At 46.5% G+C, this 72,089-nt stretch overlaps 1 protein-coding gene across 1 annotated transcript; it reads left to right on the top strand.

Moving 5' to 3' along the window:
- Positions 1-16,690: 16,690 nt before the first annotated feature.
- On the top strand, positions 16,691-50,015 carry LOC147123570 (netrin receptor DCC-like). Its single transcript, XM_085974798.1, has 4 exons — positions 16,691-16,834; positions 18,544-18,762; positions 44,274-44,413; positions 49,648-50,015. Exons 1-4 carry the CDS (start codon positions 16,792-16,794, stop codon positions 49,735-49,737), a joined length of 492 nt encoding a protein of 163 aa, XP_085830924.1. The 5' UTR covers positions 16,691-16,791; the 3' UTR covers positions 49,738-50,015.
- The last annotated feature ends 22,074 nt before the right edge of the window (positions 50,016-72,089 follow it).

Here is a 72,089-nt window from a genome sequence, read left to right as displayed (position 1 = left end):
GAGGGAGAATGGAGAATGAGGGGAAGAGAAGGGAGAGGGAAGAGGAAGAGAGAGGTTTGGAGGAGGATAAATGAGAGCGAGGAGGGGGATGAGGGGGAGGAAAAGGAGAAGAGGAAGGAGGGAAGAGGAGGAGCAGAAGAGGAGGGGAGGAAAGAGGAGAGGAGGATCATGAGGAGGGAAGGGAGAGCAGGAGGAGGGAACAAAGGAGGAAAAAGCCCGGAGGGAACTGAAAATCTGCTGCTGCAGGGAGGAGAACTGGTAAAGTGCTCCAGCGGGGTGAGGGGAGGGAAATAACTCTGTGAACTACCTCAGTGTGGCAGGTGCTGAAAATTGCCTCCCAGTAATGTTGGGGTTGATATTAGGCTTGAGCAGATTTTGTGTTGGCGGCTAGCATTTTGGTCTCGATGCCCCCCACCCCCCAACCCCCACCCCAAGGTCCCTGCTGAGAGGCTTGAGCCATTTTGGGGACTGGGACTCATTTACAATAGGCCGGCAAGCTCACATTGCTCGCCCAGTGGGGCGGGAAGGGGGTGGGGGGGGGGGGGGGGAACGGGGTCAGGAACTCAAGTGGCTTCGATGCTGAGCCGAGCCTAAACTTTTACTGGGGGTGGGGGAGGAGGCAATGGTGGCGGGTGTGGTGGGGGAGGAGGCAATGGTGGCGGGGGTGGTGGGGCGGGGGGGGGGGGTGCGTGAATGAGCCAGCATGGGGCCATAAGTTTTTTGAGGCTAGGAGAAGCATTCATGCTCCTCCTGGCCCCATAAAATCAAAAGAAATTTAAAAAACTTACCTCTTCCTTTTAGGGCCACTGGTTAACCCGCTCCAGCTATTGGCACCTAAAACTTACATTGGGGTCATACATACGTCATTGGACCTCGGTTTGCATACTGTAATGAGGCTCTCGCCGGAAACAGGTGAGCGCCTGGACTGCCCTTCTGAGGACACGACTTAAGGTGGCGGCTGTTGGATCGGGGCCGTAAGGTCAGCGCTGTAATTTTGAGGGTCGCTACCGTCCTTGTTTACGCTGGACGTGAGTTACAAATGACCTCGTTGAGTGATGGCTGGCAAACAACTAACTTTTGTCAAGCTGGACAGAGGTTTTAGCGGTTGCGGTATTTGGTATTGGGAGCTTAGCTGCGCTGGTCTAGTTTGAGCAGGATCGCGATTATGGCATTTATCAAGAGAAGGCTCCTCCTGCAAGTGCAAGGGTTGATGTCAGCAGCAGGAGGCTGGGGCAAGTGTTTGGCGGTTTATTTCTTTATTATTATTTTGGGACACTACCTTCGGGCTGGCGCAAGCCAGGGAGGATTTTTTTAAAGTATTTACATTCATTACATTAACAATGGTAACCTTATCCCAATGAGTGGATGAAGTAGGAGGTGAAGGATCAAGCAGAATCAAGGCTGAAAAGGGAACAGCAGCTTAAAATAGGGGAGAAAAATAGACTTACATTGTAACTTTGAAAAAGTGCGACATATAAGAAAGGTTAAACTTACCCGATGAAAAATCAAGATGGCGGCCGAGGCGGCAAAGGCAGCTGAGAAAGCTGTTGTACCATCAGCATGACAAGTTTACATAGGCAAAGCATATTATAAATGTGGAAGCATGAAATTAGAAGAGCAAAATGTTAACAGAAAAACATGGCAACAGGAAGTCAAGTGTGCAGACAGGACTTGTGACAGGTGTAGGATTTTCAACATTCATAGATAGGTTATAAGGCCTTGAATTTCCGTGGGGGTTCATCCAAGCTTCTGCCGTAACTTTGATGGAGATTGAGCCGAACCTCATGTAAAAACAGCACCAACAATTGTTTTCAGCTGTTTATGCCGTAAACATAAACTTCAGGAGGGGGGTTCCCCCAATCTCCACCCGAGTTATGGCAGGAGATTGGGACAATAGAAACATAGAAGATAGGAGCAGGAGTAGGCCATTCGGCCCTTCGAGCCTGCTCCGCCATTCAATGAGATCATGGCTGATCATCCAATTTCAGTACCCTGTCCCTGCCTTCTCCCCATATCCCTTGATCCCTTTAGCCTCAAGAAATATATCCAACTCTTTCTTGAATATATTTAATGAACTGGCCTCCACCGCCCTCTGTGGCAGAGAATTCCACAGGTTCACCACTCTCTGGGTGAAGAAATTCATCCTCATTTCAGTCCTAAATGGCTTACCCCTTATCCTTAGACTATGACCCCTGGTTCTGGACTCCCCGGCCATCAGAAACATCCTTCCTGCATCTAGTCTGTCCAGGCCTGACAGAATTTTATAGGTTTCGATGAGATCCCCTCTCAATCCCTGCAGAAATTCAAGGACCGTATCTTTGAAATGAAACAAGCTTTGTCCGCAGTATCTGTTATTACCTTTGAATGATGAGCACAATACCATTGTGATGCTTGCGCAAGCAATGAAGGTGAAAGGTTAGAGGAATGGGAAGTGGCATCCACAGGGCTGAATTTTATAATTACTAAATGATGTTGTGAATATAAGATATAGAGGTCAGTTATTGAGTGGGTGGCTACGCCAAATTATGGAGTTGTTAATGATTTTGAAATTGTGCATATGGGTGAGAGGTTTCTTCGCGGCACTTCATTACACTGAATTGAAAAATATATAAATTGAGGCTCCGACGAAAGTTTTTTTTGACCTTGTATAATAACTAAAAAAAAATGAATCTGTATTTTAGATTAATTTCATATGTTATCAATCACATTTTACATGTCACATGTCAGTCAGTCATTCATCTTTGGAAGATGCTCGATGGTGTCTTTATTATCCCTTAAATGTTATAGGTAATAAGGATGTGCAGTGAGGGACTGTCCTGCCACAGAACGGATGCATTTTAGCAGAGGAAAATGGTCCCCATCACACCCCTTTTTTGGGGCATAATATGAGTGTTGGGGAGGCCAATTTTAGGGTGCGATCTCTCGGGCCCGATCTCCCCGGAACTGCCAAATTTTAAGCCGTGAGTTCCAAGTGTTCAGGGCGCTCACCGGAAACAATTTTTAGGCACCTTTAATATGCTAATCAGGGTCCTACGCCTGTTTTAGGACCCCACTTGAAATTCGCTATAAATTGGGCAAAGCATGTCGCTCGGTGTTTCCAGGTCTACAGCAGCCTCCAGCGGTCCTAAAAGGGAAGTTGTAGGAGTCTATGCACTCCTAACAAAAACACTGTGAACTAAACTGGTAGTTAACAAATTTAGTTTAATGCACTGAAATTATTACAAAACAAGAAACGCAGGAGAAACTCCAAACAGGTCTGTACACTAGCTCACTCCACGAGGACTAACTGGAAACGCCCTTCAACCCTGACGTCATGACGTCATCACGTTTCCCGCCGTTGGGAACGTCACGTGACCCACGTGATGATGTCATCGCGTCAGATCACGATTTTATCGATCCCGCGCTGTTTAAACAGGGCGAACATTAAAAGGTAACAATAATGATTAAAGACAATTGTACAAGTTACTGTGAGAGTCTCTTTGGTGGCGTTGCCACATACGCCCCCCCAGAATTGTCTTTAATGAGGAAAGTCAATCGCCGAGGAGGTCGGACAAGCCTGTTTGACCGACTCCTAAATTCCCGGAGAGGAAAACGCTGAGCAGGTGGCGAGCTGGCAGGTAGCACGGTGCGGTTAGGCATAGCGGCGGCCGGCCCCGGCGCGGAGGCTGCGCTAGTTCGACCGGCTGTTTGAGGTCCAGGTGCGCAGGTTTGAGGCGATCAACGGAGATGTGATCAGGCTTGCCCCCGACGTCGATCACAAAACTCTTGTCCCCGGTCTGTAGAACCTGGAACGGACCTGCATAAGGAGGTGCGAGCGGGGTACGATGCCACCTTGGCGCACAAAGACGAACTTGGCCTTTGACAGCTCCCCAGGGATGTTGGAAGAAGGCAAACCGTGCTGCGATGTCAGAACTGGGCGGAAACACTGAGCTGCATCCCGATGGGCCTCTCACTGACTGGCTGTAGACCACGGCCGCGTAGGGGACGGCGGGAACTCGCCCGGAACTCGAAGTGGCTGACCGTAAACTATTTCCGTGGCCGACGACTGTAAATCCTCCTTCGGCGCCGTGCGCAGTCCTAGCATCACCCACGGCAGTTTCTCGACCCATGCTGCATCCAGAAGGCTGGCCCTGAGCGACGCCTTCAATGAACGGCGGAACCGCTCGCACAAGCCGTTCGCTTGCGGGTGATAAGCCGTAGTGCGGTGTAGTTTAGTGCCCAATACTGAGGCTACCTCATTCCATAGTTCCGACGAAAATTGCGGCCCGCGATCCGACGAAACATCTGCAGGGACACCAAACCGGGCTACCCATGATGAGATGAAGGCTCGCGCGACATCCGCAGAGGTGGTGGATGTCAGGGGAACCGCCTCCGGCCACCTTGTGGTGCGATCCACGATTGTCAGAAGGTGCGTAAAACTACAGGACGGTGGAAGTGGGCCCACTAGGTCAACGTGAATGTGGTCGAAACGTAGCTCCGGTACCTCGAAGGTGGCCAGAGGGGCCCTGACGTGCCGTTGCACCTTGGCCCGTTGACAAACCACACAAGTGTTCGCCCAGTCGTGGACGTCTTTGCGTATTCCTCTCCATACGAATTTGGAGACTAGCAGCTTCTGCGACGCCCGCACTCCAGGATGCGACAGCCCGTGTATGGCGTCGAAAACGCCTCGGCGCCAGGTGGACGGCAGAATCGGACGGGGTGCACCCAACGAAACGTCGCAGAGTAGAGTGGTACCTGCCGCATGGGACGGTACATCTCTCGGCTGGAGGCTGGCGGGGACAGAACGAAAGGCCTGAGTCTCCGGGTCGGCAGCCTGGTCGGCTGCCATTCTTGCGAAGTCAATGCCTAATTGAACGGCCTGGACGGCGGCGCGGGAGAGGCAATCAGTGACAACGTTGTCCTTGCCGGCCACGTGCCTGACGTTGGTGGTGAACTCGGAGATGTAAGTGAGCTGCCGTTGTTGCCGAGCCGACCACGGTTCAGCTGTCTTGGCCATCGCGAACGTCAAGGGTTTGTGGTCAACAAACGCAGTGAAGCGGCGCCCTTCGAGGAGGAATCGGAAGTGGCGGATGGCCAAAAACAAAGCTAACAGCTCCCTGTCGAAAGTACTGTACTGACGTTCGTGCCTTTGCAGCTGGCGGCTAAAAAATGCCAGAGGCTGCCATGCGCCGTCGACCCATTGCTCCTGGACGGCCCCCATGGTGTAATCCGATGCGTCTGTCGTGAGGGCGATGATAGCTCCTGGCAGGGGATGTGCCAACATCGTCGCGTTCGCAAGCGTGGTCTTCGTATCCTCGAAGGCGCGACCCATTTCTTCAGGCCCACGTACCCTTCATGTCACCACTTTGCACCAATTTCCAGCACTAAACAAATCTCTCCTCCTTAGATTAGCGATAACATAGAAACATAGAAGATAGGAGCAGAAGTAGGTCATTCGGCCCCTCGAGCCCAAGGTTTGGCGCTCTCCAGCCGCTCTCGCTGTTTGATTTACACCCTTCATTTCTCTGCCTTCCACTTTTGCTTTTTTCAGTCCTGTCTTTTGCTTCTATCCTTGCTTCCCTTTCCTCTGTCTCCCTGCACAGGTTCCCAACCCCCTGCCATTTTAGTTTAAACCCTCCCCAACAGCACTTGCAAACACTCCCTCTAGGACCTCGGTCCCGGTCCTGCCCAAGAGCAAACCGTCCAGTTTGCACTGGTCCCACCTCCCCAGAACCGGCTCTAATGTCCCAGGAATTTGAATCCCTCCCCCTTGCACCATTCCTCTAGCCACGTATTCATCTGAAATATCCTTCTATTTCTACTCTGACTAGCACGTGACACTGGTAGCAATCCTGAGGTTACTACCTTTGGGGTCCTATTTTTAAATTTAGCTCCAAACTCCCTATATTCAGCTTTTAGGACCTCGTCCCGTTTTTTACCTATATCGTTGGTACCTATGTGCACCACGACAACTGGCTGTTCACCCTCCCCCTCCAGAATGCCCTGCAGCTGCTCCCAGACATCCTTGACCATTGCACCAGGGAGGCAACATACCATCCTGGAGTCTCGTTTGCGACCGCAGAAATGCCTATCTATTCCCATTACAATAGAATCCCCTATTACTATAGCTCTCCCACTCTTTTTCCTCCCGTCCTGTGCAGCAGAACCACCCATGGTGCCAGGAAGTTGGCTACTGCTGCCTTCCCCCGATAAGCCATCTCCCCCAACAATATCCAAAGTGGTATATCTGTTTGAAAGGGGGATGGCCGCAGGGAACCCCTGCACTAGCTGCCTGTGCCTACTGCTCTGCCTGGTGGACACCCATTTCCTTCCTGCCTGTGCAGCCTTTTCCTGCGGTGTGACAAACTCCCTAAACATGCTATCCACGATGTACTCAGCATCGCGAATGCTGCAGTATGTATCCATTCGCAGCTCCAGCGCCGCAATGCGGTCTGCCAGTCGGTGCAGCTGGATGCATTTCCCACACACATGGTCGTCAGGGACACAGGAAGTGTCCCTGATTTCCCACATAGTGCAGGAGGAGCATGCCATGGGGCCGAGCTGTGCTGCCATGACATACGCTTTAATTAATTCAAATTAAATTAAATCAAATCAATACGACCAATTACACTACAATTAAATGATATACTCAAGGGCCCTTGTTTACCAGCACTCCCTGCTACACAACAGAGACCTTAGAAACTATAAGCCACAAAATTAAGTTTGGAAAAAAGCGAGAAAGAGAGAAATACTCACCAACCAATCACTTACATAGAAACATAGAAACATAGAAGATAGGAGCAGGAGTAGGCCATTCAGCCCCTCGAGCCTGCTCTGCCATTCAATGCGATCATGGTTGATCATCCAAGTTCAGTGCCCGGTCCCTGCTTTCTCCCCATACCCCTTGATCCCTTTAGCCTTAAGAAATATATCTAACTCCTTCTTGAATATATTTAATGAATTGGCCTCAACTGCCTTCTGTGGTAGAGAATTCCACAGGTTCACCACTCTGGGTGAAGAAATTCCTCCTCATCTCTGTCCTAAATGGCTTACCCCTTATCCTTCGACTGTGACCCCTGGTTCTGGACTCCCCGGCCATCAGGAACATCCTTCCTGCATCTAGTCTGTCTAGTCCTGTTAGAATTTTATAAGTTTCAATGAAATACCCTCTCATTCTTCTAAACTCTAGCGAATATAAGCCCAATCGACCCAATCTCTCCTCATACTTCATTCCTGCCATCCCAGGTATCAGTCTGGTGAATCTTTGCTGCACTCCCTCCATGGCAAGAACATCCTTCCTCAGATAAGGCGACCAAAACTGCACACAATACTCAAGGTGTGGTCTCACCAAGGCCCTGTACAACTGCAGCAAGACATCCTTGTTCCTGTACTCAAACCCTTTCGCTATGAAGGCCAACATACCATTTGCCTTCTTAACCGACTGCTGCACCTGCCTGCTTACCTTCAGCAACTGGTGCACAAGGACACCCAGGTCTCGTTGCACTTCCCCTTCTCCCAATCTATTGCTGTTCATATAATAGTCTGCCTTCCTGTTTTTGCAACCAAAGTGGATAACCTTGCATTTATCCACATTATACTGCGTCTGCCATGCATCTGCCCAATCACCCAACCTGTCCAAATCATTCTGTATTTTCTCGGCATCCTCTTCACAGCACACACGCCCACCTAGCTTTGTGTCGTCTGCAAATTTGGAGATATTACATCTCATTCTCTTGTCTAGATCATTAACATATATTGCGAATAGCTGGGGTCCAAGGACCGATTCCTGCGGTAGCCCACTAGTCACTGCCTGCCACTCGGAAACTTACCTGCTTTGTGGTGATGTCACACTTCGATTACTTTTTACTTCTTTACACTCACCGGTCCGTTATAGCCCCGGCTCACCTTTGAAATCTCCCAAGGATTGGCGCTCTCCAGCCGCTCTCACTCACCTTTGAAATCTCCTGAGGTTTGGCGCTCTCCAGCCGCTCTCGCTCACCTTTGAAATCTCCCGAGGATTGGCGCTGTCCAGCCGCTCTCGCTCACCTGTGAAATCTCCCGAGGTTTGGCGCTCTCCAGCCGCTCTCGCTCACCTTTGAAATCTCCCGAGGTTTGGCGCTCTCCAGCCACTCTCGCTCACTTTTGAATTCTCCCGAGGTTTAGCGCTCTCCAGTCGCTCTCGCTCACCTTTGAAATCTCCCGAGGTTTGGCGCTCTCCAGCCGCTCTCGCTCACCTTTGAAATCTCCCGAGGTTTAGCGCTCTCCAGTCGCTCTCGCTCACCTTTGAAATCTCCCGAGGTTTGGCGCTCTCCAGCCGCTCTCGCTCACCTTTGAAATCTCCCGAGGTTTGGCGCTCTCCAGCCGCTCTTGGTCACCTTTGAAATCTCCTGAGGTTTGGCGCTCTCCAGCCGCTCTCGCTCACCTTTGAAATCTCCTGAGGTTTGGCGCTCTCCAGCCGCTCTCACTCACCTGTGAAATCTCCCGAGGTTTGGCGCTCTCCAGCCGCTGTCGCTCACCTTTGAATTCTCCCGAGGTTTGGCGCTCTCCAGCCGCTCTCGCTCACCTTTGAAATCTCCTGAGGTTGGGCGCTCTCCAGCCGCTCTTGCTCACCTTTGAATTCTCCTGAGGTTTGGCGCTCTCCAGCCGCTCTCGCTCACCTTTGAATTCTCCCGAGCTTTGGCGCTCTCCAGTCGCTCTCGCTCACTTTTGAATTCTCCCGAGGTTTGGCGCTCTCCAGTCGCTCTCGCTCACCTTTGAAATCTCCTGAGGTTTGGCGCTCTCCAGCCGCTCTCGCTCACCTTTGAAATCTCCCGAGGTTTGGCGCTCTCCAGCCGCTGTCGCTCACCTTTGAATTCTCCCGAGGTTTGGCGCTCTCCAGCCGCTCTCGCTCACCTTTGAAATCTCCTGAGGTTGGGCGCTCTCCAGCCGCTCTCGCTCACCTGTGAAATCTCCTGAGGTTTGGCGCTCTCCAGCCGCTCTCGCTCACCTTTGAATTCTCCTGAGGTTTGGCGCTCTCCAGCTGCTCTCGCTCACCTTTGAAATCTCCCGAGGTTTGGCGCTCTCCAGCCGCTCTCGCTCACCTTTGAAATCTCCCGAGGTTTGGCGCTCTCCAGCCGCTCTCGCTCACCTGTGAAATCTCCCGAGGTTTGGCGCTCTCCGGCCGCTCTCGCTCACCTTTGAAATCTCCCGAGGTTTGGCGCTCTCCGGCCGCTCTCGCTCACCTTTGAAATCTCCTGAGGTTTGGTGCTCTCCGGCCGCTCTCGCTCACCTTTGAAATCTCCTGAGGTTTGGCGCTCTCCAGTCGCTCTCGCTCACCTTTGAAAACTCCCGAGGTTTGGCGCTCTCCAGCCGCTCTCGCTCACCTTTGAAATCTCCCGAGGTTTGGCGCTCTCCAGCCGCTCTCGCTCACCTTTGAAAACTCCCGAGGTTTGGCGCTCTCCAGCCGCTCTCGCTCACCTTTGAAATCTCCCGAGGTTTGGCGCTCTCCAGCCGCTCTCGCTCACCTTTGAATTCTCCCGAGGTTTGGCGCTCTCCAGTCGCTCTCGCTCACCTGTGAAATCTCCCGAGGTTTGGCGCTCTCCAGCCGCTCTCGCTCACCTTTGAATTCTCCCGAGGTTTGGCGCTCTCCAGCCACTCTCGCTCACCTTTGAAATCTCCCGAGGTTTGGCGCTCTCCAGCCGCTCTCGCTCACCTTTGAAATCTCCCGAGGTTTGGCGCTCTCCAGCCGCTCTCGCTCACCTTTGAAATCTCCCGAGGTTTGGCGCTCTCCAGCCGCTCTCGCTCACCTTTGAAATCTCCCGAGGTTTGGCGCTCTCCAGCCGCTCTCGCTCACCTTTGAAATCTCCCGAGGTTTGGCGCTCTCCAGCCGCTCTCGCTCACCTTTCAATTCTCCCGAGGTTTGGCGCTCTCCAGTCGCTCTCGCTCACCTTTGAATTCTCCCGAGGTTTGGCGCTCTCCAGTCGCTCTCGCTCACCTTTGAAATCTCCCGAGGTTTGGCGCTCTCCAGTCGCTCTCGCTCACCTTTGAAACCTCCCGAGGTTTGGCGTGCTCCAGCCGCTCTCGCTCACCTTTGAATTCTCCCGAGGTTTGGCGCTCTCCAGCCGCTCTCGCTCACCTTTGAATTCTCCCGAGGTTTGGCGCTCTCCAGCCGCTCTCGCTCACCTTTGAATTCTCCCGAGGTTTGGCGCTCTCCCGCCGCTCTCGCTCACCTTTGAATTCTCCCGCGGTTTGGCGCTCTCCAGCCGCTCTCGCTCACCTTTGAAATCTCCCGAGGTTTGGCGCTCTCCCGCCGCTTTCGCTCACCTTTGAATTCTCCCGAGGTTTGGCGCTCTCCAGCCGCTCTTGCTCACCTTTGAATTCTCCCGAGGTTTGGCGCTCTCCAGCCGCTCTCGCTCACCTTTGAAATCTCCCGAGGTTTGGCGCTCTCCAGCCACTCTCGCTCACCTTTGAACTCTCCCGACGTTTGGCGCTCTCCAGCCACTCTCGCTCCCCTTTGAAATCTCCCGAGGTTTGGCGCTCTCCAGCCGCTCTCGCTCACCTTTGAACTCTCCCGACGTTTGGCGCTCTCCAGCCACTCTCACTCCCCTTTGAAATCTCCCGAGGTTTGGCGCTCTCCAGCCACTCTCGCTCACCTTTGAAATCTCCCGACGTTTGGCGCTCTCCAGCCACTCTCGCTCACCTTTGAAATCTCCCGACGTTTGGCGCTCTCCAGCCGCTCTTGCTCGCCTTTGAAATCTCACATTTGTTACCTTTGAAATAAGCATTTGTTCTCTTCAAACTCCACTGTGTACACAACTCTCTTGGACACCCAGCCAGCTAGAATCAAACTTGGTAATGTTGGGAGATGGAACTCATACACAAGTGTCAGTATAACGCGCTCCCAGGTCAGATACAGTTTAACCAATTACAAGAATTAAACATCCTGTGCTCTGCCCTAACAACGCAGCAAGCCTCAAACTCAGAAGAGTAATATTTTGCAGCTTCTCATACCAGATATCCACTCTATCACTCAGACTGCCTACTTCCACCTCCGTAACATCGCCCTCATCTACTGGTGACACCCTCATCCATGCCTTTGTTCCTCTAGACTTGACTAATCCAATGCTCTTCTGGCCGGCCTCCCATCTTCCACCCTACATAAACTTGAGCTCATCATAAACTCTGCTGCCTGAATCCTAACTCACACCAAGTCCCGCTCACCCATCACCCCAGTGCTCGCTGACCTACATTGGCTCCCGGTCTGGCAACGCCTCAATTTTAAAATTCTCAACCTTGTTTTCAAATCCTTCCAATACCTTGCCCCTCCCTATCTCTGTAACCTCCTCCAGCCCTACAACCCTCCGAGATCTCTGTGCTTCTCCAATTCTGGCCTCTAGCGCATCCCCGATTTTAATCACTCCACCACTGACAGCTCTGCCTTTAGCTGCCTGGGCTCTAAGAACATAAGAAATAGGAGCAGGAGTAGGCCAATCGGCCCCTCGAGCCTGCTCCGCCATTCAATAAGATCATGGCTGATCTGATCCTAACCGCCAATCTACTATCACAGAACCATCTCCTGAATCTAACAGAATTAGACACACGAAATAGGAGCAGGATCAGGCTACACGGCCCCTGGGCCCGCTCCGCTACCCACAGGGCCATGACCGATCCGAACCTAGACTCATGTCCAAATTCCTGCCCGCTCCCCGTAACCCTTAATTCCCTTTACTTCTAGGAAACTGTCTATTTCTGTTTTAAATTTATGTAATGATGTAGCTTCTACAGCTTTTTGGGGCAGCATATTCCATGGACCTACCACCCTCTGAGTGAAGTAGTTCCTCCTCATCTCAGTTTTGAAAGAGCAGCCCCTTATTCTAAGACTATGCCCCCTAGTTCTAGTTTCACCCATCATCGGGAACATCCTCCCCGCATCCACCCGATCCAACCCCTTCACAATCTTATATGTTTCAATAAGATCGCCTCTCATTCTTCTGAACTCCAATGAGTAGAGTCCCAATCTACTCAACCTCTCCTCATATGTCCATCCCCTCATCCCCGGGATTAACCGAGTGAACCTTCTTTGGACTGACTCGAGAGCAAGTATGTCTTTTCTTAAGTATGGACACCAAAACTGTATGCAGTATTCCAGGTGCGGTCTCACCAATACCTTGTACAACTGAAGCAATACCTCCCTATTTTTATATTCTATCCCCCTAGCAATGAAAGCCAACATTCCATTGGCCTTCTTAATCACTTGCTGCACCTGCATACTAACCTTTTGAGTTTCGTGCACCAGGACCCCCAGATCCCTTTGTACTTCAGTATTTTCCACTTTCTTGCCATTAAGATAATAACTTGCTCTACAATTTTTCCTGCCAAAGTGCATAACCTCACACTTTCCAGTATTGTATTCCATCTGCCAAATCTCTGCCCACTTACTTAGCCTGTCTATGTCCCCTTGCAGGTTTTTTATGTCCTCCTCACTCACTACTTTCCCTCCCATCTTAGTATCATCTGCAAACTTTGATATGTTACACTCGGTCCCCTCCTCCAAATCGTTAAAATAGATTGTAAAGAGTTGGGGACCCAGCACTGACCCCTGCGGAACACCACTAGTTACTGATTGCCAGTCTGAGAATGAACCATTTATCCCAACTCTCTGCCTTCTGTTCGATAGCCAATCCTCTATCCATGCCAGAATATTACCCCCAATCCCGTGATTTTTTATCTTAAGCAATAATCTTTTGTGTGGCACCTTGTCAAATGCCTTTTGGAAGTCTAAATACACTATGTCCACTGGTTCCCCTTTATCCACCCTATATGTTACTTCCTCAAAGAACTCCAGCAAATTTGTCAAACATGACTTCCCCTTCATAAAACCATGCTGACTTTGTCCTGTTAAATTATGCTTATCCAAATGTCCTGTTACTGTCTCCTTAATAATGGACTCCAAAATTTTACCTACCACAGATGTTAGGCTAACCGGTCTATAGTTTCCAGCCTTCTGTCTACTGCCCTTTTTAAATAAGGGCGTTACATTAGCAGTTTTCCAGTCTGCCGGGACCTTTGCTGAGTCCAGGGAGTTTTGGAAAATTATTACCAATGCATCCACAATCCCTACTGCCACTTCCCTCAAGACCCTAGGATGTAAGCCATCAGGTCCAGGTGATTTATCCGCCTTGAGTCCCATTATTTTACCGAGTACCACTTCCTTAGTGATTTTGATCGTGTTTAGCTCCTCCCCCCCTTTAGCCCCCTGTTTGTCCAGTGTTGGGATATTCTTAGTGTCTTCTACTGTAAAGACTGATACAAAATATTCATTCAGTGTTTTTGCCATCTCCATATTTCCCACCATTAATTTCCCAGTCTCACCCTCTAAGGGACCAACATTTACTTTAGCCACCCTTTTTCTTTTTATATAACTATAAAAACTCTTACTATCTGTTTTTATATTTTTTGCTAATTTACATTCATAATCTATCTTCCCTTTCTTAATCAATCTTTTTGTTATTTTTTGCTCTCTTTTAAAGTTTTCCCAATCCTCTATCCTCCCACTAGATTTGGCTACCTTATATGCCCTTGTTTTTAGTCGAATACTATCCTTAATTTCTTTACTTAGCCACGGATGGCTGTCTTTTCTTTTACACCCTTTTCTTCTCAGTGGAATATATATTTTTTGGAAGTTGTAAAATAACTCCTTAAATGTACACCACTGATCATGTATCGTCTTACCCTTTCATCTATTTTCCCAATCCACTCTACTCAATTCCGCTCTCATACCTTCATAGTCTCCTTTATTCAAGCTTAGCACGCTTGTTTGAAAGCTCTGTAATTCCCTGCCTAAGCCTCTCTGCCTCACAAACATAAGAACATAGGAATTAGGAGCAGGAGTAGGCTATACGGCCCCTTGAGCCTGCTCAGCCATTCAATAAGATCATAACTGATCTTCGACCTCAACTCCATTTTCCCACCCAATCCCCATATCCTCACTCTCTCTCCTCCTTTAAGCCACTCCTTAAAACCTACCTCTTTGACTAAGTTTTTGGTCACCTGTCCCAATACTGCTGATCCTCCCCTTCTCACTCGCACCGTCATCTTTGGCAACAAGACACATGGGTGTGCTTAATCTAGGAGAAAGGAGAAGGCTTTATTAGACCGGATGTTCCTTTCACATTCCTAAGCATCCTTTTGTTCTTGTGTACAATTTTGTGGCTTGGTGTCAAACTTTGTTTGATAATGCTCCTGTGAAGCACCTTGGAACATTTTATTACCTTAAAGGTGCTATATAAATGCAAGTTGTTGTTGTTGGTCAATCAGAGCGAGATTGCCACTTAATGTTAAATTTGGAGCCGTTTTATGTTTTGGGCCCATGTCTCCAGATTGAGACTGCCCAAGCCCATTGTCATCAGTTTCTTCAGTACGGGTTGCAGCCACTAGAGAGTGTGTAGATTGTGGATCAGTGCTACAGGCAGGTGAAGACTTAGTAAATAAAATTAACTCATGATGAGGGCTGCCAGTTATTCATTTTTCATTGACTTGGCACTAACATTTTGCAAGTACTACATTCTGGTATAACTAAGAGCAACTGTTTCCGAGGTTTAATGAATAATAACTGACAAATTACGGACACACGACTTTCAACTATAATACTGAGTCATTTAAAATATAATAGATGTGTGGGTGAAATTGCAAGCATAATCCATGATTAACATGTATATTAGCACTGTGCGTAGCACTGAATGTATGAGTCACTTCAGCAAGTATGTCTTAATGATTGGTTTTATGGTTGATATGTAAAATTGGAGGTCAAGTATTTCAACCATCCAGTCTATCTGCAATTAAATAGGATATTCCTTAGCAGTACTGTTCACTCACACTTTAAAGATTAGATATTTCCAGTTTTGTTGTAGATTAAACAATGGACTGCTGATCCTCCCCTTCTCACTCTCACTGTCATCTTTGGCAACAAGACACATGGGTGTGCTTAATCTAGGAGAAAGGAGAAGGCTTTATTAGACCGGATGTTCCTTTCACATTCCTAAGCATCCTTATGTTCTTGTGTACAATGTTGCAAAAGTATAACCTTATCAGGAATAAAAACTGAAAATATTAGAAATGTAATCCATCAGTATCTAAAAGAGAATGATAACTTAACCTTTCAAAGGGACCTATCCGTTAAATTCTGATGAAGGATCCCACCCAAAGCATTACCCTATCTTTGTTCTTTCTCAACTGCAGACTGACCTGCCATGTATTTCCATCATTTTATGTTTGTATTTTATAACATTTTTGGATCTCCCAAGGCATTGCTCATGGGCAGAAGCGATGGAGGGGGTTGGCAGGGGGACGGACTATGTGTAAGGGCAAACTTGATATGTTGAGGGGATTTACAGTGAGAGCAGGTGGTGGCTGGTGTGGTTGGCTGGGCACCTTTGCAGAGGGTGAGCGTAGAATGTGAGCTGTTTTATAGCACTTGCCTTCTTTCACTCACCTCTATTTTATATTTTTCTGGGGCTGGCTGTAGAAACTGAAAATGATGGTGAAGGTGAAGTCGGTTGGTTGGGAATTGCCATTTTCAGTATTGTGTATTGCAATCTGGTTCCTGCAGAGCCAATAATAACACAGGGTTCACAAAGAGAAGAGGGGCTCTACAATTCAGTCATTCATACAAGACACAAAGGGGGTGAATTTCCGCTGGGGGTCTCCACCGTAACTCTGTGTTTCCTGGGTTTCCATAAATATATCAAGGAATATTTTTTAATACAAGGGGAAAAAATAAACAATTATGTTCTAAAATGCTGCCCGATAATGCGCTGGTTCATGGAAGATTTTATTTTTGTGATTGTGCAAGTTTGAGTGGAAACTTGAATCATAAAATCAGTTTGGAAAACTAGCGCCATTTTGTGTGCAATTTGCCCGGATTGCCGATTGCACCCAAAAGCGGAAACCCTACCCCAATTGTTTCAATGGCTTCTCCCAGTAATTTATTCCACAACTCTATTACTGTTCAGGCAGAACTCCCCTTCTTACCTCGAACTTGCTAATTTTTAACTGATGTCCACTGGAATGTGAACCTTGCTCCAATATACGGTGAATAAAAATATTAAAAGCTTTAACATTGCAAATGTGTCAAGGCAGGTGTGATCGGTACAAGTGACGACAACATCCCGTGATCAGTAAAGTTGTTGCCCTTGTCTTCCACGTGCCCGGGTGGCCCTGGAGATGGAGCACGCGGTGTCCGCCGGCACGCTTGAGTATTTCCGCGACCGGTGGGCGCCGCGGGGACTGGAGTGCATCATCAACCCGGAAAACCAAATTTTAATTTGATTTGTTAAGTTTTAGTTGAACTTTTGTTTATTTACAGTCCAATTTGTTTTGGGGTTTTTTTGGGTCCAAACAAAAGAGTGCCCTTGTCTTCCAATCTTCAAAGTGTCTTGGAGAATTCATTTATCAGGAGACAATCTCCCTTGAGTATCCTCCAGCAAAATCTGAAAGTGTCCTTTTGCTAATCAGAATTAATATGAAATATGATTCAATTTAAAATGTAGCCTAATTGAATAAACGTAGCATAATTATAAAACCAAAACCACATTAAATGTTTGATAAGCTATTCTTAAATGTGTTTTTTTTTAACAATATTTTGAGTGCTTTGCCTTCAGCAAACTTTTTTAGTTTGTTGACAGTGTGACCTAGCAATGATATGAGATTTTTTACTTTCTGTTCACAGCTGTTGTAAGTGCGATTCCTGTTCCAACACTAGAGAGTGCCCAATATCCTGGCATCCTGCCATCTCCGACGTGTGGATATCCCCACCCGCAGTTTCCACTGCGTACCATGCCATTCCCCACACTGACAGTCGATCGAGGATTTGGATCAGGTAAGAAGCTGTTATTAATTGAATGTTTATCGAGTTTTTATTGCATTTAGTAATAGCAAGCTATCATCCTATATAACAGGATAGCAAAATACTGCGGATGCTGGAAATCCGAAATAACAACAGGAAACGCTGGAAAAACTCAGCAGGCCAGGGCAGCATCGGCGGAGAGAGAAACGGGGTTAACGTTTCAGGTCGAAGACCTTTCATCAGAACTGGAAAAAAAGCAGGGAATGGAAAGCAAGTTTGGGGGCTGGGAAAAGGGGGAGGGGATGAAAGAACAAAAGGGAAGGTCAGTGATAGGATAGAAAACAGGAGAGATTAAGAGACATTAAGAGATATTCAAGGCAAGGGGAGGTGGAAATGGGACAGGTTAAGGAACAGAGAATGGCTCTAGATGGGGCGTGAATTGCGCTGGCAGAATGAAGGACAACTGAAGGGAGGGAAGAAAAAACAAAAAATGTGGATTAAAAAAAAGAAAATATATATGTGTGATAGGGGCCGAGGTTATGATCTGAAATTGTTGAACTCTATGTTAAGTCCAGAGGGCTGTAGAGTGCCTAATCAAAAGATGAGGTGCTGTTCCTCAAGCTTATATAACAGATATATATCCTATATATATATCCTATATATATCTTATATCCTATATAACAGAATGTGCTAAAAATGTAGGTTACGTTGAAAATTTTGATATTTCTCCATGAGTTTTTTTTTTTACTGTCAAAGTAGATGAATTGTGCAATGTAGAATTCAATACATCCACCACATAGAACCTGCACAACTCAATAATGTGCAAGTTTCCTGTACACTTGGTCAACTGGGACTTGTTGAAAGGCAGCCTATATAATAGAGCTAGCCAAGAAGAGAGGCAGAGAAACTGTGGCTGGAGTCCTATGGAGTTACATGTGGAATGTCATCAGACTTTGATAAATGTATTTTATTATTTCCCATCCATTTTATTTTTTGCCTCTCCTCTGTAGCCATGGTTTAAAGCCATTGAATAAGTAGGAATTCCATTTTTATTACATGGGATTTGGGGTTTTTTGCTGGGTGATTTGGGGAAGTCCATTTTTTTTCTGTGAAAACTGCAAAACACTGATTTTGGCCTGATAAAATTCCCAGACGAAGAGTGTAGCCAACATCCAACAGCCAGACAACCCAGCCCCAGTTATCTGGCAATTCTGTTCTATAACTGGCCATCAAAGCCCTTCATATTGGGTCGTTCTGTGGGAAATCATGGATCTGAACTCCCAGTCTCACCAGTCTGTGGTGCAACATGCTACCACTGTTCTGTGGTGCTGGGCTCTCAATTTAATGCAGCTTTTACGTTTAAAGGGTTAGGTGACTTTGTTTACACAATTTTATTTTTTGGGGAATTGTAATTGACCTCCTGCTAGTTCCAAACATAGAAGCAACACCCCACCCCACCCCACCACCACCCCCCCCCCAGAGATAAGTGGTGCTGTTGGTGGGCCATTTTGGCAATATAAGCAATATAGGTTTGAGAATGTTCCAAAGTCTCTTGTCGTAATTAGGATCTTTACTGTAACTCCAAAAGAATAGAAGGGTATGGTGATAGGGTTAGATGGAGAGGGGTGGGAGGAGGCTCCTGTGGAGCATAAACGCCGGCAGAGACGAGTTGGGCCGAATGGCCTGTTTCTGTGCTGTAGGCTCGGCGTAACTTGATGTAACCTCTGATTTCTTTTTCAAAGCCTTGAGTGAGGTTCAAACATCGCACCTTCAGCAGCCAGCCATGTTAACCCAGACACAGCCTGAGCATCCTTCAGGCGAGGAGGCTCCGAGCAGAACGATTCCTACGGCCTGTGTCCGACCCACCCACCCGCTGCGCAGCTTCGCAAACCCCCTGCTACCTCCTCCTATGACTGCACTGGAGCCCAAAGTTCCTTACACGCCTCTTCTCTCTCAACCAGGTAAGCAGCAATGAGCCAACAGTTGGAATTACCTTTTGTGAATCGGCATTTGTTGATTTCCTCGACTACTTTAAGGAAACGGATTGGAATGACAGATGTATCCAAATGTAAAAGACCACATTTTCAGCTTGGCGTTGATGAATCTGCTGACCAATTGCTTGAGAATCAGAGGGCTTACTGCAACAAGGCCACAATGGTGTTATTGCCTTCCTGGCAGTGCAAGTACGAAGGAGCTGTGTTTGTACTTTGCATAACTAAGGGCCAGTCAGGAAAAGGTTTGGTTGGTTGGTTGTTTGTCCCTGTGTTTGTTTTTCATTATTTTTACAAATAGCAACAAAAAGTTGAAAAAAATGGGAAACTAAGAGCAAATGGATTCCTGTTTAAAGTTAGCACTCTGCTAAACCACTGCTAATGGGGCTGTAAAAATTATTGTTGCTTTTTGCAGTCTGATGCTTCATCTGTGAAGTGTGTACAGTGATTGAAAGTGCGTTCAATAGCATGAGCGGGTTATATTTAAATGAGTGTCGTTATCTGAGGATAACAAAGAGGGATCATTTATAAAGACACATTTTTCATGACCATCTACATTACATTAAATACGTTTAATTACAGTTTAGGAGACACAAATTCCTTAAACTCTATAAAGTCTAAAATGGGCATACTACCAAACTTCATGCACTACCATATTTCTGAATGCCAGATTTCCTTGTTATCAGAAGTACACACAATGTAAAAAAAGCTGAGGCTGGGGAAGTGTGCTGATGTGCTAACTTAGGTGTCAGCCTTGACTCAGTGGTAGCACCCTCGCCTCTGTGTCAGAAGGTTGTGGGTTCAAGCCCCACTCCAGAGGTTTGAACATATAATCTAGGCTGGCACTTCAGTGCAGTACAGAGGGAGTGCTGCACTGTTGGAGATGTTAAACACAGGCCCTGTCCGCTCTCTAAGGTGGATGTAAAAGTTCCCATGGCACTTTTCGAAGTAGAGCAGGGAGTTCTCCCTGGTGTCCTTCTCCAATATTTATCCCTCAACCAATATCACTAAAACAGATTTTCATATCATCATCACATTGCTGTTTGTGGGAGCTTGCTATGTGCAAATTGGCTGTCCTATTTCTTACATTACAACAGTGACTACGCTTCAAAAGTACTTCATTGGCTGTAGAGCGATTTAGGCCATCCTGGGGTTCTGAAAGGCGCGATATAAATGCAAGTTCTTTCTTTTCCTTGTGCAGTGTTGGTAAAGAAACCAAGCAGAAATGGATCTGTAAGTGACTTCCCTCTCCGTTCGAGAGAAAGCCACAGATTATTGATCTTAACCAGCCAATAATAGGTTAAAACTGTAACCACAGTTTTCTCCTGTACCATTCCTAGGATAATAAGAACCGTGCTAGCTCTAGCAAGATGCTCCCTTATGACTACTGTGTAAGCTTCATCTGCAGTCAGAGAAAAGAAAACTCCAGCTTCAAATGGTCACTGGAGCCCTTGCAGACAGCAATGAGGTTATCAAATAGGCCTTTATTTACTTGGGCTGCTGTTGGAATCAGCCAAAGACAATGATATGACAGTAACTGATGCTCAGTTAGGTCCAGTTATAAAGTCCCAAATGCTTTGATTAGCAGCTTAAAAAATATATCAATATACCTATATATCTATCTTATCATAGAATGATACAGCACAGAAGGAGGCTATTGGGCCCATCGTGTCTATGCCAGCTCTTTGAAAAAGCTATCCAAGTAGTCCCACTTCCCTGCCATTTCCCCAGAACCCTGCAATTTGTTTACCTTCAAGTATTTATCCAATTCCCTTTTGAAAGTTATTATTGAATCTGCTTCCACCCCCTCCCTTTCAGGCAGTGCATTCCACATCATATCACCTCGCTGCGTCAATTTTTTTTCCCCCTCATCTCACCTCTGGTTCGTTTGTCAATTATATTGGCCTGGATTTTGCGCCGGTAATGTCGGTGAACTGTCAGCGCTCGCCCTCATTACCCCTCTGAAACTGACCGTAACTTCAGGATGTAGCGCAGGCGCGGCTAAACGTGGAAATCCTGAAGTTGCGGTCAGTCATTCCGTGCTCCGCCACAGGCTGCGTGTGGAACCGCCCCACCCCACTCCGCATAGCCGGCAATCAATGAAACTGACAAAAACTTAAACTTTTTCATGCTAATATCACTGTTAAACACCCCATTAAATGTTAAGCCTTGTTGGAATAGGTGTAACTGAGGTTTTAACAGCATATTGACTGCTAAACAACAGTTCTGGCCCTGAAAAACTTATTTTATATTTGTGGAATGTCAAATATCCCTGTTATGATAAAAATACTAGGTGGGCAAAGTTGGGTCGCAACCCCTTTGGGGCACTAACTTCGCCGGGGCACTACTTTTAGCATCCTGAAAAAGCTACGGCCCCCGCGCCCAAAATTCACTGGTAGTGCCCCAAGAGGGAGGCGGGGTGCTACTGGAAGCGTCTCACCTCCCTCTTGGGGCGCTGCGAGTGAATATCACAGCGCTACATAGCGCTGCAGCATGTCGCGCCGCAGTACAGCAGGCCTTCCTACCCTTATTAAAGGGGAGGGGCCTAGCGCAGCGCAACCCGGGGCCCAGCTGGGCTACCAGGGATCGGAGTGCTGGCAAAAGAGCCCGGCACTCAAGAGGAGTGCTGGGCTCACGGAGCGTAGCCAGCATCCCACGGGTGGGCTTCACAGGAGGCCAAGGACAGCAACGGGGGCAGGTGCTTGCAGGTGGTCAGCAACAAAAATGGCTGCTCGGCACCTCCCCTTTAATTTGCGCTGCCCCGGCCACAGGTAGGCCCCCTTGATCCTCTCGAACATAGTGTCCGGCAGTAAGTCAGGGGGCGCTACCAAAGATCGCGGCCGGGGCACAAGCGGGGTGCTGTGCACAGCGATGGCGTCATCACTGGAGGCACAGCATCGTGGGGCGCTAACGGTTACCGCCGCTGCTAACCTCCCGCTGAATTTTGCGGGAGGTGTTAGAAGCGCTGTGTCTGGGTGCTAGTTGCTTTGCACCCTGTTAGCCTCTTAGGGCGCTAATGGGAGGTGCAAATCAACCGAAATTTTCCCCCCAGATTTTTTTTTTAATTTTAATTTTTTTTTTAAAGTTTGTTCACGATATTTCAGCTTTTACCTTAACCCCATAAGTTCCTATCTTTATTTTGCTCTCTGTATCATTTTTTAAAAGTGCAGATAATCAATGCTTTTTATTTCCTGATTTGCTGTCTGTGAGAATTCTTCAATGTGATTGGCTGCTTAGAAAGCTTGATGACATCACTGTTGCATTGCACTGGGGATCCCCTGTTGACAGCAGCAAAATCAATTTCACATCGAGGAAGCTAACGTTCTCGCTCCAGAGATCACGAGATTTCTGTGGGCAACTTTCTTCGAGGTCAGCAGCGATCGCCGCCGCTTTGCCGTTGCTTCGGTGCTGACCAGAAATTTTGGGCCATTAAATCTGTGTCCTTTCGTTACTGACCCTTCTGCCACTGGAAACAGTTCCTCTTTAATTACTCTATTAAACCCTTCATGATTTTGAACACCTCTATTAAATCTCCCCTTAATCTTCTCTGCTGTAAGGAGAACAACCCCAGTTTCTCCAGTCTCTCCACATAACTGAAGTCCCTCATCCTTGGTACCAGTCTAGTAAATCTCTTCTGCTCTCTCTCTAAGGCCTTGACATCTTTCCTAAAGTGTGGTACCAAGAATTTGACACAATACTCCATCTGGGGTCTAACCAGTGATTTATAAAGATTTAGCATAACTTTCTTGCTTTGGTACTCTATGTCTGTTTATAAATCCCTTATGCTTTTTTTAACAGCCTTCTCAATTTGTCCTGCCATCTTCAAAGATTTGCGTATGTACACCTGCAGGCTTCTCTGTTCCTGCACCCCTTTAAAATGATATAATTTATTTTATATTGCCTCTCCTCATTCTTCCTACCAAAATGTGTCATCTGTGTTAAATTTCATCTGCCATGTGTCTGTCCATTTCACTATGTCCTCCTGAAGTCAAATTGTGTTTAACTAACTTGATTGAATTCTTTGATGAGGTAACAGAGAGAGTTGACGAGGGTAATGAGGTTGACGTAGTGTACAGGAAACTTTGAGTTATCTGGAGGCGAACCATCCGGCAAGCTCGAGCCACCGGCAAAAATTGGGAGCCGTTTTTTATTGTTTTCGTTTCTTTTCTTTGCTTTTCTTTTCCCGGTCAAGCACTGCAAGGTCTGTAGCTATAGCAACAGCTTCAGCTACAGACGCTTGCAGCTGCAGCCGAGTGTTTAGAAGCTGTTGCTAAGCAACAGTGTTTGTTGTCAGATACGGAGATGAAAATCTCCATATCTTTCAACATTAACTCTGGAGTGTCCGGCAGTTTTGAGGGAACGGCAGCAGCTCGGTCCCGCCGGTGCCGGATAGCACAAAGTTTCCTGTACATGGATTTCCAAAAGGCGTTCAACAAAGCGCCACATAATAGGCTTGCCAGCAAAGTTGAAGCCCATGGAATAAAAGGGACAGTGGCAGCATGGATACGAAATTGGCTAAGTGATAGGAAACAGAGAGTAGTGGTGAACGATTGTTTTTTGGACTGGAGGAAGGTAAACAGTGATGTTCCCCAGGGGTCGGTTCAAGGACCACTGCTTTTCTTGATCTATATTAATGACTTGGACGTGGGTGAACAGGGCACAATTTCAAAATTTGCAGATGACACAAAACTTGGAAGTATAGTGAACAGTGAGGAGGAGAGTGATAGACTTCAGGAAGACATAGACAGACTGGTGGAATGGGCGGACACATGGCAGATCAAATTTCACACAGAAAAGTGTGAAGTGATACATTTTGGTTGAAAGAATGAGGAGAGGATATATAAATTAAATGGTACAATCCTGAAGAGGGTGCATGCACAGAAAGACCTGACTGTGCACAAATCATTGAAGGTAGCAGGGCAGGTTGAGAAAGCAGTTAAAAAGGCTTATGGGATTCTGGGCTTCATAAATAGAGGTATAGAGTACAAAAGTATGGAAATTATGATGAACCTGTATAAAATACTGGTTCGGCCCCAACTGGAGTACTGTGTCCAATTCTAGGCACCACACTTTAGGAAGGATGTGAAGGCCTTAGCGAAGGTGCAGAAAAGATTTACAAGAATGATTCCAGGGGTGAGGGGCTTCAGTTTCGTGGAAAGACTGGAGAAGCTGGGGTTGTTCTCCTTGGAGCAGAGAAGATTGAGAGGAGATTTGATAAAGGTGTTCAAAATTATGAGGGGTCTAGACAGAGTAGATAGAGGGAAACTGTTAGCATTGGCAAAAGGGTCGAGAATCAGAGGACACAGATTTAAGGTGATTGGCAAAAGAACCAAAGGCGATGTAAGAAAAAACTGACTGGCCTGTAGACACCGGCTTTATCATTCACCCCTTTTTTAAACAGGGGTGTAAGATTTGCAATCCTCCAGTCCTCTGACGCCACTCCTATATCTAATTGTGTCCAGAGCCTCTGCTATTTCCACCCTTAGTTCCCTTAGCAACCTAGGATGCATCCCATCCGGACTAGGTGACTTTTCTACTTTGAGCGCTGCCAACTTTTTAAGTACCACCTCTTTATCTATTTTTTTCTGATCCAATTTCTCTACTTCCTCCACCTTTGCTGTGACATTGGCAGCATCCTCCTCTTTAGTGAAGGTAGATGCAAAGTACTCATGTAGTACCTCAGCCATGCTCTCTGCCCCGCCCCCCCCACACAAGAAGATCTCCTTTTTGGTTCCCGATCGGTCCCACCCTTGCTTTGACTGCTCTTTTACTATTTATACTAGCTAAAGTGCCCGGCGGTGCCGAGGCTTTTTCGAGGGAATGTTGTTGTTGGAAGAGAGAGAGAGAGAGCGACTGGGGGGAAGAGAGAGAGCGACTGGGGGGAAGAGAGGGGAGGGGAGGAGGGAGGGGGGGAGGAGGGGGAGGGGAGGGGGAGGGGAGGGCGGGGGGGAGGGCGGGGGAGGGGGGGGAGGGCGGGGGGGGAAAGGGAGGGTGGGGGGGAGAAGGGAGGGCGGGGGGCCCCCTCCGAGGGTCGCGGCCCCCCCCGAGGGTCGCGGCCCCCCCCGAGGGTCGCGCCCCCCCCCGAGGGTCCCCCCCACCCCCACCCGAGGGTCGCGCCCCCCCCACCCGAGGGTCGCGCCCCCCCCCACCCCCACCCGAGGGTCGCGCCCCCCCCCACCCCCACCCGGGGGTCGCGCCCCCCCCCACCCGAGGGTCGCAGCGGCCCCCCCCCCCCCCCAAGGTGAAGACCGCCGATTGCGCGCGCAGCAGGAGCTGAGACGCAGCGTCTCTGGCTCGGCTGGCGGGCCCGGTTGCCAGGGTAACCGTGACGCTGACCAAGCCCCGCCCCCGGACCGAGCCAGAGAGAGAGAGACGCCGCGTCTCAGCTGCTCCTGCTGCGCGCGCGGCCCCCCCCCGAGGGTCGTGGCCCCCCCCGCCCCGAGGGTCGCGGCCCCCCCCCCCCACCCCCTGCCCGAGGTGAAGACCGCCGATTGCGGCTGTGCGAGACGGCCGGCCGGGGTTGCCAGGGTAACGCTTGACGCTCAGCAAGCCCCGGCCGAGCCAGAGACAGCGCGTCTCAGCTCCTGCTGCGCGCGCACCGGCGCTGGGCTGAGGCTCGGCCCTCCAGCCTTCGAGTGGGGCCAGGAGGTGCCTAGCTCGGGCGTGGGTGCGGAGGAGATGCCGAGGCTTCTAGGCCTACCTGGAGAAACGGGGAAAGGTAGGAAAATTAATGAGATTAGATAAGTTAATTACTTTCTAAATCATTTTTTTAAAAAACAATATGTGTTTTAAAAGCAACGTTTTTTTTTAAGACGCAGAAAGCGGGAAAAAGAAAGGAAAAGTTTGGAATCAAGATGGCGGTGACTCACCTCGGTTCAGAACGATAAAGCCCGGCCACACACGCACCGATTGGCCCGGCGGCACACGCCAGCAACCCGGCGTACGATTGGTCGAGCTCACTCTGTCGCTAATGAGCGGATAATGAGATGCTAATGAGCGGAACGTTGAAGGTTTTTGGGATACCGCGGGCACAATTTTAGCCTGGCCGAAACGTAAATACGCTTAAAACCGTCTCAGAAGCGTAAGCTTTCTTTGGAGGTAACGCGCGTGTAGGTACGCCCTGTAACTTTCGAGCGCATACCCGCAAGACGCACACGAGATGACAGACAGAATGACAGACAGAAGTACCGATTTATATATATAGATGTTTATTGAAGACTTTTTGGGTTCCCATTTACGTTACCCGCTAATCTATTCCCATTCTTTCTCTTTATTTTCTTTTTCAGTTCTCCTCTGTGGAGAAAATTCTCAGGTGCAGCTTAATTAATCAGTCTCTGTCTTAGACAAGTAACACATAGATCCAGAATAACCGAAAGGGAATATCTGTTTTGATGAAGTCTATGTAATCAGTGCAAGTAATGATTCAGTGCACTTCATCTGAATGCAGACTAAGCGCTCATTTATCTCAAACTGTTATTCTCGGTTAGTTGGAAGATTGACCCAGCTTCCACTTTCCAGGAGTGTTATCAATTGATGATGTAGTAAAAATACCTCATCCATCAAAAGTTTCTAAGTATGACCAAGCAGCCCTTCATTCCTGTAATGAACAGAACATTCCTTTTATCCAATTATTCCGAATAAGCAAATTTTATACTCTTGTGGTTTAGTTGGTAAGTGTATAACTGAGACATAGGCCTCGATTTTAAACCCCTCCACACCCACTCCGACAGGCGGGAAAGGGTTTAGCGAGGGGTTAAAACCCTAAAAATTGAGATCCCGCCACCAAGCCACCACGTTCCCGGCTGCTATAATACTAACGGAGATGGTTCAGGCCATCAATGAGGCTCCCACTAATAGCAGGCGGTGGCCTATTTATAGTTCAGATGTCGCGACCCGATAATGTCATCGGCAACACGACGTAATTTTAAGGTCCACGTAGGGGGAGTCCGGCAGCAACAACACAGCAGGAGGAGCCGACTGGCCTGAAGAGGCCCAGGTAAGTTTTAAAACTTTGCAAGTCTTTGATCTCCTTGTCTGCCAAGAGGAGCAGGAGTGCTACCCCCAGACCCCTCAAGGAGACCTTGGGCCTCCCCAGCACAGGCATCCCCATGATCCGCAATCAAAAGGAAACCCTGGCCTGCCCCTCCCACCTTGAAGCCAGGGCATCCCCTCCACCCACTGACTGCCGGCGACCTTTCCCACGGGTCCCCGTCTGCAAACTCCAGCTGCGAGACTATCACTCCCGACCGCCGGCCAGGTAATCAATCTGGCGAATGTAGCGCGGGATTCCGTAAATATTTATTCAACTGAGTTCCTGGCGTCAAGATTGGCAGGGACTCCACGGCCCCCGATCTTGCTGGGTTCATCACCCGCTGCCTGGCTCCCGCGAACCCTTCCCACCGCCATAGAGTATATATGCTCCTTCATATTACATCTCAATATTACTTCCCTGCTTTCAGGATAAATGTTCACATAATTCAAAGGAACAGATTTGAACTGGAGAATGGCCCAGAAATTATAAACACTTGACTTCTTGGGAGGAGGTCACCTGGGCATTCTTGACTATAGGAATATTAGGGCAGCTGGGGAAGGTGAAGCCCATGTTCAGAGCTATTAGCATCCTGCCGTGTCAGGAAAACCTTCACCTGTTCTCCAGAGTGTTCTTTATTTCTGTCTCTATAATATTTATGTGCATGCCCTGTATGTGGAAAAAAAATAACTGTGTGTCTTTTTTCATGCGTACTTTCTTATGTCATTGTGTTCTGATATATACTTATGTAAAATACTGGCACATGATGACAGGTTACTAATTATTGTTGCCAGATGTTCGACACCAGTTAGTTCAGTACCCTGGACAGCAGGCATGTGGTTCTTGGCTGTGTGGGGCTCAGCCCCATTGGGTGGAATTTTAACTCCCGGACAGGAAGGTGGCCTAGTGAGCGGCCGGCCAGTCCAGGAGGGGCAGCGGGAGCCTAGCCGATTTTAATGGCCGGGCATGATTAAATCCCGCCGGCCAACCTCTCGACCAAAGCGGCCAGGAGCTTGGCAGAATGTCAGGTGGCTTGGAAGTTGCCCACCAGGGCCCAAGGTAAGTGTGGGGGCCGAGGGGGGAGAACGACTAGGGTTCCGGGGCAGTCAGCGTTTCAGGAAGGGGGCGAGTCCAGGCAGGGGAGTCCTACACTTCTCTTAGAATCATAGAATCATAGAAAGTTACAGCATGGAAAGAGGCCATTTCAGCCCATCGTGTCCGCGCCGGCCAACAAAGAGCCTAATCCCACTTCCCAGATCTTGGTCCGTAGCCCTGCAGGTTAGAGCATCCCAAGTGCACATCCAAGTACTTTTTAAATGTGGCTAGGGTTCCTGCCTCTACCACCCTTTCAAGCAGTGAGTTCCAGACCCCCACAACCCTCTGGGTGAAGAAATTTCCCCTCAAATCCCCTCTAAACCTTCCACCAATTACTTTACATCTGTGCCCCCTGGTTTTTGACCCCTCTGCTAAGGGAAATATGTCCTTTCTATCCACTTCATCTATGCCCCTCATAATTTTATACACCTCAATAAGGTCTCTCCTCAGCCTCCTCTGTTCCAAGGAAAACAGACCCAGCCTATCCGGTCTTTCCTCATAGCTAAGATTCTCTACCCCCGGCAACATCCTTTGTAAATCTCCTCTGTACCCTCTCTAGTGCGGAACCCCACTGTAAACAGCCTTCCAGTCACAAAAACACCCATCAACCATTACCCTCTGCTTCCTGTCTCCGAGCCAGTTTTGAATCCATCTTGACACTTTGCCCTGGATCCCTTGGGCTTTTAACTTCGTGACCAGTCTGCCATGTGGAACCTTATCAAAAGCCTTGCTAAAGTCCATATACACTACATCAAACGCACTACCCTCATCTACCCTCCTTGTTACCTCCTCAAAAAATTCAATCAAGTTTGTCAGACACGACCTTCCCTTCTGGGGCCGCAAGAGCATTCCTCCTCCTCCTGGCTCCACAAACAAAAGTTTTAAACTTACCTGGAAAGGCCTCTTTGGTCTTCAGACCTGGTTGTAGCTGCCAGGTTGACCACTGCAGGCACTTCTAGGTTAAGTTGGTGTTGGCCTCTTGATGTAACAGGGCCCTGACTTGTATACATGTATGAAGCTCCCGCCTGACTCAGGTGGGCACTTACTATGCCTAATACAAAGTCTGATGGCAGACTTTACAATTGAACTAATGTCATTATACACTTCTTGCTCCAACAAGTAGAATTACTTAACCCAAACTCACGGGCAGACTGTCTAGACTATAACTTAATGAAAGTATTAAAGTTGTGCTATTGAGATAACCAAATAATCTGCTTGTCTTAGCCTATTTAATTAGTCTATTTTCCAAGCAACCAACACATAGATAACAAGATAACAGAAAGGGGATAACATCTGCTGAAATTAAGTGCATCTAATCAAGACAGGTAATGAACTAAGATGAACTTAGTGAACTTAGATTAAGCAGTCATTTATCTTAGGCTGGCAGCTTGCTACAGTTGGGAAAGCAACCCCTAATATAGGAGGTTTCACTGTGCATACCCTTTTTTATCAACATATGCCATTCTTCCAATATCATAGCTCATTTCTGTAAATCTTGCACTCAGTAGCAATCTTTTCAGTCTTTCTTCAATCAATATGTCAGGAAGCATGACAGGACTAAAAAGCACTTCACAGTGTTGCGGAATTGAGTTTGATTTTTTCCGCCTCGCAAACTGCAAGATGGTCCAAATAGTCTCAACTGAGGCTCAAGCAGACAAGCAGTCAATTGATCCCTGTTCACCTTCCTTGTCAGAAAGTTGTGTATCCTTGAGAATGCCCCCCCTCTGCAGCTCAGCACCAGAAATGTCAAAAGCAGAGAGGATAAGAAAATATGTTGAAATTACTTTTACATGTGTGATATAAAAACAAACTCCTAACGTTTCTGATTCAGTTGACTGATTAATCATACCTTTTCAGATCCTTTGCAATATAAATGAAATGTAAGGGTATGCTTTATTGAATTTGTGCTGCTGGTACAGACCTTCACGTTTATAAAGAATTCAGGCCCAGAGGTCAGCGGGCTCCACAGGATTACCTGTCCATTATTAAGGGCTGAATTCTGTAGGCCCCACTGACCTCTGCATCCATATTCCCAAAATTCACTTCTGATGTAAATTCATAAAATATACCCAGTAGCATAAACTTGACTGCTGGTTTTCTTTACATCAATTTTCAGGATATGGATGTCACTGACAAGGCTAGCATTTATTACCTATCTCTAATTGCTTTTGAAAAGGTAGCGGTGGGCCTTCTTCTTGAACTGCTGTAGTCCATGTGGTGAAGGTACTCCCACAGTGCTGTTAGGTAGGGAGTTCCAAGATTTTGACTCAATGACGATGAAGGAACAGCAATATATGTCCAAGTTGGGATGGTGTGTGACTTGGAGGGAACAGTGTTACTATGCACCTGCCGCCCTTGTCCTTCTAGACGGCAGAGGCCGCGGGTTTGGGAGATGCTGCCAAAGAAGCCTTGGTGAGTTGCTGCACTGCATCTTGTAGATGGTACACACTGCAGCCACGGTACGCTGCTGGTGGAAGGAGTGAATGTTTAAGATGGTGGATGGTGTACCAATCAAGCAGACTGCTTTGTCCTGGATGGTAATATTGCTGTCTTGAGTAATTGTACTTTTTGGAAATTTCTATCGAGTAAATCAAAGTTTTAAAGCTCCATTCACATTGTGTTGATGTACAATGGCCTGTATTAACCGATCGGAAGCTTCCTGCGTGCGGAGGCCTCCGATCTGGAAAAAATCTACGGACTTACCTGAGGGCTCCCGAGGTGCATATACTTCTGTTCCTGGGCCTCTCCAACTCGAAATGCGCAGGGCCCACGTATCCCAGAGGCACATGCAGTTCGCAAGCGTCCTAGGATCACGTGGGCCATGGGGAGCCAATAAGAGAAGGGAATCTCCCTTCATACACTTGGCAGATCTGTCAAATATATGAATGGAGATCACCCCAAAAACACTGTAAAACATTAAATAAAATTTTTAAAAATATCACATTTTTAAAATGAGTTGAAATTACAATAAATTAAATATTTTAAACAAAAATTTAATTTTTTGAAAAAAATAAGTTTTTTCAGGGCTAAAAATAAACTTACCTTTTTTAAAGTATTTTTAAATGATAAATGAGTGAACATTTCTTTTTTACTTTTTTCAACTCTTATGCTGGTAAAAGCAGGCCTTATGCCTGCTTTTACCAGACGTAAGATTTCTAAGGATTCTCTGCGGGCGGAGGTTCTCCAGAAAGCGGAACTATCCACCCGCAGAGGCAGGCATCCGATCTGTCAAGAACGCTTGGCATACCTGAAACCGGCATTTCCGATGTCCCTACGGGTGTGTACACAGCGCGTACACACCTGTAGGGATCGGAATATACGGCCCATTATGTTTATTCCTGAAAATTCCCAATGGCATGCTATTGCAAGATGTTGATGCTCTGGCATACTGGTGTACAAGGATATGGCTAACACCCCACTTTTTCCCACACATCGAACGCACATTCTTGGCAATGCCATCAGTTTGACTTGCTGAGTTACCCTGTGCCACTCCTAGTGGCCATCTCAAGAGTGGGATAGCTGGAGGTCTGGCCAGCAAGTGCTGACCTCTTGTCTGGAGAATGATGCAAGGCATGGAAATAGACTTAAAGAGCAAGACAATAAGAAATCAAGAATAATATTAATCCTAGGGAAAACATAGGGAAAACACATTACAATTTGTGCTAGTGTCATTGATTGTTTTGTTGCTAAAACATATGTTTAGAATATTATCCTGTGCTTCAGATATATCATTCAGGCGTGCTCTCTGTAGTAAAGGAAAGATGCAGAACTATTCTATTTCAAACAGCTCAGATGTAGAGTACATGCTGTAAATTGCACCTCCGCCCGTGCAAAAATTACCTTTCCTATACTCCTATTTCATTCACCATGCGGACTGCATCTGTTACAAACATGATACTAAAATTACGGAATGGATGCGTTTGTTACAAAACACGGATGGAATATATTTGGCCAGATGAATACTTTTGCGTACCTGATTCTGTAAATGCAGAAGTGTCTTATGTTGTTCAGACTGAAGCATTCTTAATATTGCATCTTGTAACTACTGGCGTAAAAAATATCCTTCAGATGTTGGAGTGGATTTCAACGCTACCCGCCTGACTGAAAGAAACAGGGCAGGTGAGCAGGTAAAACTGAGGGGGTTACTTACCCGTTTGGAGGTTGCCTGGTTTGTGCCGCCTGCGATCCTAACCTGCAGGGTTCTGTAGGCAGCTGAGGCGCCAATCTATATCAGGCGGGGACTTCATGAATCTATGCAAGCCAGGATCCTATAACATCAACAGGAACCTCGATTGCATTTTAGCACAGGCTTGAGCGGGGATGCAACCTCAGCACTCCCGCCAGGTGACACCTGGTCAGATGCTGCCAGGAAGGAACAAGAGGTCAGTGGAAAACGTTCCTTTGTTGAGCTAGGACGAACAGGAATGCCATCCCTTCCCATGAAACATTCCCGAAACCCCTTCCTTGCCACTTAGCTGCAAAGGCCGGTGTGCGGTGAAGGACAGCTCGATCCTCCCCTGCCGGCAGCTACTCTACGCCCTCTTTCTGCCCATTCTGGGTGGGAAGTGGGCCGACGGCATTTAAATGAAGCCCAATGGTTAAAATCGCTGAATGCCTCCTGCTGCCACTGATATGGGAAATGAACTTGTCTGAGTAGTTTCCCACTGGAAACCTGTTCCGATTTAAAATCCACCCCTTTATCTTTTTGATCAGGCATTATAATGGCCTTTGGTTTTTGGCTATTGTGGTGAGGTCTAAACCATTCTGATAGATTCTCACATGGTCAAGGATGTTATAACATTTTGTTGCCCAGAAAGTAGTCATAAGTAGGCAGCTTGCTATGGCTAGCACGGTTCTTATTATTCTAGGAATGGTACAGGAGAAAACTAAGGTTACAGTTTTAACCTATTGTTGACTAATTAAAATCAATAACCTGTTGCTTTGGCTCCAGCAGAGAGGGAAGCCACTTGCAGAACCATTTCCTCTTGGTCTCTTTACTGATACTGCACAATGTAAAGAGATAGAAAGAAAGCAAGAACTTGCATTTATATAGCACCTTTCCTGATCTCAGGACATCACAAAGCAACATACAGCCAACGAACGACTTTTGAAGTGCAGTCACAGTTGGGGTACATAATTTGTGCAGAGGTGTTAACAGCATGATTGAGCCATGAAGCCCAAATCTATGAGAGATTTACAAAGATGATACCAGAAATGCAAGGTTATACCGATCAGAAAAGGATGAACAGGCTGGGTCTCTCATCTCTTGAAAAGAGAAGGCTGAGGGGTGACCTAATAGAGGTCTTTAAAATTATGAAAGGTTTTGATAGAGTGGATACAGAGAGAGTGTTTCCACTTGTGGGGAAGAGCATAACTAGAGGCCATCAATATAAGATAGTCACCAAGAACTCAAATAGGGATTTCAGAAGAAACTTCTTTACCCAGAGAGTGGTGAGAATGTGGAACTCAATACCACAGGGAGCGGTTGAAGCGAATAGTATAGATGCATTTAAGGGGAGGCTAGACAAGCATATGAGGGAGAAGGGAATAGAGGGTTATGCTGATAGTTAGATGAGGAAAGACGGGAGAAGGCTCGAGAGGAGCATAAACACTGGCATGGACTGGTTGGGCAGAATGGCCTGTTTCTGTGCTGTATACCCTATGTAATCCTATGTATCATCCTTCTCCTTGAAAAAAATGGTCATGGTTTACAGACAACAAATACGAAAAGACATGCCATAAAATCATGAGATAGGTTTATATGAAGACAGCCTTTCAGTCATTTGATTTCATCATTCCAGAATACCAACAATACCATCTATCCATTACAAAGTAATGTCGAGCCAGCACCCTCATAGGGCAAACAGTTGTCGATGATTGTATCTTATGGAAAGTGGGGTGGCTTTACAATATGACTTTCGCAAATAATGATACAAGGTAAACACGTTGAGACAAACCTTTCAATGTCCACAACCTTCTGTCTAAGCTGTTGCTTGTTGAAGTTTTCATTGTGTTTCCTTCACAAAGTAAATCTGTTCAGATCTTCCACTCGAATTATCTTTTCCTAGTTATCCATCAGATTCAAAACTGAGATTGATAGATTTTTGTTAGGTAACCCAACAAAACTGTGAGTCTTGAAAATTTCACAGCCTTTCAGGAGAGAGACTTCCAGATTTCTACTACCCTTTGTATGAAAAATGTCTCCTGATTTCACTCCTGAATGGGCTAGCTCTAATTTTAAGCTTGTTCCCCCTTTTGCTGGATTCCTTCGTGAGAGGAAATAGCTTCTCTGTATCTACTCTGTTGAATGCTTTTATCATTTTAATAAACTCAATTAGATCACCCCTCAACCTTCTAAACTCAAGGGAATACAATTTTATGCAACCTGTCCTCATAATCTAAACCTTTAAGCCCCGGTATCATTCTGGTGAATCTGCGCTGTATCCCCTGCAAGGGCAATGTATCCTTCCTGAGCTGTGGTGCCAAAAGCTGAACTCCGGAAGGAGTCTGACCAAGGCTCTATACAAACATCCCCCAAGAAAGCAAAATGTATAGTTGATTTCCGATGAAGGGTGTCCTGAACATTAACCTATCTTTTTCTTTCAGATGTGAATTCATCCGATGTGCATTTCCAGCATTACGTTTTCTTTTTCTAGTTAGCCATCATAGCCAAAAATTCAAACCTGAGATTGATAGATTTTTGTTAGGTAATGGTATCAAGGGATGCAAAGCAAAGGCAGGTAAATAGAATTGAGGTACAGATCAGCCATGATCTGATTAAATGACGGAACAGACTCAAGAGGCTTTATGGCATGCTCCTGTTCCTATGACCCTATCCACAATCCCCCACCTCCCTCAGGTTATGCAGTCTGCAGTCTCTTCCTGCTAGATTCGTGCAGCAATGAAAAGCCAATCATATACAGTGCTGTGTGTCAAATTGTGTAGTCAAAGCATGAGTAAATGTCCTGATGTGTTAAATGTCATCTTAAATGTTGTCAGGCAAAAAATAAACAACTTTAAAAGGAGAGAAACTTATCCTCAAGGAAGCACGTTTGTAAGATTTTAATTGAAAATTTATAGAGTCATTCTTCATTTTGTTTCCTATTCTTTTGGTGCAGACAAACAAACAAGAACCATCATTCTACTCCCTCGTGGGGAGGGAGTTGATAAAGCCGTTTCTTGAATATAAGTGTTGTGTGCTGCTGTACCCTGCCAGGCAATTCAGAGAGCCAAGAGGAATAGAAACCATTGCAAATTAGTTTGAAAATAATAATAGCAAACCAGACTGGCAGGGAAATAGCTGACATATACTTTAGAGCCCAAGCTCTGACATATGATGGAGTGTTCTTGCCTCAGCTGAGATGATGTTCGCCACCTCTCACCCTGGGTGGTTAAAAATTGACTTCAAGTGCATTTGTTTTGACGGATAAGTATGGGTTTGAAAGGACGAATCCTATTCATTCCATCTAAATTGAGTTGGAGTAATTTCTGATGACTTTGTTTACCTTTCTACCTGGAATGCTGGTCTGCTGTTATTTGCTTAGAGTCATGTTTGTGAACTTTCCTTCTGATCATGACCCGTTTATATTGAGGGGCAGTTTCACAATTATAAAGGACAAAGGTAGTTTGATAACTACAGCAAAAAAAAGACATAAAATGGCTACTATCAGCTTGCTTGCCTTGTGCTTTTTTCCCTGGCCTCTCTCTGAACGGTTTAATGCAGCTTCTCATATACTCTTGATGCAGTTAAAGAAATGAGAAAGAAAAAAACCTATGTTTGTGCCAAAAACCTGCCAAATATATTTTTCCCCCTATTATTTTTGTTCTTCATTTGAACTTGGTCTGCTCCTGAGGCTCTTCCAATGCTGCTTTGTATCCAGTCACTGGATATGTGTACGGGTAGACTATTTTAATTTATTTATTCCTTCATGGGTTGTAGGCGTTGCTGGCAAGGCCAGCATTTATTGCCCATCCCTAATTGCCCTTGAGAAGGTGGTGGTGAGCTGCCTTCTTGAACCGCTGCAGTCCGTGTGGTGAGGTACTCCCACAGTGCTGTTAGGGAGGGAGTTCCAGGATTTTGACCCAGCGGCGATAAAGGAACGGCGATATATTTCCAAGTTAGGATGGTGTGTGACTTGGAGGGGAAATTGAAGGTGGTGGTGTTCCCATGTGCCTGCTGCCCTTCTCCTTCTAGGTGGTAGAGGGCACAGGTTTGGATGGTGCTGTCAAAGAAGCCTTAGCGAGTTGCTGCAGTGCATCTTGTAGATGGTACACACTGCAGCCACGGTACGCCGGTGGTGAAGGAAGTGAATGATTAAGGTGGTGGATGGGGTGACAATCAAGCGGACTGATTTATCCTGGATGGTGTCGAGCTTCTTGAGTGTTATTGGAGCTGCACTCAGCCAGGCAAGTGGAGAGTATTCCATCACACTCCTGACTTGTGCCTTGTAGGTGGTAGAAAGTGTTAAGTCCGTGAATGATTGAGACACGGACTAGCAGGAGAGAAAACAAACAGAACTTTACTGGTGAAAGGCATAAACGAAACTAAACAACAGAGGCTCTCTAGTGCCTTTTATACAGGGGTGGTCACTGCCGGTACTGCAGTCTGAGACCAGTTATTCTCTTAAAGGTACATACACAACAGAAAGGCTTTGAGGAGTCAGGAGGTGAGTCACTCGCCAGAGAATACCCAGCCTCTGACCTGCTCTTGTAGCCATAGTATTTATGTGGTTGGTCCTATTAAATTTCTGGTCAATGGTGACTCACAGGATGTTGATGGTGGGAGATTCGATGATGGTAATGTTGCTGAATGTCAAGGGGCGGTGGTTAGACTCTCTCTTGGTGGAGATGGTCATTGCCTGGCACTTATGTGGCGCGAATGTTACTTGCCACTTATCAGTCCAAGCCAGGATGTTGTCCAGGTCTTGCCGCATGCGGGTACGCATTGCTTCATTATCTGAGAGAAAATCCCCCTCCAGTCATTCCTCATTATCTACACTTGACTATGGCTCAATGGACCCCACCCCACCATCCCCCACCACCCCCCACCACCCAGCCCAGCTAAGTGGCATGGCCAGAAGATGGGATGTGAAGATGTGAGTTCCCATCTTCCGGCCATGCCACTTAGCTGGGCTGGGTGGTGGGTGGTGGGGTGAGGTCCATTGAGCCATAGTATGAGGAATCAGAGACTAGTGTGCAAAGCTTTATCTCACCACACTGTGCCAAAATGTTCGAACCTCCAGTGCTCCATGCCAGTGTATCACCTTCACGAGGAATCGTATTCAGACCCTAATATAAATCTGTGATTGGGTTAATATTACAGAATAAAACAAATATTGTCTTTCACATGCAGTACAGGATACCTTGTTTTGCATGTATGCATGGGATCTATATAAAGGATAATTAGACTTATACAGCAGACACCAGGTTTTGTACTGCTTTTAGGCTCGCTTGTTTTTAACCTATTTTACATAGCAGCTGTTTGCACCTACCTGCGCTAAATTATGCAGCCACGAATCAAGTTTCTAATGAATGCTTTCAGCAAAAAAAAAATTAAATCACACAATTTCTGCTGACTGTTAAGATGCTAATAACAGTCAGTCTAGACATTTTGCTTGAGAAGCTGATCTGTCATTTTTCATCAAATTAAATCAAAAGGCCTTGGAAAGCAACTCATAATATGTGTCACTTCTCAGTCACACATGTCGGCATAATATTTTCAGCAGAATTTAGGGAAGTTATTTTCACAGTTTCAATTGGCAGCAAATCCTGCTTTGTGATCTTTCTCAAATCTTTTTGTTTGATTATATATATTAAATTATAAATATATATATCAGATGCAGTTGACTTTTAAGTGAAATACATTAATGTATTGCAATTACATTTATTAAGTTTTAAAGTAGTATCTAGACTGTTTACATATGTTGTCTCAGTTGCCTGTTCTATTGCATTTATAAACGGCACTATCACCAGAGGCAAGCCTGGTTCTATGACAACGAATGTTCCCTCTAATTATTTTTTTGTGCGCGGTCCCTTTAACTGGTTGTGCGGCCCATTCAAATTTTTGCGCATGCACGGGTTCTTCCACATACAAGTCAGTGAGCAGCCTGCAGCTTAGCGGGAACGTTGATGGCAGCGTGTAATAAAAACAAGATGGCACGAATGCCTCCAATGACGTGGAGACTTATCTCAAGAAATAGTTTCCCCCACGCTGCCAGCACATGTGGCAGGAAATCTGTACAGCCTTGTAAAAATGGTGCACAGTTTGAAGAAATTAGTTGTAAATCAGTACAGGTTTGCTTAACTATTGTGGGAAATTTGAATAAGTCTGTCACACTTATAGATTTTGGGGGGATTCTTAGCCACAATCTGGCCTGAATTTGAGCCGAGAGCCAGGGAAAATTCATGTGTTGAGGCTTCAACGCTCCTTCTCTCTGCCCCCTGCCAGGGCCACTGCTGACCATCCCTTCCACACCCACTGCGTGCAAATAGTGCAGGGGTTGGGATCCAGGACCCCAGAGGACTTCTCCCCCATTCGCCCCACTTAACGTCGTTTCCCGGGCCTACCATTTGGAAGGTGGTAATAGGCCCTGGGAAGCGGCATTAAAGGCTCTGACATCCCCTAATGGAGTAACCTCCTCTGCTTCCAGGCAACCCAAACACTCCTGAAGACCCTGGTCTCGGCCGAAACCTTCAGTGGGCGTCTGCCAACTTTGGTTTGACGTATTCTTAGAGGTCTGATCACGTGGCCCGATCATATGACTCTCACAAAGTCAGTCACTGTGGCCTCAGAAGAGGGCTCAGAAAAAAGAGTTAGCTTTATCATTCAGATATCATAGCACGAGTCTGACCTTTCCTAAATGCCTGTTAATTTGCCCAATGTCTGGAAGAAATTTTTTTACCTTCTTTTCCAAAGGGTAAATTTAAATGCTTCACTGCAATCCTGAAATCTAACATTTTCCTATGAACATTATAAGTGTACTCTGTGCATTCAGTGGATTGTTTTGATATGCTAGATTGAATCTGACTTCTTATTCTCTGCCAGCAGAGTGGCTGTCGAATGAAGAAATACAACTTCCTAAATTCACCATATACACATGTGTAGTGTGAAGTCACTGATCATTAGTAAATATGCTTTATCCACCATAATTATAACAGATTTACCAGAATAAAGTTGGATTTTAGTTAATACTGGTTGTTGCATATTTTATGGAGTTGTCAGTATAATTAATAAGTTAATAGATACTTATTGTGAAGTGCACATTTCTTTGACACATAAAGAGCCCCTTCTGTGGCTGTGCGCTGTTTTCCTATACAATGGAAAGGGCGTATTCTAGCAGACAGTGCATTCTGGATAGGGATATCGACCATTAAGCCCCAGATTAAGATCGAGACCGGGGGAAATCACGTTTAGAGCAGGGAATCAGTAAATTGAATAAATTATTACTCCCGTCTGCAGTTCTGGCTCATCTGTGACCCACAAGAAGTGAAAGCCCACGGACGGAAACTTCAAATCCTCCATTCCCGGAGACTCCCGGACGATCCGAGAGGGTTGGCATACCCTAAGTGGGACATTCACGCCAATCTTTGGGACGCTTCTGCCTCTTTAATAAGGTCCATCGCTGTTTCTTCTGGTGCTGCAGCAGCGCTCCCATTGTAGCGCCCGCTGGGATTTTCTGACCTCACGCTGGCGGGCTCCCTCTTAGCGGTGGTAATCCCATCATATGGAATAACCTCCGGCCCAGGGAAGTGAGTCAGGGCTGGGATGGATCCAGAGAGGCAGACGGAATTCCTGCTTCACCGGAGCTCCATCCAAAGAAGAGAATCCCGGGGGCATCACTGTCACAGAGAGCACCTATTCCTGGTTCCTACATGTTGCCACTGTACTTTTAGGCAGTGTGTCTGTACAGGCCAGCAGTCCGGTTTATTCCATTGTTAACTGTGTATTTCTTTGTCAAACATAAGGGAAGGTCCACAGCTGAAAGTTTTTTTTTTAAGTAATAATAGTGACTGATGAAAAACTCAATATGCGCAATCTCGGTCATGCTCAGTTGTTTCAGTGCTAGCGGTTTGGCACCATGGAGACGGCGCCAATTGCAATTCACAATGACGGGTATATTTTATGCCCTGTGGAATTACCGGCATCATTTCTGCTGACAGGGACCGGGAAATTCAGGGACCTGTAATCTTGCCCAGTCCCTGCTAGAATCTCGCTGCACACGATTTTCCATTCTGTCTTAACGCCCACCCAGATTACTGATACACAATTTGTGTGAGAGATTTATTATTTTAATATTTCGATAAGGCCTAAATGGTTGCTAATCATAGTTGTGATTTCCCATCTTTAACAGTGGGATCCTGCTGTGCCCTCAGCCCACTCATATGCAGTGGGTGCAAAGAAACGCTGTATGCGTAAAGGAGTCCTTACAGGGGCAGAGGTATTTGTAATGATGCTTTTTCTTTTTTTCCAAGTGCTTCTAACTGCATTTTTATGGCTTTTTCCCCACGCCTTTTCTGTTTTCCTTACTCCTTTTGTGCCATTAGAACATGGCCAGGATGTTCCTGTGAAAACAAAACATCCAGATGTTGTTTGCAAAATCCCTGGGACGCCCACTGCTGCCGAAGCATTAACAACTGGTCAGCAGGACAGAAACATGATCAAAGAAGAGCAGTTATGGAAAGGGCTGTTACAAAACACTCACTCCAGCTCAGGGAACAATACATCATTTTGCCACCCGCCATATCTGCAGGTTATGACATACTTTCCCGGTGATGACCAAGGGCAAATGACTCTGCACCCCTGTGGTCCAACACCAAGCTGTGCCATCAGTAGCATACCTTACATTACTTTGGTTGCGGCCAACACAGACATCCTTGCATGTAAGACCACGGAGGAAAGTCACATCTGTGTTCCCAACATTGTAACCTCCTTTCCAGTTGAATAGCAACTGGTGCTTGACGAGGGGAACTGATAGGGTAGATAGTGAGAAGCAGTAGGTTCCGGCACCTCATCTGCCACCAGCACTTGTTCCTTTTCACTTGTGCAATGTGACTCACCCAGTGCTTCCTCCTCAAAGCCGCTGACTGTAACTGTGGGGGTGCTTGCAAACCTTGGTGAGGGGGACACAGGGTGCATGAGGTACTGTTTTGTCCTGGGCAGTGCTGGCAGGCTCTTGTTGCAGGCCGAAAATGACAGCTAGTTCTGGAGCACAAGTCTTCAGCACGGCAGCCGACAGCCGGGATGTTGTCAGGGCCCATAGCCTTTGCTGTATCCAGTGCATTCAGCCGTTTCTTGATATCAAGTGGAGTGAATCAGATTGGCTGAAGATTGGCTTCTGTGATAGTGGGGACCTCAGGAGAAGGCCGATATGGATCACCCACTCGGCCCTTCTGGCTGAAGATGGTTGCAAACGCTTCAGCCTTGTCTTTTGCACTCGCGTGCTGGGCTCCACCATCATTGAGGATGGGGATATTCATGGAGCCTCCTCCTCCCGTCAGTTGTTTAATGGTCCATCACCATTCATGACTGGATGTGGCAGGACTGCAGAGCTTTGATCTGATGCGTTGATTGTGAGATCGCTTAGCTTTGTCTATAGCATGCTGCTTCTGCTGTTTAGTATGCATGTAGTCCTGTGTTGCAGCTTCCCCAGGTTGGCACTTCATTTTAGGTGCACCTGATGCTGCTCCTGGCATGCTCTTCTGCACTCCTCATTGAACCAGAGTTAGGGCCCTGGCTTGATGGTAATGATAGAGTGAGGGATATGCCGGGCCATGAGGTTGCAGATTGTGGTGGAATACAACTCTGCTGCTGCTAATGGCCCACAGCATCTCATGGATGCCTAGTTTTGAGCTGCTAGATCGGTTCTGAATCTATCCTATTTCACACGGTGGTAGTGCCACACAATACGATGGAGGGTGTCATCAGTGTGAAGACGGGACTTCATCTCTACAAGGACTGTGCGGTGGTCACTGCTGCCAGTGCTGTCATGGACAAATGCATCTGCGACAGGTAGATTGGTGAGGACAAGGTCAAGTAGGTTTTTCCCTCGTGTTAGTTCTCTCACCACCTGTCGCAGGCCCAGTCTGGCAGCTCTGACCCTCAGGACTCGGCCTGCTTGTTCAGTAGTAGTGCTACCGAGCCACTCTTCGTGATAGTCATTGAAGTCCCCCACCCAGAGTACATTCTGTGCCCTTGCTACCTTCAGTGCTTCTTCCATGGAGGAGTACTGATTCATCAACTGAGGGAGGGCCATAGGTGGTAAACAGCAGGAGGTTTCCTTGTCCATGCTTGACCTGAAGCCATGAGACTTCATGGGGTCTGGTGTCAATGTTGAGGACTCCCAGGGCCACTGTAAACCACTGCGCTGCCACTTCTGGTGGGTCTGACCTGCTGATGGGATAGGACATACCATGGGATGATGATGGAGGAGTCTGGGACATTGGCTGAAAGGTATGATCCTGCGAGTATGACTATGTCAGGCTGGTGCTTGACTAGTCTGTGGGACAGCTCTCCAAATTCTGGCACAAGTCCCCAGATGTTAGTGAGGAGGATTTTGCAGGGTCGACTGGGCTGAATGTGCCGTTGTCGTGTCCGAAGCCGCTGCCGAGGTCAATGCCGGGTGGTCCGTCCGGTTTTCTTATTGTTTCTTTTCGTAGCGGTTTGTTACAACTGAGTGTCTTGCTAGGCCATTTCAGAGGGCAGTTAAGAGTCAACCACATTGCTGTGGGTCAGGAGTCACATATAGGCCAGACCAGGTAAGGACGGCAGATTTCCTTCCCTAGTGAACCAGATGGGTTTTTACGACAATCCGATAGTTTCATGGTCACCATTACTGATACTAGCTTTTTATTTCTCCGGACCATTAGTCCAGGCCTCTGGATTACTAGTCCAGTAACATAACCAGTGTGCTACCATTCCCATTGGACAATGGGACAATTCCCACTGTATGTGATGTTTGTGTGGTTGTGTGTATGCTTGTGGGGAAGTGCATGAGAGAAAACAGATATATAACTGGATAGTACTACCCTGAGCTGAGGCGGGGGGGTGGGAGGGCCTGCCACTACTTCTCCCTCTATTCCCTCAATGGTCTTATATGCGAGGACGTGCATCAAAGTAATGTATGGCTTATAATTTCTGAGCCCTCCTTCAGTTCAGGTATGTTCTCTTTTATTCTGTGCCATTTTGTCATACAAGCATAGAATTAGCCTGCAAATATTATAAGTTGAAAGAACACATACCCAATAATAGGCATATTCCCAACCTGCAGCTCATCCTGTGTGTCAATCAGTGATTATGCGTCGTGTAGCACTTTGAAGATATGAGTGTGTCAAGGCAATCAATTGTAAGTTGCAACCTAAATGTATGCCCTGCTGGAGTATGAGTACATATAATCAGCAATGAAAAAGCTTATTGTTTTATGAACACTTGGCATGGGGCCAGCAGTAAATATAGAATAGGATGGTGGCCAACTGTTTGATATCTTGGGCCATCTATCTGGTAGATGGCACTGTTATGTCATCTTACCGCCACAACTTCACTCAAATGTGCCATCTTCTTCCACACCTGTTTCCAGGGGGTGCAATTTTAACCCTACCTACCCGGGTTAAAATCACCCAGGTTACGGACCCGCCCTGGCGCCATCGGGTGCTGATCAGTTGCGATTTTAACCTGCTCGATTGAGCCCAAAGCTGGCAGAGTCTTTTTTTTTCAGATGCATGTTAGGTCCCAATGACACCATCGGGACCCGACTACAATTTTAAATTGGCAGCCTGAGCGGGAAGCCGCAATGAGCGGGGAGCGCTCCTTTGGGCCCACAAGTGAAGCTCAGGCCTCTTCTGCCGTGGATTCTCCCCGCCTCCCATTGCGAAAGCTCTGCGGGATGGCTCCTGAAGCTGTTCCCACCACTGACCTAGTCTCGGTGGGTGGCCTCTGGGCTGAGCGATTTTCCGCGGCAGGCGGCGTGCGGGCAGGAAACTAAATTGCTAGTGCGGCTTTCTGCCGGAGGCCCGCTGGCAGTTATTATCCAGGCCCAGGTCTGGTGGTTATTGCAAACTGTGTTGGGCCTAGCTACCACCTTCTGCCAGGCATGCTGAAATGCTCTGGGTGGGATGGCCTTGGAGTGATAAACAGGGCAAATTACTTCACAATCCACCTCATGCAGCGGTACCTCCACTTCACCAAGCACCAAACAGGGGTTTGTGTGCTGTGCTGGTCTATCACTTGCACATTTTGCAAGCTCCCATTTATAAAAGGGATGCCTCACAAATTCTAATTTATAAACGTGTAAATATTTTATGTATTGACTAACGGGAGTTATATGTCGTCTAACTTTGGATTCTTTGCGGATTTTGATCACAGGTTCTAATCTTGCGCTGAGTCATGGTAAGACGGCCTCACTGGGACTGGCTGGAAAAGCGAGGTCTCCGCTACTTCCTGTTTCTGTCCCAACAGCCCCAGAGGTCACAGAGGAGAGCCACAGGACAGAGGACCATTCTAATGTAAGGTCAATAGAATTAGTTACATTTTAAAAGCAAAAGAGTTGATACTGGAGGAAAAATAATAACGTTGTTGTATCACATGTTGGCAGTATTTTCCCTTCAGTAAATTTCCGTTGATATCAATGAAGTCAGTATACTGTTAGGAGGATGAAATTTCTCTGCTGTTGTTTTATTCATTGAATGCAATAGAAACAAATTTAGCAATAACTGGCAAGCAGAAATAGAGCATGTGGTAACTGAGGGCAGCAACTTGTTTGACAGACAAGATTGCAAATTGAATGCTTATTTCGGTTCAGTCACATTTTAAAACCGTCTCATTTCAAATCTCAATATTTTGCATGCACTGAACCTGGCCAGTAGCTAGCTTACCTGGGCTTGGCTCTGGATTAGCTCTCAGGATGGTCCGAAGTCACGGTCGCCATTCAATGGACTCCTTCCTGTTATTGACGTCACCATGTCAACTTGCCATTGTTCAGCCCTCCATACATTTGACATTTTATATAAAACAGTATCACAAAAGTCCCTGAAAATATATTTTAAAAAGGGCAAAAATGGTGAATAGTGCACATTGGCCTAGAAATTCAGTTGCGTTAGCCAGCTGTTAGCGCCATAAGAGGGGTAGATTTCGAGCGCTAGGCACTTAGCGCCCGGGCGCAGACCGATCTGCGCCTACGCCCAACTTCAGTTGACAGTTAGCGCCGGCGCAAAGTGTTTGCGCGCGCAGCTTATGACGTCATTTCGTCGTGCAACGCTGTTTGTGCGCCCCAAACCGGAACTTCAGTGGCGCCCGCCCAATGTGGGCGTGGCGCTGTTAAGAACTGTGAAGTGGAACGCAGCAGAGGCCCTGCGGGCCTCGGGGAGCGCTAATTAAAGGGCACTTACACTGAACTATAAAGGCCAGCCATTTTGCTGCAATGACTTTAGTGCTTTGGATTTCTGGACAGAGACCAAGGAACAGACCTTACTGATTTGGGACAACATAGGAGAGGTATTTTTGGCTTCTGGCCATAGCTTGGAAATTTGACTCATTGTGATTTCACTGTTTGCAAGTATATTATGGGGGCTGCATGGGGTTGCAACCCTCAGTTCCAGCATTATGTGCGAAGAGCTCGCAGATGCTGTGTGAGAGGGGCAGCCATGCCTAGACGCAGAGGGGCCATCAGGCGTCGGCAACGTAGGCCTTACCCACTCAGGGAATACCGGCAGCAGGTGTCCTATCTCACCATGACTGCCGTGCATTGTGTTAAGAGGCTGCGCTTCAGAAGGGAGGTGGTTGCAGAGATCTGCCAGCTGCTTCACAGAGATCTGCGTCCACAGCTGATGTGCAGGACGTCTCTGTCGGTGGAAGTGAAGGTCACGGTGGCTCTGAACTTTTATGCAAGCGGCTCCTTCCAAGCCGCTGCTGGGGACATAGCGAACATCTCCCAGTTCGCCGTGCATCGCTGCATCCGGCAGGTCACCGATGCCCTTTTCGCAAGGAGACACCAATTCATCTCCTTCCCCATGACCCTAGAGAGGCAGGAGCAGCGTGCAGTCGGATTTGCAAGGATCGCCGACTTCCCCATGGTGCAGGGCGCCATTGACTGCACGCATGTGGCTATGCGGGCACCTATCGACAATGCCGAGGATTACCGCAACCGGAAGGGCTACCATTCCCCAATGTACAGCTGGTGTGTGACCACAGGCAGCGCATCCTAGCTGTCAATGCCCGCTTTCCAGGAAGCAGCCACGATGCATTTATCCTGCGCCAGACTACTGTGGCTGACATGTTCCAGGCACAGCCTCCCCCAAGAGGATGGCTTATCGGGGACAAGGGCTACCCTTTGTGTACATGGCTCATGACCCCGCTCCGCGCGCCCAGGACCCCTGCTGAGGAGGCATACAACGAAAGCCATCAAGCCACAAGGAACATCATAGAGCAAACGATTGGCGTCCTCAAGCAACGGTTCCGCTGCCTGGATCGTTCCGGCGGCTCTCTACAGTATTCGCCGGATAGAGTCTCCCAGTTCGTCGTCGTTTGCTGCATACTGCACAACCTGGCTATCCGCAGGACTCAGGCACTGCCACCTCACGTTGGACCACCACCTCAGGAGGACGAGCAGGAGGACCATGAGGAGGAGGAGGAGGAGGAGGAGTACCAGCCCAGGAGGGAGCCACAAGGTCCAAGGGCCGTCCGTCGGCGGCTTATTAAACAACACTTCTAGGCCCCCTGTCAGGGAATGGCTTGTGGCAATGAACGCACCTGAATGCAGCCGCTCCGCAAGCCCTCAGCCGGTTAACGCAACAACCACTTGAAACATCACACATGGACAAGCTGAATAAATAAAAAGCTTTATTTAACAAACTCAGGGCCGTTCCCACATGAAACACAAAAACAGACAAGACCCCCAAAAAACAGTCAAAAACATATCTCACTCCCACAACCTGGGGAGGAATAACAAAACTTGTCCATCCAATTGGCCTTCATCTTCGGCCTTACCAAAATAAACCCCCCCCCATAGAGAACACAAACACCCCCATATGAAAAAACATTTGCCTTCATCTTCGGCCTTACCAAAATAAACCCCCCCCATAGAGAACACAAACACCCCCATATAAAAAAACATTTGGCAACACACTCTACTTTGTGTGCTGAGAGGGCGAGTCCTTGTGCAGGCTTCTCCGGCCCCTGGCCGACCTGCTGCTCCGCCTCAACCTGGGCCCTGTGGGTGTTGCAAGGCTGGGGGAAGGCTCCTGAGGGGCACAATGCGTGACGGCAGATGCCCTTGGGGGTCGGCCTAGACGAGGTCCGGCCCTGGAGGGGCCGGCTGCTGACTGCTGCAGCTGTGGCTGGCCAGCATCAGTCTTTCCAGCAGCTCGTCGCAGCTTTGCTGGGGGAGTGGCAGTGGCGGCTGGAGCAATGGGGGCAAGCTGGCTGATGCCAGGCGCTCGCTGGTCGCCAGAGACATTGGCAGTCGGCCGGGCTGACACTGCAGCAAGCGCAGCAATCTGGTGAAGGACAGACCGCTGTGCTGCAGCAGCGCGGCGGGTGCCCTGGCGATGCGTCCGTGACACAGCGAGTGTGGCAGAAGTGAGTGCCCGTACTGCCCTGGTCTGTGCCCGCATCAGACCAGCCAGTGTCTGCACGGCACCACTCATGAACTCTCGACTCGCGTCCTGTGATGCCTTGAATTCTGCCCGACTCGCGTCCTGTGATGCCCCGAATTGATCAACACCCCTGGCCTGTGCTGCCGCGAGTTGTTCGAAACCCCTGGCCTGTGAGTCCCCGAAATTGGCCACACTATGAGCCAGGGACTCAATGGCCTGAGGCAACTGTGCCACAACCCCCATGAACTCGGTGTGGCGACGCTCCGAGTCCGCGGACATTTGATCAAGGAGGCGCACCTCCTGGGCGAGGACCGTCTCCGGACTGGAGGCCGGACTCTCCCTCTGGGGAGAAGGCCGCCGAGCTGGCCGACCCTTCCCGCGTGGCTGGACGCCACTGGGCCCAGCAACTGCCCTCCCCTGCAACACTTCCCCCCTCTGGGGAGAAGGCAGCCGTGCTGGCCGACCCTTCCCGCGTGGCTGGACGCCACTGGGCACAGGAGCTACACCCCCCTGCAGCACTTCCCCCTGGCTCTCCTCCAGGCAAGACGTGTCCACTCCATTGCCATCCCCTGGCGCGGATGAGGGTTCCCCCGATGTGCCGCCTTCCTCTTGCTCCTCATCGTCCTCCTCTTCCGAGGGACTGACACTCGCCGCTTCAGGGACCTCCTCCTCACCAGCTGAAAGCAGGAAGGCACAAGAGTAGCTTTAGAGTGAGGACAGGGCGTCAGCGAGGGAGGCATGAGTGGTGGCATTATGCGCATTGGTGGGACAGTGGCAAAGGATGTAGATCTGAAGCGCAAGGGGACCGAGAGAGGTCCAAACGGTCATGTCCTTACCATTGGGGCCCAGCACAGGGTCGGCATCTCCAATAGCAACGGGGCCAATCACCCGGGCACGCATGAGTCGAGCCACGCGCTCCTCCAGGTCACTGAGCTCCTGGAACTGGGAACGGCCTCCCCCGGTGACAGTCCGGCTCTTCAGATTCTGCGCCAGCTTGGCCTGCAAGAGAAAGGATGGCCTCTAAGTACAGTGTGGTGCCCTGTTGGTGTGTGCACTGCCTCCCATGGTCGAATAGCTTGGCCAGTGTGGTGCCCTGTTGGTGTGTGCACTGCCTCCCATGGTCGAATAACTTGGCCAGTGTGGTGCCCTGTTGGTGTGTGCACTGCCTCCCATGGTCGAATAGCTTGGCCAGTGTGTAAAGTGCAGAAAGTGCTATTGATGAGCATGCCAGTGCCATAGCTGCTGGAGGAGGGCTGGCCATTAGGCCTTTGAGGTCCCTTTGCCCATAATGTGAGGTGCACATGCAAGGATGAGGAGGACACTGGAAAGGGTACTCACCCTGACCAACCGAGTGAGGTCGTTAAACTTCTTCCGGCATTGGTCAGCAGTCCTGGGGACATCGCTGTTGGCTGTGACCCTCTGGGCGATTTCCCTCCAGGCTCTCCTGTACAGCCTCTTGGGAGCCTTCTTGCCACTGTCCGGGCACAAGATATCTCTTCTCTTCTCCAAACCCCTAAGCATCACCTTCAAATCATGGGCAGAGAAGCGCTGCGCTCGTTCACGGGCCCTCTGCATCGTTGCTGGTGCTATTTCTCTCCAGCAGCAGTGTTTAGGCCTAGCTGGAGGGCTGCAGTATCCAGGGCGTGGCAGCAGACCAAGTCGACCCTTCCCCCTTTAAGAGCTGGCCGGCGTCAGGGTGTCTGCTGTCAATCAAAACATGACCGCACCTGCGCTGCGCCCGGCCTCGGCGGTATCACTCTGCACCGCCGGCTTAGCGCCTAAAGAGAGGGGTGCAACGCCAGTTTTAGCGCTCGCCCAAACTCCTTGGCCAAAGCTACTGAATATCGGCGAAGTGGCCTCCACTTTGCGCCAGGCGCAAACTTTAGCGCCTGCCCGACTTTAGCGCCCCAAAAGTGGCTATACTGAATTTCTAGGCCATTGTGTTTTCATCTTGCGTTACACTATAATTTGAATTCGGAACTGAGTTACACTCTGAGGGTGATAAGTCAGTCACAAGGTATATTAAACTGTATTTAGAATAGTTCTGAGAGTTTTTGGAGAGGCCCTTTAGTCATACTGTTTTGTCTTTTCCATACTTCAAAATGTCTGCAGAGTGTAAAACATGGCTATCGTGTTTCCTCATTCAGGTATATGAGCAGGATGACTTGAGTGAGCAAATGGCCAGTCTGGAGGGCCTAATGAAGCAGCTGAATGCCATCACAGGCTCGGCATTCTAACCACCACCACCTGCTAGAGACAAATCAACCAGGAGCCAGGCAGCATGCCAGTATTTATGTACTGACGTTGGGACACGCAGTGTGCCCTCTCTTCAGCAACTTTCAGTTCAAACAAGGAAATTCCTCAAAAGGACAATGTTCATGTTGACACCTGTTCCATTGCTCATCTGTATATACACACTGTCTTAGAGTAATGCTCTGGAGTTTTGTTAATGACTGGTTCAGTATTTCACTTGCAACTGACCTAAGCAACTCACCCAGGGAAGTTATTAACTTGGAACAGGAGAAGGGCGGGGGGGGGGGAAATACAACAGCAGTAAAATGGAGTCGCTGAGCACGCTCCATCAGTGATCCCATGCATTTTGGGAAAATGCTTCTTCCACAACTCAGACAATAAAATACATGTAGAATAGAGTCTGTGAACACACTCCATCAGTGACCCAATTCAGTTTGGGGAGGGGGGTGCGGAAAGAAGCTGTGGTTTTTAGGCAGTCTCATGAGACACTGGATTATTGGGCGTGCACAATAGGAAAAAAACGGACCCCATTTGATACCAGCAAATAAATATTGATCGTTTAAAAAAAAATGTAGGCTGTGTCAGTGGGGCATCAGCATGAGGTAATATTCTAAATAATTGACGGTGGTATGTCAGCTTACATTTAAAGGAGCCGTTCAGTGATCAGAGTGCAAGCCTCAGACAGTATCATTAAAAGCACACTGCAGGCTGTAGAAAATCAAAACTTCTGCCCAGCTCAGAATAACTTGTTAGTGACCCTGTTTAAAATGAGTGGGTGTTTAACACGGAGTGTTCATTGACCTTTGAAGAAACCAATTGTTTTATCTTCTGCCCATTTGATAAGAGAGAAAGTAATTAAAGCTGCAGGTCCAGACATCACGAGGTGTTCAGAATTCTGGAGCACCCTAGGCTAAATGATCTTAATGGGGACAAACCACACATGCTCTAATTTTTGATGTTGTAGGATATACGGCCGTGATGGATCCATTATTCAACTACGGATTCTTTGACAATTAATTACACGTGCTACATTATTTGATTGCAAAGATGTAGCCATCAAAGTTTTGACTTTTTTTTGCATTATGTTGTGAGCCAACATGTCAAACATTTAGGGGTTGTAGATTTATTGTGGGAACTCTTAGGCTAAGAATAACAGCAGATTCATGGTTATGGCTTATCATCTTACAGACAATTGCCGTTCCTCCCTAGTGTTGCTGTTGTATTTTGCTCGCCTTTGATACGCACAAAAAAAGCAGCAACACATAAACTGTCGAACCATCAGTCTGGTTTTATCATCTATAATAAATTAAGCCCCTCGGATAGTATATGATGCTATCTTGTTGGTCGATCAACCAGATTACTCTCCCTTCCCATGTCAGAACCAAATATCCATGACCTCATGACTTTCATGGCAACCTCCTAACCCTGCAGCAATAAAGAACAAGAAAGAGGTTTTAGACCAATCGAGTCTATTTTGACGAATGGCAAAGCTTATGATAGTTTTGAGTTCGTTATTACCAACAGATTATAGGGTAGAAATTCGATTGTGTTTTTGCCCAGTTTTCGGGCACTAATTGGCATTCTTCATATAAACTTCACAGTGGGACGTCCCACGCTGGAAGTGCGTGCACAACACAACGGTCGCCACATTGGTTAAGGCTCTCCAAAGGCATCCCTGGCGGCCGCCTGAAATTAATGCGGGGCTCATTAAAATATTTAAATTGGGGTCCTGCGCTTGCTTGTATTAGAAACTTTGGGGAAATTGTTGCTTGGGAGCCTTCGATTCGGTCATTCTTAAGTCCGCCCAGAAAAACATGGCAAGAACACTCAGGAAGCAGGCTGAAGCAGTGATATTTAAAGGGTTCCCCACCTCCATTAAGATAAATCTCCAGATAGGCATTTTTTAGGCTGCTGGGGATTCTTGAAGCAATCTTTTGGCTACATTGGCTGAGTTTGGGGAAGTATTTAAGACTAAATAGCTGTTAGAATGCTGACTTTAGGCTGCAGCTATACTCTGTCGCTTCACTGGCGGCGCGAAAACTGGGAAAGATGGGAATGTTGTTGGGATTGCCATTGAGGCTGCCACACCAGGGGGAACAGCAGCAGCAGGAGGCACGGCAGCACAGACCTGCGGAGGGTCAAAGAAGCGGGCGAATGAGGCAAGGGCAAAGGAGACTAGATTGATTCCTGGGATGAGAGGGCTGTCCTATGAGGAGAGATTGTGTAGAATGGGCCTATACTCGCTGGAGTTTAGAAGAATGAGAGGCAATCTCATTGAAACATACAAAATTCTGAAGGGGATTGACAGGGCAGATGCTGAGCGGTTGTTTCCCCTGGCTGGCGTGTCTAGAACTAGGGAGCATAGTCTCAGGATAAGGGGTCGGCCATTTAAGACTGAAATGAGGAAGAATTTCTTCACTCAGAGGGTTGTGAATCTTTGAAATTCTCTGCCCCAGAGGACTGTGAATGTTGAGTCTTTGAGTATATTCAAGGCTGAGATAGATAGATTTTTGGACTCTAGGGGAATCAAGGGATATGGGGATTGGGTGGGAAAGTGGAGTTGAGGTCGATGATCAGCTATGATCTTATTGAATGGCGGAGCAGGCTCAAGGGGCCGTATGGCCGACTCCTGCTCCTAATTCTTATGTTCTTATGAGACCTTACAGCATGCAGGTGTTTCGCAACAGGCTGTCTCAACCCAACATGATAGAGGAGCAGTGTTTGAAGGCTGCGCTTCAGCAGGCAGGCAGTCACTGACTTACATCACCTGTTGCAGCAAGAGTTTGAGCCAAACACCTGTGGCTGTAAAGGCTACAATGGCCCTTAACATTTACGCAGCAGACTCATTCCAGGCTGCAGCAGGTGACATCAGCAACATCAGTTAATTTCTCTGTCCATACGGCCATCAATCAGGAGATTGACGTCCTCTTCACAAGGAGACAGCACCTTCCCAATGCAGGCGGCTGACCAGGAGGAGAGAACCATCACGTTTACCCCCATCACTCAGTTTCCTCAGGACTGCATGCATGTTGCCTTATATTATTACCTGTCAAGAACCAGCCATGTTTTATAACAGGAAGGGGTTCCACACCCTGAATGTTCAGCTCTTCTGTGACCACAGACAGTGAACAATGTAGCTCACTGCTCAGTTTCCAGGCAGTAGTCATGATGCCTGCACCAGTCCTCAATCCCCTCTGTCTTCCAACCAAACCAACAGGTGGCAGGCTGGCTCCTTGGAGACAGAGATATCCTCTCTACACCTAGCTCATGACTCCTGTCAGGAACCCCGGGCACAGATGCGGATGCCAGTACAATGAGAGCCCACAAGAACAAGAGCTCTCATTGAACAAACCATAAGCGTCCTCAAGCAAAGGTACTTGGACCAATCTGGTGGAGTCCTGCTGTATAGCCCCAAGCCAGTCTCTGGATTTGTAGTGGTGCTGCATGCTACACAACTATGCCATTCATAGTGCTACCTGAGCCGTCCTATACCCTTGCCTATGCTCCTGTGCACTAGTGCTTGGTGAGTCTTCCAGTGCAGATCTCTCCATCTTATCCTCTAAAGTTGGGGTAATGCCAATCTCTGAGCTGGTTCTTGGTACGGTAAAGTCAAGTGACACTGTATTACTATGAGCACAGCGCTCTTCCAGCACCTCAGCCTCTGGAAGAGAGGGACAAGGATTAGCATTTAGTGTCAAAGTTAAGCAGAGACAAATGAGTGGCTGCTGAAAGCAGCTGCATTTTTCCAGGAATAGCGTGTGATGGTGAGATTTTAGTGAGAAGTGAAAGAGTATAAGGTAGCCAAGAGCCTTGCAGAGCTCGTCCTCCAAACTCGCCACACCACTGCTGCAACCCATGCCCATGGATTCCATGATGTCCTCCTCGTCATGTGAGAGCACCTGAATGGAAGCTCTCCTTCTGTCCTCGCCTCCTCCTTGCTATTGATCATGACCTTGCCCTGCAAGAAAGAAGGCAGAGTGTTAGTGGTAGCATAATGAGATGCTTTGAGGATGTGCATGTCAAGGTGAATAGTGGTGCTAGTGTGTGAAAGGTGGCATAGGTGTGAGGAGAGTAGAGTATAGTATTAGGAGCAGAAAGAGGTGGAGTGAAGTGTAAGAGCTTAATGATCTCTGACTTCTTGGACAAGACACCAATAGGCAGCAGCCAGTATGTTTGAACAATAGATCAAGATTTATTAAGCATACAGCGTAATATACTTAATATTAGATGATAGTTTTAACGAGTAGCTCACAGCCCTTGGTCTCTGGAACCTCTCGGACACAGATGACTTCGTCTTAAGCCTGTTCCTTTGTTCTCGCAGTACATCTGTGTAAAGTTGTTCTTTGAGTATCGAGGTTTTAACCCTTTTATCAAAAGTTGGTTTGGCCAGTGTCCATATATGGTCTTTAACAAAATCACCTTTTATAATTGGTTTTAATGGTCACTATACCATTGTCACTCAGACTAAGGTAGCAGCCTGCCTTTCCAGTATTTTTCCACCAACTTTGCCATGTTCAGATTTATCTTGTTTATAGTTTTTCACCCCATTGGAATTTACTTTATCTCTTTCATTTCTAGCTTCCCTGGTACAAGGCCATTATACCAAGGGCCCATATCAGCGCTGTTTCACTAATCTTGAGGTATCCAAACTATCTAATTTTAATCTATCAGTTCTACCTTATCTCCATGGTCTCTCTCATTTTATGTCCTTATAATAATTATTTTTAAAATATCATTGCAATTAGTTTTGGTAAGCAAATACTAAGTTCTATGCAGCATTATAATATGTTATTTAATGATTTAACCTTCACTCGCAGTCTGTGGCTGTTTGTTATCAAAACTTAGTCAAAACTGCTTTTGACTGTGCAGCTACATTTTGAACAAGTCTTAGCTTTTTTAGTTACTCAGCAGTAATTATGGGTAATATTATTTGGTCAATGGCTACACTTGAAGTTATACATATATGATGCTGATCTACTAAATATCAGCCTTTTGTACAGAAGTGTACTACAGTGAATGGAGGAGAGTGCTGGTTATCAGGGTTGAGAGTGCTGGAGCTTTAAATAGTGCAGGGTTATGCAGGGAGTAATAGTAGATAGGAGTTAAGAGTTTTAACTCAGCACCCTGGTCAGGTCATTAATCTTTTTCTTGCATTTCAGCCAGATCCATGGGGTGATGCTTCTGGCACTGACCCGCTCTGCCAACTGGTGCCAAGCAGCTTGTCCGACTACCTCCCTGCCCTTGAAGCTTCTCCTAGACATGTTGAGAACTTGCCTGCAGCCAAAGTGCACTTCTCCTTTAAGAGGTGCAGACTGCCTTTAAATTGTGTCAGAAACGCCCAATATTCAAATCCCCGATTTGGCGAGCTGCCATTGAACAGCACAACCAGTGCTGGCAGCCCACCTATTTAATGATAATCAGGGAGCCTGACCAATTTTACTTCCTAGTTCCACCCATGTTAGAGGTGTGTGCTGCCTGCGAAATGCCGATCCTGAGCCCAAAATCGCGCCCAGTCGAATTTTTACCCCTATGAGTTTGTTTGAAACCTGAATCTTTATTGGCAAATAGCCATAATCTCTTGCTGCATTATTCTTGGATATTTAGGAAGTGTGGCTATAGGACATATTTCATTAGTAAACAACTTCAAGCTATCACTGGTAAAGGCCTGAGGCGTAAAGGTATACTGAAATTCAGAACGAGGCATCTTGACCATGGTGGTTCAGATCAATAACCTTCTCATTTTGTTTACTGTTACTAACCACAAGCTATTTTTAGATACTGGGGGGGGGGGGAGGAAAAACTGCAAAAATTTAGGGCAATGTTGCAACAATTCAATTTTCACAATCAGTTTCAATGTTTCTTGTCAATTAACTTTCCCCACTGTTTAAACTTATATTGATGGCTTGACCAAAATATTTCACAGGACATAATGGTTCCCACGCTGCTGAGTTGGAAGACGTGTGAAATGTCCCTGGAGAGCAACGGGCTTGGATAGTGGAGATGTTAGAGTGGCTGAATATTGTGGAGTTTTGGGGATGAGGGAGCTTTATGCAGAACTTATGCCGGACATTAAGTAGGCAGGGTATAGTCCATAGTTGGGTAGTTACATGTAGAATATAGTAGAATTAGGTTTGATGAGCTGGGTGGCTTGTTTTCATTCTGTTGTTTATGTTCTGACATTCATAGTTGGCCATCTTCCATACATGACATTATTCAGCTGGGAGAGCAGACAACTGGGCTGTAGTGAGGGCTTGTAATTTGCATATGTGCAGGACTACAAAGTACTCGGGGTCAGTAACTAACAAATGTCACTTTGTCAACAGTAAGAAAAATAAATATTTGGTCCTCAACATTACAGGAACTAACGTAAACTTTGCTTTCACACATACATGCATGGGGCACATTATTTTATTGTAGAGGGAAACATGAAGCATTAATATCAACATTTGAGCCCTGGGTAGTGCAGTGAATGGATTACTATCTCCCTCTCCTCCTTTAAGTCCCTACTTACATCCCATCACCCTTCCGAATATCTCCTTTGGCTTCTCATCCATTTTTTCTTGGGACACTTTGAGACATTTTTCCACATGGAAGGTGCTATATGAATGCAAGTTGTTGTTGACCTCTGAGACGTGTGCTTGAATCCAGCTCAGACTGAAGGGTTGAAACTCTACTGCTCTCTCCCTCATCTGTTGTTACCTCATAGAAATGAGTTGAGATTAAGGGATACTGTTGGGGGAACCTGAAGGGGGTTTAGGATCATCTCCATCCTATGCCAGAAATGGAAATGTTTGATACTCACACGGTGCTAAAAGTGGAAAAGTGTTCCTTTTTGCAGAATTAGCACTCCTCTTCTTGATAAGCACAAAATATTCACGACCACCCTCCTCCCAGATCTTTTTCAATAAATAGGACACATTTGCTGGATATATTGAAAGGTCAGTCACATGCCCATTCTCTTTGGTCTATTCTTATTTTTTGACATCTGCAATCTAGTGGGCCACTGCTAATTGTTAACTTTGGACTATTGTTGACCCTTGACATCTGGCTCTAAATATTTTACACTCAAGCCCTTTGAAGGTGGAACATGCTATTTCCATTATAGTTATAGTTGGCTGGTGAACTAATGACTCTTGTAATACAGGTTACTGGCATGAGTAACATTAATAAAGTATACAGAATACATTAAGGGTTAAGACTGCCCCACAACAAGTCTTTGTAGTAACTGGATGTAAGAAAACTACTGACCCTGAGCCTTTTGGGAGTGAATTACACCTAACAGCAGCTTCAGTCAGAATTCTGAGGCCGAGGTCTCTTTCTGCTCTATTTGAGCATGTCAGTCAGTGTGTGCTACACTTTAGGCTCCAAAACTGGTCCTACATAATTTAACCTGTGCCACAAACAGGTTTACTAATCCTTTCTTCCTGGGGTTGTTGACAATTTTGCCCATCCTTTAATTGCCCATTTATGTTTGATTCAACAAAGATTAATATGGTCGTGTCTATGAAATTACTGTGTTAATCTTCAGGTCTGTGCTGTTTAATTTCCTAAAGAAATCAACCCAGAGTCATTTTTTTTTTGCCAATCAAATGGCATTTTATTTTAAGTTGCACTGATTTCTAAGTCTGACAGTGAGAGCTGTAAAAGAAATGCAGAACAGAATGGCGATAATTTCACAATGGAGATGGTCTCAAAATACCTATTTCTAGCCTGGTAGCAAATTGAACCCACTTACAGATTACAAAAAGCACATGGTACTGTCCCAACTGTTGAAATTATATTGATTTTTAACCAAACAGTAGAAGTAAAGATAATCAAATAGCTCAATGACTGAAATCATCTTGTGTTACAATAACGAGTGTAAAACATACCGTGACATCTCTGAAACTTGCTCTTTTGCGAATTAACCTCAGCCTAATGTCTTGGCTTATGTTTGCAACAAATCATATACAGACAGGGAAAAATTCATTTTAGCGCCAATCAGCTGGGTGACACTTATAAAAGGAAATGAGTGTGGAAAACCAATTCATTTTGGTTTTAGTGCCGAGTTTATCACCTTGACCATTAGGTGGTACAATAATTTTAATACCTTGCATTTAATGCATTAGTTAATAAAGTAACAGGTTTTGTTTCTCTTGCTTCTGTTTTTTTTACATTCATCTCCTAGTTTATCCTAAAAAAAATCTATCCATTCAAGTTATCTAGTTTTAGTATAGCTCACTGCTTTTGATGCGGAGATTAATTTAGGAATGAGCAGACTTCAGAGGGGTGCAATATATTTCACACTCTATATAGTGATGCAGAGTTGTTTGAATCATTGAGTCATTTTATCATTACTTTATTTTCTACTCCTCAAGGAAAGGTCTATATAATACAGTGAGGGAGAATCTGCCTGTACTGATTTGATTTGCCCATACCTTCATTACATCTAACACATTAGTTGCTAAATTAACATGATTTTTTTTTAAATTTATGTCTCTTTTACATGTGTCTCCTAGTTTATCTTGTAATGTTTTAGATAGAAAAAATAAATTCTCACCTTTTCAAAGGTAAAACTACCCATCTTGTGAGCCATGATATCATTTTTGTTGACTCTTGAAATTTGCTTCCTTAATTTTCTTTTATTTGTTTCAGATCTTCATGTTGAAAGATACAAATGCAGTAGTCTAGTGGTTATTTTACTGGACTAGTAATCCAGAGGCTTGGGCCAATAATCTAGAGAAAAGGAGTTCAGATCCCACCATGGCAGTTTGAGAATGGAATTCATTTTTTTTTTAAACTGGAAATAAAATCTGGCATCAGTAAAAGTGACAATGAAGCTATCAGATTGTCATAAAACCCCAACTAGTTCACTAATGCTCTTTAGGGAAGAAAACCTGTTGTCCTTACCCGATCTGGACCACATGTGACTCCAGTTCCACACCAACATGATTGACTCTTATGATACGGCTCTTAATTGGCCTAGCAAGTCACTCGTATAGAAGGCCCATCACCACCTTCTCAAGGTCAACCAGGGATGGGCAATAAATGCCGGACTTGCCAGCAATGCCCACATCCTGAGAATGAATGAAAAAAACTCATTTTGTAATTGAATTTTGCATAGGTACAGAAGCCTAGTGGTTATGGTACTGGAGAACCAAATTAGAGGTCAATGGTTCCAATCCCACCACGGCAAGTTGTGAAAATGATGGCAATAAATCTGGAAGTATGTGGGGTAGGCTCAGGAAAAAATGACCACGAAAGCTGTTGCCTTATAAAAAGCCCAACTGGATCACTAACATCCATCAGCAAAGGGAAGGTCTGACTCCAGTTGCACAATATGTGGTTGGTGCTTAATGCCCCCTAAAGTAGCCTGGTAAACCACTCCACTGTAAAAAGACAGAACAGTACCACTGTGGGAGCAGCATCCATCATCATGAGGTCTGCAGCAATTGAAGGAGTAGGCCTCCCATCACTGTCTCAGGGCAATTAGGGATAGGTGTTAAATATAGCAATGCCAGCACCATCGACATCCTGAGAACCAACTTTTTTTATAAAAAACCTTCCAAGCTACTGCATTAAACTGCTGATTTAGTAGTGACATTTTTTAAAATGTAATTTTGCCAGATGCTGGCAGATCAAAATACTAATTTTGAGTTATTCCCATCATTCACTGGCATATAAATGAACTCATTTGAAAAGTTGCCCAAATTAGTAACTGCAAATAATTTGTTAATTAAAAATAGTTGGATGTAGACAGCAGGAGGCTGAAAAAACAACATGCAATTCAAGATTGCTCCCTTATGCCTGTAATAACTTCAATAATTATTCATTATTACCTCCCAACTTAGTTTAATTAACTGAACTAAGCGGCATCAGATCTTTTTGTGAACTCATTAAGGTAACTGGTGATAAAATAACATACCGGGAGTTGAAAAAAATTGTACTCAAAGCTTTCAATTTATTCCAAAGGAAATGGCAATTTAAAATTGAAAAAGCAGAAACAAAATAGCTCACTTCATTTCACACAGCCTTGGTAAAGACTCCTCCTCTCCCACCCCCCCACACCACACCACCCCCCAGCGTTCTCTATCTCCCACAATACATGATCTTAAATCATTTTCAACCATTTAAATGTTTTGATTGACTTAATTTTCCTGCTGAGAGATGTTCTCTGAATGATAATCTCTCAATAAAGGGTTATTCTGTCACTGTTTTTCGCTCTTTGCACATCATCACAAGTGCATCAGCCCCACAAGCCTGGAAAGAAATGTATCCGGACTGATTGGTTAACAACACTACAAAACTCAGCCACTGGACCATGTGTTTCGTGATGCCTCTTGTCCAATATTATCCCGTGAGGTTTTACAAAAGCATTCCATAGAAAAGGAAACATTCCACATACACTAGGAATGTTACTGCATTTTTTGAGGGCTGACGCTGTGAAATGATAGTTAAAATTTTACAGGATTGTGCGTGCAGGTTTAAAAACTTGGCAGAGGTAAAATTATAGAATGCCAGCAATGTGTAGCAGGCAAACTGATGTAAGACCAATGAAGGAAATCACCTATTTCCAGTTTGTGACCATTCATAGGCCAACCTAAGGTCTATATAGCTAAACAGGTGGCAGGGAACCCAACCCATAGTTGGTTAGAAAACTGCTTGGATTTTGACAATGGCTTCAATGTCCAAAGCTGGTCCAAACTGAGGTTTCCTCCCAGCAAAATGTTGAGTTTTATTCATTGTTTCTATCTGCCTGGAGTATCAAGACAGAACCCAACAAAACTATTCTTAAACAATAGCAAAATACTGCGGATGCTGGAAATCTGAAATAACAACAGAAAGTGCTGAAAACACTCAGCAGGTCAGGCAGCATCGAGGAGAGAGAAACAGAGTTAACGTTTCGGGTCGAACCCTTCGGTTCTGATGAAGGGTCCTCGACCCGAAACGTTGACTCTGTTTCTCTCTCGATGCTGCCTGACCTGCTGAGTGTTTCCAACACTTTCTGAAACTATTCTTAAATTTTACTTAATAGAATTGAAAATAATTTGTCTTTTATTTTTAGATTCCCCCATCCTTTATATTTATACAATGTGACCACCATGCATTGGCCAACTTGGAGCAGGTACAGTTAGGTCGCTGATGGGAAGTGTTGATGATTATTGACTTAAGATTCTGAATACAGTCGCAAAAGAAACAGTAATATTCGTACATTGTTTAAAAGTATTTCCACTTTATATAGTTTACAGCTGGGAATCTAGAAGGCCCAGTACGAAGAGAACCCTATAATCCAATAAAAAGAAATGTATTCCCCACCCATCTTTCTGTGTAGATTTAAAATCTTGTCAGAGGTAAAATTGCAGAATTCCTATATTCTATTAATCCCATGAAAATGTAAAAGATTAACATGAAAACTGAGAAAAGCACATTTTGCAATGATGTAGATTGAGGAAGTGGGTGTATCTGAGAAATGTAGCTTTGTTTAATGAAGAAATCCATGTGAAGTGTCAAGACCCCCAGTGAGGACAAGGTTGTAATGTTGATGTCCCTTGAAGATCAATCAGCAGGCAATTGGCCTCGTTTTGCTCCATTTCTTAGATAGTTAACTCGTAGCCTTGATGGTAACTTGGTTCATTTGAATGATATTATCGGTCAATGATAGCTTGAAGGTGATCTAGCAGGAAAAAATGGCTTTTCAACCATTTAAATGTTTTGATTGACTTAATTTTCCTAAGATTAAAATTTATACCAATAAAATACATGACCTGCTGGTAAGAAAAATATTTCTTCTATGGCTATTGTTTTGACTGTTATCGGAATAGTAATTAATTACTGTTAAATTATATCATGTGACCACCATGCATTGGCCAACTTGGAGCAGGTGCAGTTAGGTTGCTGATGGAGAATGTTGATGACTAAGATTCTGAATACAGTCACAACTGGGATTTGCACTTGGATATCCTATGTAGATGGGGATGGTGGTGTAACAAATTTGGGTTATTTGTAGGGACTAAAACTACCCCAGCCTTGGTTGAGTTATCAATCAGGGCTAAGATAGTTCATAAATTTTTTGAAGAGGATGGCTACTTTAATTTTATCACCTAGAAGATCAACCAGTGGGCAATGGTAACAAAACCTATGAAGGGGGTTATAGCCTGGATCTTCCAATACTCCAACTGAAAGGAATGAGGGAGATGTGGGTGGAAGCTACCTTGGGAGGAATAAAGAAGAAAAACAACTATTTTTTAAAAATGTGCCACATCCTACAGTGTTTCCTAAGGGACTGTATCATTTTGCTAAAATGACTTGCAAGACAAAAATTCAGCAGGGTCAAATTGCAGATATTCAGAATGGCAAAAGCCACCAAGTAAACAGTAAGTTGAAAATCCGTGACCCTTCCATTGGACTCCTGCTGTAATTCCAGTGGGTATCACCCAGACACCCTTGATTGTCGTGTTAATTCAGGGATTCAGCAGGGCCTTGCAAGGGGTGGAGCCTTTGCCCATCCTCTTCAAGGCCATTGACGTAAGAGAGACTTGGGCCAATGCTGGGAATTCCCATGTCCCCCGGCCTCACAAAGACCCGGCGCATCATTAGGTATGCCCGTTGAAACCACGTACACTAGGCCAGCAAAAGGTGGTAGTGAGTCCAAGGTGAAGATTGTTGCATGGCTGCCTCACCATCCCCCCCACCCTGAAGATTTCAGGCAGGCAACATTTTTCACTTTTTATTGAGGCCCAAGGATGCATTTCTTCTTTCCGAGGGTGGGAGGGATTAAGCACTAACCCCCCCACACCCCACCCTCGCCCCCCTTTCCCTCGGTCCCAGCACTATGCAGCCTATTCGGTGGGTTTGCACCTGAGATGTGGCCTAAGTGACAAGGTTGCCCACCATTGCCATGCAAATAAAGGAACCTCACTCTGACCCCATAAACCTTTTGCCAGATCAGTGACAGAAGTCCTGGCTGGACACATCTCCACACTTAGGCAAACTGCGCCTCCCTGCAGATTTTAACCCAATGATCTTTTAACAGTTTCAGTTAATTTATGTCACTTTTGTACTTTGTTGAGACTGTTACAAAAACTCGCAATTGGCATGCAATTTATTGTAAGCTGCAGTCTTTTGCCGTTCAGTTATCGTATGATGCAGTCTTTTGCCATTCAGTTATCGTATGATACAGTCTTTTGCCATTCAGTTATCGTATGATGCAGTCTTTTGCTGTTCAGAATAATCCTTGATTTGAACTGGTGGAGTTTTTGTTTGGCAAGCCACTTTTGGGTAACACCCCTAATTTAAGCTCGATTCAAACAATACCCATACGGTAAATTGAATATGACGTGTGCTTCAGCTTGTGTTAAAAATACAGCTGGTCAATGTGACTCTTTCACATTCATGAACAGAACAGTCATCAAGAATGTTGCTTGTACAGTAGCCTCTTCAATAGCTACAACATATTGCAGTTCCAAGTTAAAGTGAAAGTAATGTTTGCAGGAGACCTTCTCCATTTTGCCTACTTCGCTCTTTTCTGTTGTCGGACTGTTTATTTGTCGATTCAATTTCCTTGTACAACTGTAGGTTGGTTTTCAGCCACAGAACAATCATGTCTCATAGCAGCCAACTTGGTGATGACAACTTTCCACACACATTGCAAAAATGTATACTTGATTAAACTGGCATGAACCTGTTACTATATACTGTAAATTAGGGCAAACTGAATATATGTGATTGCGGAAAGAACAACACCATTTTTATTGTACAATAATGTTTAGCAACTCCTTTCTTTGTGAGTTGCTAACTGGGGAATTGGGGGAGGGTGGGAACTGTACCTTTTTATAATTAATATTTAATTTATTAGGCTGTCCTTTTTCAATAATTTATGAAGAAAGTGTCAATGTACTGATGGGTCTAGAATGGGCTCTTTTGTGACTACAAGTGAAGGTTTAAATGTGGTGGAGCTTCACTCACACGAGAAAGACTCTTTGTGAGTGACCAGACTGTCACAAGTTGAAATATAGGCAATGTTAACCAAATTAGATTAGCAACTGCAATATTAAGTGTACATCTGACTTGCAAATGGTTAAAAGGAGAAACATAGAATGACTGTCTCTACATAAAACTTGTACACAAAAAAGGGTTTTGTAATACACCGTAGAACAGTCAGATGTTCGTTTTTTATAGAAATGTTATTTCAATGGTGCATTTTTTGTTTGATAAATAAAGTTTTGATACAAAAATGGTCAGTCTGCGCCTAATTTATTATATTATGTAATATACTAGTCGGTTTTTCACAGCATTTCTCATGGAAATGGCAGACATGAGGGTACCGCAAGGATCAGTGCTTGGGCCTCAGCTATTCACAATCTATAGCAATGATCTGGATATGGGGACCAAATGTAATATATCCAAAATAACAACAGAAAATGCTGGAAAAACTCAGCTGGCCAGGCAACATCCGTGGAGAGAGAAATAGAGTCAACGTTTCAGGTCGAAAGTTTGCTGATGATACAAAGCTGGGTGGGAATCGAGTTCAACAATTTCAGATCTTAACATCGGCCCCTATCATATTTGTATATTTTCTATCCACACTTTTGGTTTGTGCCTTTACTTTTTTTTCTCTCCCACATGGCAGCTGTCTTTCATTCTGCTAGCGCATTTCAGACTTCATCTAGAGCCATCTTTTGTTTCTTAATCTGTCCTATTACCATCTCGTCTCGCCTTGAATATCTCTTAATGTCTCTTTACTTTTCACAAACCTTCCCTTTTGTTCTTTCATCCCCTCCCCCATTTCCCAGCCCCCAACTTGCTTTTTCACCTGTTTCATTTCCTGCTTTTTTCTCAGTTCTGAAGAAGGGTTTCAACCTGAAACGTTAACTCTGTTTCTCTCTCCACGGATGTTGCCTGGCCTGCTGAGTTTTTCCAGCTTTTTCTGTTGTTATTTAGGTGGGAATGTAAGTTGTGAGGAGGATGCAAGGAGGCATCAAGGAGATATTGACAGGCTAAGTGAGTGGGCAAGAACTTGGCAAATGGAATATAATGTAGTGTTCAGAGGGACCTGGGTGTCCTTGTACACGAATAACTAAAAGTTAACATGCAGGTACAGCAAGCAATTAGGAAAGCAAATGGTAGGTTGGCCTTTATTATAAGAGGATTTGAGTATAAGACTAAAGACATCTTACTGCAATTGTATCCTCTTAGGCAGTCCCTCAGAACCGAAGATGACTTGCTTCCACATTAAAAATGAGTTCTCAGGTGACTGATGAGTCCAATGCAGGACCTACAGGCCTAGAAATTCACTTGGGCGCGGGCAGCTCGCTCGCGCCCAAAAGTTAGCGCTGGGCGGGGAGGCATTAGCGCACGGCGTATATTCGTCTTCTGCGCCCCAATTCGGAAGCGGGCGCTATACCAGGGTGTGCCCGCCTCCGTTTGGGGCGCTGCAACTGAATATCGGCGCGCTAGTTGCCGCAGCGCCACCTGATGCGGTGCGGCAGGCTACGGTACTGCAGGCCTCCTCCTCTTAAGGGGGAGGTGCCTGCAACGGCCGGAGCCCCGATCGCGAGTGCCGGCAAAAGAGCCCGGCACAACGGAGAAGTGCCGGGCTCCACGGAAACCAGCCAGCAATGCCGCGGGGGGGGGGGGTGGAGGAGGCCGGGGAAGGAGGTGCGGGCAGGCAGCCGTCGAAAAAGCGGCCAGCCGCACCTTCAGCTTTAAAGCGCCCCACTATGGCAGCAGGACGGCCCCGTTTTCTGTTCGCTGTTTGCGCCCGCTTCGGAGGAGGCGGGCGCAAATAAATATGGGGATCAGCGCGGTTTCAGGGCGTTACGGGCCACCGCGCACACCGATGACGTCATCGATCCCGGCGCAGCGCTAACGGCTACCGCCGCCAATACTGCTGCACTCAATTTCCGCGCTACCACACCGCCGGCGCAAAAGACCTCTTTAGGCGCTAAGTGGGCGCAAGGCCCACTGAATTTCTAGGCCACAGTCTCTGTCACAGGTGGGGCAGACGGTGGTTGAAGGGGCGGGTGAGTGGGGTGCTTGGGTTGACTTGCGCTGCTTGTATTTGGCTTCCACTTGCTCCTGGCAAAGAGATCCGAAGGGTTGGATTTTCATTCAGCAGTCGGGAAGGAGGCGGAACTACAACTTTCGGGTTTTAGTCCCACCTCCATCGACATCCAGCCAATCCACGTGATTTTCCCTTGATTGACCTTGTTGAGCCCGCTGGGCAGGCTCAGCAGGCCAATTAAGGGCCACCCGGCAACAGGTGACGTCACAGACTGAAATTTCATCTGTCAAGAGGTGTTGACAGATGAAATATCAGTGTTTCACAGCTGTTTGAAGCTGTCAAACACTGACAGTCTGACTTCTAACCTGAGCCCTTCTACACAGACTCAGTTAGAACTCACACCGGCACTGAAAGCTGAAGGCTGTCACTTTTGACAGATCGCAGCCATTCTGCTTTCAGTGCCGGCTGAGTGATGGACTCCCGATGCCTGGAGGAAGAAAGGCTGTAAGGTAAGTACAAGTAATTTAAACTTCTTTACACACTTTAGACACACCAAACACACTTACCTTTGCACTCATGCACACATCACTCATCTGAACACCGACATCGCGACCCCTCCAAGTCCTTCAACCCAACAGCCCGCCTGCTCTAACCTGGCGTGGTTTGGAGCCGTCGGGAATCCCACACGACACCCCTCAAAATAGGGATTAGGCTAAAAACTGCCTGTTAACTACCTGTTAACAGGCAGTTAATTGGCACTAATCCCTTCCCGCCTCGGGTCGGCGGGTCCCAGTGCGGGGCGGGTACCCGCCTCCTTTGAAACTTACGTGGAGGCGGGTTTTGGGCGGGATGGTGTCGGGACCCCCGAATTCAGGATTTTAGCCCCCACCGCATGCCTAAAAGCCCGCCTCACGGCACACTGAATATCTAGGCCCATGTGTTCGGCGCCTTCCTCGATGCTTCTCCTCCACTTTGTGTGGTCTTGGGTCAGGGATTCCCAGGTGTCAGTGGGGATGTTGCACTTTTTCAAGGCAGCTTTGAGGGTGTCCTTGAAGCGTTTCCTCTGCCCACCTGGGGCTCTCTTGCCGTGCCGGCGCTCCGAGTAGAGCGCTTGTTTTGGGAGTCTCGTATCGGGCATGCGGACGATGTGACCCGTCCATCGGAGCTGATCGAGCGTGGTCAAAGCTTCGATGCTGGGGATGTTGGCCTGAGCGAGAACACTGATGTTGGTGCGCCTATCCTGCCAATGGATTTGCAGGATCTTGCGGAGGCAGCGTTGGTGGTACCTCTCCAGTGCTTTGAAGTGCCTCCTGTACATGGTCCATGTCTCTGAGGCATACAGCAGGGCGGGTATCACTGCTGCTCTGTAGACCATGAGCTTAGTGCTGGGTTTGATGTCCTGGTTTTCAAACACTCTCTTCCTCAGGCGACCGAAGGCTGCACTGGTACACTGAAGGCGGTGTTGGACTTTGTCATCAACGTCTGCCCTTGTACGGATGGACCGGGGTCAAGGAAGGCTGTGTCATCGCACCAACGCTCTTCTCGATCTTCCTGGCTGCAATGCTCCATCTCACCCTCAGTAAGCTCCCCGCTGGAGTGGGGCTAATTTACAGAACAAACGGGAAACTGTTCAACCTCCATCGCCTCCTGTCCAGATCCAAGGTCATCCCATCCTCTGTCGTCGAATTACAGTATGCAGATGACGCTTGCGTCTGCGCTCACTCGGAGGTCGAACTCTAAACCATCATCAACACCGTCACCGAAGAGTACAAGAGCATGGGCCTTACACTAAACATCTATAAGACAAAGGTCCTCTACCAACCTGCCCCCGCCACACAGTACTGCCCCCAATTATCAAAATCCACGACAAGGCCTTGGACAACGTGGACCACTTTCCTGCAATTGTATAGGGCCCTGGTGAGACCACACCTGGAGTATTGTGTACAGTTTTGGTCTCCTTATCTAAGCAAGGATATACTTGCCATAGAGGGAGTGCAACGAAGGTTCACCAGACTGGTTCCTGGGATGGGGGGATTGTCCTATGAGGAGAGATTGAGTAGACTAGGCCTATATTCTCTAGAGTTTAGGAGAATGAGAAGTGATCGCATTGAAACATACAAAATTCTTACAGGGCTTGACAGGGTAGATGCAGGGAGGATGTTTCCCCTGGCTGGGGAGTCTAGAACCAGGGGTCACAGTCTCAGAATAAGGGATCGGCCATTTAGGATCGAGATGAGGAGAAATTTCTTCACTCAGAGGGTGGTGAATCTTTGGAATTCTCTACCCCAGAGGGCTGTGGAGGCTGTCGTTGAGTATATTCAAGACAGAGATCGATAGATTTTTGCATATTAAGGGAATCAAGGGATATGGAGATAGTTCAGGAAAGTGGAGATGAGGTAGAAGATCAGCCATGATCTCATTGAATGGCGGAGCAGGCTCAAAGGGCCAAACGGCCGACTCCTGCTCCTATTTCTTATGTTCTTATCACATGTTGCACGTATGTTCACAACAGTTCAAATTTAGGAGGGAAAAGATTCTGCATATCTCCGACTCACCATACAATAATTTCTGTAGCGATTCTCTCAATGTCCCGCCATTACTTTGACAGAAAATCCCGAAGAAATAGCATAAGTGACTGTTTACGCCACTTCTGTGTATATGACGATCTTCGGCCAAAGTTATTGCAGGAGATCAGGAATCTCCCCTCCCTGTAGATATTCTACCTTACAGTGTTTATAGTTTTTTTTTAGAATATTCAGTAAAGAAGGATATTTTCACCATCTTCTTCATTTTAATCTTCAATTTTGTTTTTGTTATTTTTGAAATGGAATTTAAAACTTTGTACGTGTACATAAAACCACGTTCGTTAAAGAAAGGATCAGGGGCACAGAACGGTTTTTCCCGTTTTGGTCAGTACATCTTGAAGAAAATGGGGTTGATCAAAACTCACAGCCGGTTTCCATCATATAGTTTGCTGCTCGCCCACAGCAACATGAGGCCAGGCTGATGATAACCATCGGGCCTCATTGCCATGCTGCTGGTCCTCTACCTGCCCATCCGCCAGTAGGTAGGTACGGGGAAGGGCTTCCTGGGAAGGTCTCCCGGCAGAGAATGGGGAGGGGGGTGGGAGCTGTCCAGGGCACAGGATGCCTAAACTTTGCTTGTGGAAATTCCCTCCTGTCATGCTTCAGCCTGACGGGAAAGCTCAGGCCCGAGTTAAAATGCCACCAGGGTCCATATTATGTCATTGGACTTCATTAGCATATTTAAAGAAAAACCCTGCCAGCTTCAGGCAGGTGCCTTTGCCGCCTGCTCAGAAGAGCAGGTTAAAATCAAACACAGTGGGATCCAGATGGCTTTCTAGGCAGGTAAGTAACCGGGAGCATTTTAACTGCCCACCTGCCCAGTTTCCACTGGGAAGGTAGGGTGAAAATATTGTCTTTTAATAGTCTAGATACCAGTACTATTTTGGGGTAAACATCAACAAGGTATAGTCTAGATCTCTCTGTTCCTTCACTCTGGTAAGAGTCTTTGCTATTTTGACATAGTTCCCTTCACTGTTCCTTTTCCTAAAATGTACTACTTCACATTGGTCTGCATTGAACTGCATCTGCCCATCAATCTGCCCATTCTGCTCACCTGTCTATATCTTCCTGCATTCTTACTTGCAGTTTGCCACGATCCCTAATTCAGTATCATTCACAAACTTTGATGTCCTGGCCAATAGTTCACCCTCAACCAACATCACTAAGATAGATTACCAGGTCATTTATCACCTTGTTGTTGGTGGGACATTGCTGTGTGCAAATAGGTTGTCACGTTTTCCTACATTACAAAAGTGACTACACATTAAAAGTACTTCATTGGCTGTAAAGCACTTGAGCTGAGGCCATGACAGGCACTATACGAATGTAAGTTCTTTCTTTATGATTGCAGTGCAGAAAACTGGAGAGGAAAGCTGGAAAGTAAATTTTGAACAGATAATGTAAAAATCAGGACTATTTCTCATTCATAGTGAAGTTTTTTTTTCGCTGCTAACTATTTTAACATCTGCCCTTTGCTATAAACAGGTCACCTTTCTCTCACCATTTTGGACAGGGACCCAATAATTTTTCCATTGGGAATTTCCCTGTATCTTTTTTTTTGGAAGATGAACAAAAGAATCAGAGCATGGAGAATTAGGCATACCCAAAACCCACCCTGCAGTTACAGGAAGATAGAACTTGTACCTATAATCTGCCTTCCGCATCCTCAGGATGTCTCAAAGAACTTCCCAGCCAACAAAGTACTTTTGAAGTGTAGTCACTGTTGTAGGGAAATGGAGCAGCCAATTTGCATACAACTAGGTCCCACAAACAAAAATGAGATAAATAACCAGATTTTCTGTTTTTGGTGGAGTTGGTTGAGGGATAAATGTTAGCCAGGGCACCAGAAGAACTCCCTGTACTTCAAGTGATGCCATAGGATAGTTTATTTCCACCAGAGAGGTGGATAGCTTACATCCACTTGGCTTAACATCCCATCTAAAAGATGGCACTCCCTCAGTACAGCAGTGAAGTGGCACCTTAGATTAAATGCTCAAGTCGCTGGAGTGGGATTGAACCCACAGCCTTTGACTACAGAGGCAAGAGTACTACCATTGAGCCAAAGCTGACCCTGACGGCCCTACACCAGAATATACAGACAGAGGCACACATAACTGCTTAGAGCAGTGCCTACAGAGGCTTTGCTTCTAGCGAGGAAGCCATCACTGAGTTACGACGCATGCTGTCAGGATCACAACCACACTACATTTTTAAGCTACGGGGACATTCTAGGCTGCTGCTGGGGTCATTTGTAACATTAGCTGTACAGAAATGCATTAAGCAAGTCATTCATCCATTGTTTGCTACAGCTTATAATTTCATCTCCTTCCCCATGCTCAATTGACGGCAGCCTGACAGGGCACAGGCAGGATTCACGAAATAGAAGGAGTCACATAGTATAAGGAGTGAAGCAATATCATGAAAAACCAGACTATCTGGTCATTATCATATTGCTGTTTGTGGGAGCTTGCTGTGCGCAAATTGGCTGCCGCGTTTCCTACATTACAACAGTGACTACAAAAGTACTTTGTTGGTTGTAAAGCGGCTTGAGTTCATGACAGGTGCTATATAACTGCAAGAAATTATAGATATTGCACACATTTCACAGCTGCAATAGGCATTCATGCCATTTCCATTTAGGAGACCTCTTGAATTCTACAACACTGCATTAACAATCCTGTTTGCATATTTCCCCTTCCCTCTACAAATAACCCATCATCTACAGGCCCCTGCACTATATGTCACCAATCAGAACTGTTAAAATATACGATAGCAAAATACTGTGGATGCTGGAAATCCGAAATAACAACAGAAAATGCTGGAAAAACTCAGCAGGCCAGGCAACATCCAGCGTAAGCTCGAGGAACAGCACCTCATCTTCCGATTAGGCACTTTACAGCCTTCCGGACTCAATATCGAGCTCAACAATTTCAGATCATAACCTCGGCCCCTATTACATTTTTATATATTTTTTATCCACACCTTTGTTTTGTGCCCTTCCCCCTTTTTTTCTCTCCCACATGGCAGCTGTCTCTCATTCTGCCAGCGCATTTCACACTTCACACTGCATCCATTTAATGAACATCTAGAGCCGTCTTTTGTCTCTCCACTAGTCCTATCACCATCTCGTCTCGTCTTGAATACCTCTTAATGTCTCTTCACTTCTCTTTTGTTCTTTCATCCCCATTTCCCAGCCCCCAAACTGGCCTTTTAATGTGTTTCATTTCCTGTGTTTTCTCTCAGTCCTGACGAAGGGTTTCGACCTGAAACGTTGACTCTATTTTTCTCTCCACGGATGCTGCCTGGCCTGCTGAGTTTTCCAGCATTTTCTGTTGTTATTTCTGTTAAAATATACATTTTGGAATAGAAATTCCACAGACCCTTTTGAGGGGCCAGAAATATAGCAGGATGGGATTTCCACTGACCAATTTAGCTTGCCAACTGACACCAAACCCAAATCCTGCTGATGGGTTAATTTAAGTATTCAGAGCAGTCGCCCACGCCTGTAATGACACAACAGGCTGACAAGTGGCAAGTAACATTCGCACCACACAAGTGCCAGGCAATGACCATCTCCAACAAGCGAGACTCCAACCATCTCCCCTTGACATTCAATGGCATTACCATCGCTGAATCCCCCACTATCAACATCCTGGGGGTTGCCATTGATCAGAAACTGAACTGGACCAGCCATATAAATACTGTGGCTACAAGAGCAGGCCAGAGGCTGGGAATTCTGCGGCGAGTGTCTCACCTCTTGACTCCCCAA

This window comes from Somniosus microcephalus, chromosome 2 (assembly GCF_052327205.1).
Source record: "Somniosus microcephalus isolate GS21.2 chromosome 2, FLI_Smic_1.0, whole genome shotgun sequence".
Classification (NCBI taxonomy): Eukaryota; Metazoa; Chordata; class Chondrichthyes; order Squaliformes; family Somniosidae; genus Somniosus; species Somniosus microcephalus.
Note: the sequence above shows the minus strand (reverse complement) of the source record. Positions and strands in the feature narration are given on the sequence as shown.

Bases quoted from the DNA above. Each gene is read 5' to 3' on its own strand.
- LOC147123570 (XM_085974798.1), top strand. From the start codon at position 16,792: ATGCCATTCCCCACACTGACAGTCGATCGAGGATTTGGATCAG. The intron at 16,835-18,543 runs GTAAGAAGCTGT...TCTTTTTCAAAG, and splicing joins CGATCGAGGATTTGGATCAG to CCTTGAGTGAGGTTCAAACA. The intron at 18,763-44,273 runs GTAAGCAGCAAT...TTTTGATCACAG, and splicing joins GCCTCTTCTCTCTCAACCAG to GTTCTAATCTTGCGCTGAGT.